This window comes from Zosterops lateralis, assembly GCF_965231275.1.
Source record: "Zosterops lateralis genome assembly, chromosome: 10".
In the NCBI taxonomy this organism is placed as follows: domain Eukaryota; kingdom Metazoa; phylum Chordata; class Aves; order Passeriformes; family Zosteropidae; genus Zosterops; species Zosterops lateralis.
Genome location: NC_139770.1, coordinates 4,138,934 through 4,209,694, shown reverse-complemented (window position 1 = coordinate 4,209,694; position 70,761 = coordinate 4,138,934). Strand labels below are relative to the sequence as shown.

At 42.6% G+C, this 70,761-nt stretch overlaps 4 protein-coding genes across 4 annotated transcripts in view; 2 read left to right on the top strand and 2 right to left on the bottom strand.

Moving 5' to 3' along the window:
- The window catches only part of SAMD7 (sterile alpha motif domain containing 7), a gene marked incomplete at both ends in the record, with an annotated part of 7,456 nt that extends 1,736 nt beyond the window's left edge, over positions 1-5,720 (bottom strand). The window contains 5 exons of the mRNA XM_083868862.1: positions 309-988; positions 3,364-3,442; positions 4,525-4,661; positions 4,789-4,915; positions 5,618-5,720. Of these exons, the coding sequence (XP_083724988.1) occupies positions 309-988; positions 3,364-3,442; positions 4,525-4,661; positions 4,789-4,915; positions 5,618-5,720 (1,126 nt within the window). The remainder of the gene's footprint in view (positions 1-308; positions 989-3,363; positions 3,443-4,524; positions 4,662-4,788; positions 4,916-5,617) is intronic.
- Positions 5,721-20,633: 14,913 nt separating this feature from the next.
- LRRC31 (leucine rich repeat containing 31) lies at positions 20,634-31,956 on the top strand. The gene is made up of 10 exons (XM_083868758.1): positions 20,634-20,975; positions 21,314-21,568; positions 22,438-22,587; positions 22,962-23,129; positions 25,595-25,762; positions 26,638-26,805; positions 27,561-27,728; positions 28,805-28,972; positions 30,107-30,274; positions 31,439-31,956. Exons 1-10 carry the CDS (start codon positions 20,963-20,965, stop codon positions 31,756-31,758), a joined length of 1,746 nt encoding a protein of 581 aa, XP_083724884.1. The 5' UTR covers positions 20,634-20,962; the 3' UTR covers positions 31,759-31,956.
- A 5,219-nt stretch (positions 31,957-37,175) lies between these two features.
- LRRC34 (leucine rich repeat containing 34) lies at positions 37,176-45,180 on the top strand (the record flags this gene model as incomplete). The annotated part of the gene is made up of 10 exons (XM_083868165.1): positions 37,176-37,291; positions 38,171-38,292; positions 38,442-38,506; positions 39,243-39,326; positions 40,336-40,464; positions 41,652-41,747; positions 43,133-43,287; positions 43,380-43,535; positions 44,620-44,746; positions 44,977-45,180. The coding sequence occupies 10 exons, from the start codon at positions 37,176-37,178 to the stop codon at positions 45,178-45,180; spliced, it is 1,254 nt and encodes a 417-aa protein (XP_083724291.1).
- Positions 45,181-47,687: 2,507 nt separating this feature from the next.
- MYNN (myoneurin) lies at positions 47,688-58,601 on the bottom strand. Its single transcript, XM_083868756.1, has 7 exons — positions 58,316-58,601; positions 55,869-56,677; positions 54,072-54,231; positions 53,243-53,421; positions 52,962-53,045; positions 52,451-52,537; positions 47,688-51,376 (listed from the first exon to the last, which is right to left on the bottom strand). The coding sequence occupies exons 1-7, from the start codon at positions 58,579-58,581 to the stop codon at positions 51,108-51,110; spliced, it is 1,854 nt and encodes a 617-aa protein (XP_083724882.1). The 5' UTR covers positions 58,582-58,601; the 3' UTR covers positions 47,688-51,107.
- Positions 58,602-70,761: the final 12,160 nt, after the last annotated feature.

Sequence of the window (70,761 nt, the reverse complement as noted above, 5' to 3'; positions counted from 1 at the left end):
CAGTAGAACAGATCCAAGCCTTTGCTAGTCCATAGTGCCTACTGTGAGTTAGGACACATAGAAAAGCTGTGGGCTGAAGAGAGAGGCTAACTCACAGCAATTTTATATGTTTTGATTGAAATTACTTTTAAAAACAAGAACTGAACACAGATATTACTGTTTGCATCATGAGAATTCTACTTTTAGTTGCAATGACTCTACCATACCAAAAATTCACTTAAAACAGAGGGAAGAACTGAGAGACCAAATCAATAAAACCAGATTATATCAACATGCCACTCTAACTGTAGTCTGGAAATCTGACAAACCTGAAGGTAGCAGTGGGTTGTTGGGCACTGGAAATCCATATGGTAACGCTGAGAATGGGATTGCAGAAGGGTACAGGTACTTGTCATCAAAAGCAGCACAGGAGCTGTTGGCTTCCTTCTCATTTGTATTGCTGCAGCTGGTGGTTTCAGTAGGAATTTCATGGGGAGCACAGTTTTTTCTCAAGCCTTGTTCAAACTCTTTGCAGTTCTTGGCAGCCGCAGACGGCTCAGTCTGGTTTTTGCTCTGCTCGTGTTTGTTTGGTGCCTCCACCTCGACTTCTTTCTTGTCTTCTTTCTCCTCATCCACTGCAGCTGAGGCAGAGTCCGTGGATTTGTCATCCGCCTGGTTCTTGGTGCCGCTGGCGCTGCCCTCGGCAGTTTTGTGATTCCCGGCTCTCCTCCCTGGGCGGCGCCCCCTCTCCCTTTGCAGCGTGGCGACCGGAGGGTACGGGCTGCTTGCCATGAGCATGGTGTTGCCATGGATTTCATCCAGGCTGGTGCGATGGACGTACAGGTCGTTGGCAAGGTGCCCCTCAGGGAGTCTGTGCCGGCCGCGGAAAGCGATGGGACTCGCTGGCATCCCGTGGTAAAGGAAAGGGGCTTCCAGGCCCAGGAGTCCTTTCCGATGGGCTTTCTCCATTTCCTTCTGCTGAAAAATGGCACTCATCTCCATTTCCATTCTAAGAGACACACAGAGCATGAGCAGTTAGGGCAGTTCGGTTCCTTCATCACCTTTTTTTCATTATTATTTTTCAGCAGCAGAATAAAACTCAGATAAACAAGTAGGCAAAACTACTGCCCCTTCTGTCTCTCCTCGACATTGCTGTGTGTGAGAGGGTACAAACTGCAGATTGAATGGCAAACCTTTCATCTTACTATCAGATATAGATAGTAAGCTGAAAGAAAGGGAAAATTTATCTTCCATCTTCCATATGATGACTCTGGATAATACTTCAGACAAAAAAAGTGTTATTTGCACATTGGCAATCCAGACATGGGGATTATAGTCACACTTGGAAAATAATCTCCAGAGTCATAAGGGTTGAAGACTAAAGAAAATAATTGATTCATATTATCACTCAGAAATTTATACTGAATATTGCAAAATTCCGGTGACATTGTAAATTATAAAGAACAAGAATGATATTATCTATGGAACCTGTGCGTCTATTCAGTGTAAATTAATGCAAAGTCTCTTGAGTAACTCTCCACAGGGCCTGGCACCTGAGCATGCTTCTGGGAGTGTAAAAGGGTGAGATCCTGGTGGGAAATGTTCAGCTAATCTCCTTCCTTCTGGATGAATGCTCCAGAGTCTGTGCCAGCTTCCTGCTCCTGTCATAGTGGATGGGAGGGCTTGCCAGTGAGATACAGAGAATACAAGTAGTAGTATTTGTCTCTGCTGTACCAACCTTTGCTGGCATCAGCTTTCTCTGGAGCCAGGCCAGTGATCAAACAGAAAGGTAGAGCTCCTAGAGGAGCTTTGAGGAGCTTTCAGTGGGATTTCTGCATCTTTGGAAAAGAGCCTGTGAAGTAAAGCCCTTTAAAGTGCATCAAGATAGCTTTCTTAACACTGCAATGAGTATAACAGGTCACAGAGAGTCTGATTTTCAGGAGTGTAGGATTGTCAGGAAAAGTTTGGGCAAAACCTATCTATACAGATTTTTGGTATGAGGAGGAATTATTTGATCACATCATTCTGGGTTTTTTCTCTGCCTTCTTTTCATCTTTGAAACAACCTCCAACTCATTGATTTTTCTGCTTTCAGAGATACAAAGGAAGTGTTTTGGCTATGTACAGCGTCCTTGTACATTTTGCCTGATTGTCATTACTCCCACCCAGCTCTTGAGGTGGCAACAAACAGCAGACAGCATTACATTCCTGCCTCCTCCTCCAGCTGAGATAGCCTGTTCCTGTCAGGACCAGCAAACAGAGCTTTGGGATGAAGCAGAGTCCCTTGGAGAGCAAGGATTTCAGCCCAGGTGCTCAGCAGCACAGCTGCACCAAGTGCAGGAGATTGTCAACATCTGATTTCTGGGACAGCTGAAAGGAGCAAGTGCAGCCCTAAAGGTGACCTGTACTGCAGAAAGCTGTGTGACACACAGTAGAAATTGCCAGAGTGGCAAAAAACCTGAGGTAAAAGGTTTTTAAGGTGTAGGTGAGCTCTTTCATGCTGGAGTTTTGCTGTTTGTTGGGTTGAGGGAAGAGCCTGAACAGGCAGGACCAGCTCTGATGGGGCTGTGGGTGTATGAGGTGGCCACGTTTGCTGCCAGTTATTTCACTTGCTTTTCTCAGGGATTTGGCCATGTGGCAAGAGCTACAGGAAATGCATTGCTGATGCAAATCTTGTGCTTGGAGGAGTTCAGTAATCGAGCTTCGCTGACCTAAGAGCTCAAAACACTTCCGTCATAATTCTTTTCAGAGGAATATACAGAACTTGGCTGTTCTTTGCTCTCAGTCTCACTGTGTGAGGGGCACTGCCACTGAGTGGTGCAGCCCAGTGCAGGAGTGGCTGAGGTCAGAGCTCCTCTGTGGCTGTGAGGGAGGGCACTAGTGGTTTCTTAACCTGCTACTGACTACACTGAAACTGATACAAATAACTGGACTTTTTACAGTCACTCTGATATTCCAACTCTTTGGTCAAACTAGGAAAACTGCCCACCCTGGTAGGGTGGAGACACAGCTGCTCATCCCAAGGGCCCAGCTACAGGCTTAAAGTGTTGTGTGTGATATCACACAGCTGTAAAGTTTGAATTTGTTTTTGAACTTTTGTAACTTCAGGGCATTTGGATCCACAGTTCAAGAACTGTGGCTGCAGCTTGTTCTTTTCCTTAACCAAGCTAAGGTGTTTTTTTTTTTTTTTTTTTTTTTTTTTTTTTTTTTTGTTATATCGTTTTAAGAATAAAAGCAAAATAGGGCAAGCAGAAAGTCAGTAGCTTCAGGCCTTAATTAATATTCAAGGGCCCTCTGCTTCTCTGGGTGACTTGAAAAACAATCTCGATCACTTCAATGCTTTAATCCTGGCATGCACCTCAGAGCACAGCTTGCTATTGATTACCTGGCAATATTTTGCTTTTGAACCAGTTCTTGTCTTCTGGCCACAGCTTCCATGGATTCTGGTGGCAGAAAGCTGTATCCTTAAAAGAAAGGGGAGAAAAAAACCCTTTAAAATTCACTTGTTTCCTCATGCAAATGCACAACCCCCAAAGCAATGAAGACTTTAAAAAACTTTGTAAGTCTTCAACTGTGGGCTTCACTAGGAAGGTGATAGGATTTCAAGTTAAATACTATTTGTTGTCATTGTTTTGGTTGGAGTGTGTAGAAAGAACATGAAGTCCATCATCAGGTGTTTTCAGGATCAGATCTGTAGTTAGGAAAACTTGCCATTAACCACAAAGGAAGGACACAGCAGGGTGGTTTTATTTGGTGACTTTGAAGTACATGCAACTGCTCAGAAAATAATAGCAATCAGTTGAGCAAAACAAACCTGCTCCTTCAAGACTGCTTTCAGCCTGGAGGCTGTGTAATTTTAAATTACATTTCCTCTTGATGGACTCTTATTTGAGGTCCACGTTAAAGTGGAGAAAGAAGCTGAAATCAGAATTTTTTCTTGGTGTATTGATGTGACATTGAAAATACATTCGCTCATCTCAAAGAAAGACGCCTAAGCAGCTCACTTTGTATAAAGTAATACGTAAATTTTTGTGCAGCATGACACGAGTGCCATGGTTGTGATGTCCAGCCTTCCCCGTGGAGTTGTGCCCTGTAAATTTGAGCCTTCATTAAAAAGGACTTGTATCTGCCCTATATGAATTAAGTGGCATGTGGCATTATCATTACAGAATATGATTGGTACAAAGCAACCAATGCTCATATAAGAGGAAGAGTAAAATGTAATGTAAAAGTGTTGCTGAGGAGCTATTTTTTTAGTTATAGCCTTTTGTTTGGGTGTGAAAATGCTTGGAAAATACAAAAAGAAATGGAGGGAGCAAATACTCTGGGAACTGTATTTAACAAAAGCTATAATAGACATGCTCAGACCTAAACTGGCAGAGTTTAGAATCTCGAGTGAGCAGGCTACCTCCTTTTAGTAAGACTTTTTCTAAATAAAATAAACTGTTATTGACACTACCAATAAACCTATGGGAAACTAACAGGTGCAGTTGGCTTTCTGATCCACATGCTCCCACTTCTCGGGATGCAGAGGGTGCTTTGTTACCTGGGCCTGGGTAGACACGGTTGGACAACAGGTTTGGCATGTTGGGGTGCTGTGGGACTGCGGGTCCCAGGTGGGATGCAATGTGGATTTGTCTGGGGTCACCTGAGGCCATCATTTCAGTTGAAGGTAGCAGATCTCTGAGAGGAAAAAAAAAAAAAAAAATCAGACATGCAGAGGGTATTGTTTAATTAAGAATACCCAAAGGTCTTTACAGCCTCAGGGACAGCACACACAGAGTGATTAACTGATAGTGGTGCTCGGTACCTGTCCACCAGTCGCGGCTCAAACTGGGCGGGGATCGCCTGCATCCTCTGCTGGCCCGGCCCCATCAGCTGCGGGTTTACTGCCATCAGCTGGTTCCTCATTAGCATCTCCTGCCGCTGCCGCAGTTCTGCAAAGCACAAACAGTTCTGCTGTCAGCGGGGTAAGTTAGGAAGAGGTTCTGGCTGCGGTATAACCTTACCAGGAAAAAAACCGTTTTGTTTTGTTTCCTCTCGTGCAAATCACACCGTTTTTTTAAATAGCAGCAGCTGAAAACATGTTTTTACTGCCACCTGAACTACTTCGTTTAAATAATGTAGATTCATTCAATCAAACTGCAGTAAAAATAAATAGGATGTGCTCAGTCAAGTGTATCAAAGGACAAATTACAATGAATAATAATTTACGTAACACTATGAAACAGAAGATAGCTTTGGATGTTAAGTTCTCTGCTTGAGAGGGTTTTCATTTCTAATACAGTTTCATTTTGAGAAAAATCATACTAGGTGGAACCTGCATTGTCATGAGAAAGCAGCTCTAGGAAAAAAAAGCCCATAATGGTGAGCCAGAACATCATAATGTCCAGCTGTGGCTTTTGTTCTGAGTTCTTGTGTGACATTTACTTGTCTCCCAGATGCTCAGCATCTCTTAATATCCAAGAGCCCTCTGTGTAAATTTTTAATTACCTGAAGCGAAATATTTCTGCCGTTAGTCCCAAGATGAATTTAAAATACCTTCTAAAGACACCAAACCTGCTGCTGGCTGTTTCCTGTAGGCTGTAGATGCCAGCAGTGTTATGAGAAGGTGTGCAGTGGGGTTCCCTGCTGCTCACCTCCCGCTGCCATCCCTCCTGCAAGCCGGTACAGGTGCTTTTCCTCCAGGGTTCCTTGTTCCCCCAGGATGGACATCTTCCTTATGTGCTCCCGGGGAGTCATGCTGCAGGGAGGCAACAACAGCTCTGCTGAGGTAAAGAACTGAAGCAGCAGCACCAGAGAGAGGAATAAGACATTCAACAATGAGAAACAGAGAAGGTTATTTCCCTAGGTTGTTTCCCTGCTTGCCAGTCACAGCTGGACCCTTCCCTGGGTTGTAGTGTTTTCTGTGTAGAGACTTCCAGTTTTCAGGGCAATGCAAATATTGCCCTTGCTTACACTGAGTTGTTCAGTGTCTTAGATCCTACAACACAAGGAAAACCAGGATGCTGGAAAATAACACCTTCTCAAAAGGAGGTAATTAAATCCAAGCCTTTGCCTTCAGCCCTTGGTGTGTCTGAGAGCAGTGATGTGCTCATACTTAGGAAGACAAGTGTCTTCGGTTTAATTTGAGAATTTGTAATAGTTTGGAGCCTTGTCTACTAGAAACTATGTGAAGTAGATAGAAAGAAATGGTTGAAATTATCAGTTCCAAATGACATCAGCCCCTTAAGGCTGACAAATTGAAGTAAAAGAGGTAAAAGAACATGTTTGGTAGTGATGAAAACAGTAATAAAACCAGTAAGACTCAGATTATAAATTAATATATGTAATTAAAATATGCATAATTAATAATTGTAAAGGAAGCTAGTCCTGTGTGGAATGCTTTGATTTGAGGAGTTGACAGAGGGAGCAGGCTGGCTCCAAAGGCAGCAGCAGGAGCATCTTGCACAGCAAATGATTAGACTTTAATTTCTTTTAAAGTGAGGAATTGAATTTCCATCCCCATTTAGCTTTGATGAAATGTATTATTTCTGTCTTCTGAAAGAAGGAAAATATATTGCTGAAGTGTTCTTTTCCTGCAGATAGAGAGTTACAGCTCCAGGAGTTCAACCAGCATTTGATAGAGGTAACAGTGAGGGAAATGCAAAGACAGCAGCACTGTTCCTTATCCAAAAATGAGATAAAAGCAAAGTCCTGTGTTTCATTACCCAAGCCATTTATAAATTAGATTTTATTATTATAACTTCTTTGATTGCCTTTGGCCCATTGATGAGTTTAAAATAATTTAACTGATAGATATCAATCTAATGCGTAAGGACTTTACCATTCCTTTGGTATGAGAGAGATACTTGGTCTCAAAATGAGTTTACCAAAAGGTAAACAAGTGAGTCATTTCAGCCATTTACACTGAAAGTAGAGGCTGAACTTAGACCATACCACTGGTGTTCCCTCAAAATAAAAAGTGCTTTACATTTGTAAGTGTAGCTGTTGGATTCTGTGCTGGGGAAGATTCAGATCTTCCTGGCAGCAGACAAATCTGTCAAATCCCAGACCAGCACCATGGTCTTTGTTCTCGACATTTGTGTCTGAGCATGTGCTGCTGGACACGTTTCCATTTGCCTTTTTTTTTTAGGATACTTTAGACTTAAAGCGATTTAGGATGCTGGGTGCCTCATGAAGAGCATTTGAGCTGCCAAAGTGCTTCTGAGCTGCTAAAGCATTTTAAAGCTCAGTACTAAAGCGATTTAGTGCTGGACTAAACTTTTCAGCAGCTCAAAAAATAGGTGGTAGCTGGGATGATGGTATTTGCCATACCATATTGTTCAGTGAGCCATTTAGATGTTTTTCTGTCTTGGATAGAGACTCTGTGTTGAATACCCTGCAAAACAAACTGAAATGTTAAATTTCATGCTGCCCTTCTTACAGCCTGGCTTTTGGCCTTTGTCTGGTGCACCTGACTAGAGAAACCTGGTCTACCTGAAGATGTCAGTGCTTAGTGCAAGGGCATTGGACTAGATGGCCTTAAAATTCCCTTCCATTCCAAATTGTTCTGTGATTCTGTGATATGAAGGTGCAAAGAAACCATCAGAGGTTCAGATAGCCATAATGGAAAAAAACCCAGGAGGTTTTTACCTTTTTATTCTAGTAAATCAGGGAAAAATAAAATTAATAGTGAGTTTTAACACTGACACATTTTTATCTTTCAGATGACTGACAAGTTGGACCACTTTTGCATTTTAGGAACTGCTAGAATGTGTCAGTCTCCTGTTGAAATCAAAGTTGTGAATGTGCTTTTTTTTCTGGAGAAAAGTCCCCGTGTGGGAAAAAGACACACAAGTAAAAGAAACTTTCTTCATCAGGCCTTCCTAGAACTTCTATGCTTCCCCTTAAAATCACACTGGTGACTAAAATTATATGATGCAACTTTAAATTGTAGTATCATGGAAAACCTGGTTGGAAAAGAGCCATCTGTTCTGGCCCAAATCCCTCCTGTGGGATCCCATATACCCTGCCTGTTCTGACAGACATCTCTCCAAAATCAAGCAGCAGTAAGTAGTTAGAAACCAGTAGCACCAGTATCACTGTGATGTTCTCTGTGTAGTTTGTCCAGTTCTCAAAATAAGTCTGGATTTTGTGTTGAATGTGAAGAATGATGCAGTTGACAGGCAGTCTCACACTCCCTCCTTTCAGAGATGAAGCAGAAACTATGTAAGAACTTTCTTTAAAACTTTTATTTAAATGCAAGGTCTTCTTTTAAATGTTGGCATTTTCCCAGAATGTAGGGTACTGATTACAGCAGCATCCACAGCAAAGTGATCTATATTTACTGATAATTATTATCTACCAGATGACCAAGATTCACAGACCACCATTTCAGACAATGTACATCAGATAAACAGCTTGCAAAGGTAGACAATGTGGTCTTTTGGTTTCACATGGAAAATATATAGTATTGAAAAACTCATGGAATAATATGATTTAAAAGTTCTTTGGTATTTTCTTCCACTAAAGCTGTAGCTTACTGTTTCCACTGACCCAGTTTTTGAATCATCATAAGCCAGAAAGAAGGTTTGATTCCTTAATGAGGTTTTCACTGGAGTTGCTTCATGAAATCATTCTGGTTTTCTCATTGGTTTGCCAATCAATCCTATCTAACTTACCTTGAATTTCTTCTCAGACACATGAAAATAACTTTGGTATTTGTGATATAAAGTTGAGATGTTATTTCCACCAGAATTCTAATCTCTTTTTGCAAGTTGAATGGAAAAATAGCCTTCGAACTTCATTTAAATGACATGTTTTGTTTATGTGTTATCTGTATAAAATGATTTCTTTATTTCCCTGAATTTCCTGTTAGTGAAATATTGAAATGATCAGGTGGGATAAATAGCTTAATAACCTAATATAAAGATTTGTATGTAACTCTGTGTCAGGAGGAAGTACTGAACCTGACTAATCCATGTTATTCCATTTGGAAAAGCACATTTTCAGTTACTTAGCTGGGGTTCTGACCTGCAGGTCAAATTTAGGGTAGTTTAGGTTCATACTATTTTCATAACAACTCACATATTAGAAACCACACCAGCTGAGGAGGATCTGTCAGGGAGCAGGGAAAGTACACTTCTGATACATTTATTGGCTGGGATTTGAGAGTAGCTCAAAATCTGGCATCAGGGTTCATATAAATTCATACACACCAGCTGTCCAGCGTTAGATTCATATATGGCTCTGCTCTGATCCTATTGCACAAATCCTGGCTGTACAGCACATTACAGGGATGAAGACAAGTTAATCTCTACCTTTAGAGTCTTACCCTTAGCAAACCCTTCTTGGCAGCAGGCAGAACCACTCACCCAGGACTAATTCTGTCTCAATTTATTAGATGAGAAGTGGCAAGACACGAACTTCATGAACCAGAAGCATTTGCAAATCTAATCATGCAACAGTTTCAAAATGTCTATAGCAGTCTAGGTGTTGATGTTATCAATTGCATTGGCAAAGTACAGTTTAGTCATATATAGTATAGACTTGTTGGAAGATTTGGGTTTTTTAGTTAAATGCATCGATATTTAATTTACAAATACTGCTTTTATTTACATCAAACTAATGGAATTAGCATTCTTTAAAGTCAATGTTTAGTGAACTACAGCAGTGTCTCCATAGACTGGAAGAATCTGAGTATTGTTTAAAATGCTCAGGTAAATTTGTATCAGCTAAATCAGTCAAACACGCAATTTGAATATGTATTTGTGCTTATGAGTGAAATATATGAATGAAGACATACGTAATCTCACTTGTATTTCCACTGGTTCCCTTTTAGAAAAAGCTGACCTGTTTGCTTAAGAAATCAAGTGCTGCTTTAAAAAATAGCTAAATATCCCAATATTATTAATAGTCTTAATGTTATTAGTTGTAGGATCAAGGGTTCTTGCTCTGATTCTATGCTGAGGGTCATAAAACTAGAGATTTTAATTGTTCCAGAATCCACAGTCATCAAAATAAATAACTTTTGGAAAGGAAAAAAGCAATTATGCTAGCATTATGTCATACAGGAGCATGAAATATATTTTCTTAGTTGGAGTAAGGTGCCATTGGAGAGGCTGTGGGGCTAAATTCTAATCCTAGATATGTGGGCACAGACTGCTCAGAGACTGAGATTAGAGTGTAATCCTAAAACTGGATTGAGAACGATACATTGCCTAAAGAAAGGAAAATAACTATATTTATACTGTGTGTGCCAGCCAGCAGAGTTTGTGTGGCATGCCTTCACACTGCTGGGAGACATGGGTCTGCCCCTTCTTGACCAGCTGATTGGTAAAAGTCTGAGCAGCAAGTCACTGTTTTGAAAAACACGCAAGTAGTCAGGGCTTAGCTCTGGCAAACTCAATCCTTCAGGAGCTAAGCTGGGTCCGTGACAAAAGCTCATCTTGTTCCCCTTGGAATGGCTGCGGGCAAGGGGAGACCCATTCCTGTGTGCCACCACAGCAGCACCCAGCCAGAGGCATGGGTTGGACCCAGAGGTGGGGATGCCGTGTGCTGAGGGCCTGCAAAGCCTATGGGGTGACAGAGGCAGACGGTGGAGGAAAAAGGAGCTGAATTCCCACTGTTTGGCGTGGCTTTGGGGGCACAGAGATCCAGGAGAGTCAGCAGCTGAGGTGGGAACTGCACTGAGCACTTATCCCCTCTCAGCTCAGCGCTGTGACCACAGGACTGGTCTCTGCACAGCCACAGGGCTGAGATTTATTTGTGTTTGTGGCAGCACCCAAAGGTTCCTCTGGGATCATTCTGAGGGCTTTAACAACTCCTGTTAAAAAAACTAAGTACAATAGTTAAGCAAGAACTAATGAAAATAATGAAGAAATCATGTCTATGCACTCACAGAACACTGTGCACCCACCCTGGATTGTGGCAAACTGGCACAGGGAGGTGTTTACAAGGGATGGGTCTTCCTATTACATCAGTTATATACACAGAGATAAAAGCATGATGTCATTTGTTTTCCTTGTGGATTTATTTCATAATTAGAAATGACACTTGAAACATTATCCTCTTTGACTCTTTCAGAAGCCGAGAGATTGCAAAATATGGCAAAACCAGGATTAGTTAAAAGGAAACCAAACTCTGTATGTTTTACTTTTTGATAATTATTACTTTTAAAGCATTAAAAAGAATTGTACTGCTTTTTAATTTTATTTTTGAATACTGGCAATGGAAACCGTGGGACAAAAAGCTTTCTTGCCAGGATGGTATTTCCAAATGAAATGCAATTGAATTTTAGTGAGATTTGTGTCTTGCTTTTACATGAGATGCCACTGCAAATGACAACTCTCTCAGTGCCAAAAGTAATCAGGCAGTGGAAAGAGGAACCAGTTTTAGGTAGACGATTTAAAACTATTTTAAATAAGCAATTCTTTAACTTAACTGGCTAACTAAGAGTTTGAATCTAGAAATTTTGTACTGAATCATTGGTACCTGCTCTTTCCAGTTAGGATATTAAATACTGCAGCAGTATCCCTTGGATTTTCCAAAATCCTACATTTGATGAGTCTTTGACCACTAAGGTAAATCGAGATGATGTGCGTTTCCATCATGAATCATTTCAGGTCAAGTTTCTTTATTACAAAGCAAAATGCAGCACATGCACATCTCAAAAAATATTTGCAGGTATGTTAGAATATATATGTGTCACAGATATCAGATACTAAACCCGCTATTGTTATCCAAATTCATGTATGAAGTCACAGGTTTTAATACAAACTTCTTTCCCATGTGAGATCAGCATGTGAAATTGCTCACCAGACCCTGTGAACAGGCTCAGAAATCAGCATCTCAAACAGAGTGAGTATCTTCAGCTCCAGTTTGAAGACCATGACAAAATTACTTGAGTTAGGATTGCCTCCCTCTCTTACTCTTTCCATATTCTGCTGCACTGTGGAGCTTTGGAAACTCACATGTTCTCTAACTAAGGAACTTAAATTTTTCACTCCAAAGACAATGTACTAGTGCCCAAGCCTTTTTTCAGTCTACAGCTAATTCTACCCACATAGTCAGATAATAACAAAATGTAAGGAACCCTCACTACCTTACGATATTTTTAAAAAAATTATCCCACTGTGTACATTGGTGTAAATGTACACAGTGGGATAAATGTAATGTAGGTACACTACCTTATTACATTATATTTTCACTGGGTAAATCTAATGCAGGTACATCAGACTAAAGCAGCCAAATATATCTTGTGATGATGGCCTTGATTAATTCTGATTGCACTCTGATGTGGAAAATCCACCTAACCAGGAAATAACTATGAAATATTGAGATTTTTCTGGTTTACTTTAAAAGATAAATTGGCACAAAGATGAAGATAAATATATTAACAATCACTTAGCTTTTAAGAATATTTTGTTATGGATAGGCAAGACAGGGAAACATTTGTACATGTATAACAAGAAATGCAATCTGAATCCAAAATTTTCTAGAAAAATACTGAGTATGCAAGGACAAGCCTTCCCAAAGTAAAATCCTCTGTTTGCAAAACAGATCTTTAAATATTTCTAAAATGATGAAGTTATGTCATAAGAAATACAGTATTTGCACCTGAATACGCAGAATTATTTACCCATAGGAATACCTATAGCAGACTGCTGAGAAATCAGCATAGAGTTAATTACATATTTTACTTTTTCTACATCATCCTGCCTATTCCTAACTTCACTCTGTGCACTCAAGTGCTGCTCTTAAATAAAGTCGCCACAACCAAGTTTGCTTTGATCTTCTCTGTTTCTGCTGTGAAACAAGTCTTTCCTATTTAATCTGAAAAAGCACACACCTTTTGGTGTTACTTAACAGGTGTTTCATCACCACTTACATTAAAAACCCAGCACTTTTTATTTCATGTATACTTACATCTATCGTGCAGACCTTAGTTTAGGGTACAACGAGGCCACCATGAACATCCAAGAGTGTGTCCCTTTTCTATGAGTCCTCCTTCCAGGCTGCCTCAGTAATGTGTTTGGCAGCTTTTAAAACACATCAAGATTAACATGTCAAAAACTGCCTTAACTAACGCTGACTTTACTTTAAATACAAACTGAACTTGTCTTGATTAGCTCTCATCCCTGCTCCTAAGCCCTCCCCACTCTGACATCACAAGCTCTTCTCCAATACCATCCCTTAACCAGGCTGTAAAAACATAATTACACGAAGAGCACTACACTGAGCTGATAAACCTATTTCACATTTAACCTGCTAAGCCGTTGTTAGCTTTTAAGATGCTTGATGCATTCACTTAAAATCTTCCTGTTCCAACAAGAAATACAAGACAAGGCTTGGAATTGTTTGGCTCTCCCCTGTTGTGTTACTTATTTATACTGATTTTTAGAAAGGATGCACTTCTGGCTTGGCAAGGAGTTATCCCAGAAGTGTGATATCTCAGAGCAGTGTATCTGATGGGATTGGGGGGAGCTGCAAGGTGGAAATCCTGTTAAGCACATTGTGAGGCTAACACAGGGATCAGTTGGTTATACTGCTCAAGCCTGCAATTTACTCTTTAATTCTCACTGGCCTTGACTTGGCTCTCAGAACCAATGCCTAGAAATGGCAAGTTTGGAAACATCAGGGAGTGCTTAGTTTCTTCCAATATCTGTGTCAATTGATGGGATGTTTGTTAATCCTTAATCACCGTCCTAGATTTCATCAAGTGCTCGCTGCAACAACAAAATATTGTCCCCTGTTCTCTCTAAAACACTGACACAGTGCCTAAACCTGGGGCAAATGAGCTCCTTCCTATTGAAAATCACTTTCAGGGAAGTGTTATCATTAGCAAAGGGGTGTAATTCTGCTCTGCTTCTGCGTGACCTCACAGAAAACAAATTCTTTTTTATAACAAAAAATATACTCTTTTTAATGTAGGATTATTTAATTTTTTTTTAAATGCCTGTGACTCTAAATATTTTTGTTATAAATCCCGTTGTGGCTATTTTGTTGCTGCCTGAACCTTCTTTGTACAGACGAAAATCACACCCAGAAATACTGCTTTTAAAATCCACTACGGAGTTTTAAAAAAGAATTTTAGATCTTCCTTTAAAAAAATTAAATTATTAGAGGCCAGTTAAAATAAACTGAGAATAATTTTCATGTGGTTGTGCAAATCTTTGCCTGTGCAGGTAGACAAGGAAGCAAAGGAGCATCCTAGGCTTAAAGATAATTTTTCACCTTGTGTTCAGTCCACTCAATCTGTAGCTGCCTGTGACTTGAAATGTAATGAGTAGATAGTTTGAAAAAAGTCCTTTTACTGGGATTTTTTCAAGATTGTCTGGGTGAGACTGAGGCAGATGTTGTGTAAGATGTGGGGTTGCCCCAAAAAAAAAAAAAAAAAAAACAGAAACAAACGCAGCAATATAACAAGGTTATATATTTATTTTTTCCTGTTTTACCTAATGAGGGGAGTTTGGAGAGAGAGAGAGAGACACAGCTTTGGAGGATCTTTGGCACGCAGCCCTTGGATCCTGGCACAGGAGCAGGATTGCTGTGTGCTGTAGTGAACTGTGACAAACACTCTTCATAAAGATGCTTCAGTGGCCCCTCTCCAGAGGAGAGCAAGTTGTTCTTGGCTGGATGTTGCAAGCATCAGGCAGGAGTGCATTTCTGAACCACACAGTGGTCTGTGTGTCCCTCAACATTCCTGTTCCTGCTGGGTGTCTTCACCTCAGGAAAAATGGCAAAGCACCAAAGGAGGGAGAGAGAGACATGTAGGAAATTAGTTATGAGCAGAAGAAATTAATGAGTTCTGGGCAGTTTGGATATTATTCTAAAGCTGAATTAAGAACAAGGAGATTATCGCAATTAATTTCCAAAGAAATGTCAACTGCTACCCATCTTTCTAAATTCTTGAAGTACCAGGATGTGCCCTTTTGTTCCCCTTTGACAAAATCAATGGAAGACATAGCTCAGCTGTGATTTATGGACTTCACAAATGGAAGATAAAAATTGTATTAGACAATTTTATTGTCTAATAATAATAATTGACTAATAATTAATAGAAAGTTCAAGAATTATGTTGGTTATCAAAGTGCAGTGCTGGAATGGATTTATAGAAGTAGAGAGCCTGCTAAACTAGAGCCTAAGCAGGTTTTAATCCATTCTTTCTAAACTGTCTGTCCTAAGTAAGGAATCTGTGAAAGAGTGATAATCCCTGTTTATTCTTATCAAGTTTACTGGAGCAAGATAAAAATCTGCTTATCTCCACTTTGATGGAGACATGTCATGAAATGAACTGATGCAGAACTTGACAAATGGCTTATTTATGACAGGTCAGCCTGTCATTTTCTGACATGAAATCTGTGTTCAGACATATCAGATTCTTCAGCTAAACCTCACTTCCTTCCACGATTCCCTCAGAAAGGTCTAATCTAGAAGTTGCCACAAGCAGAGGAAAGATGGGTTGGTCTGATGGATGGTTTAGAAGTCTGAGACCAGTTTAAGAATGAGCTTGAACAGAAGCTGTGTCCTAGGATTAGGAACAAACACCAGACTTTACAGTGACACACTGCCTTAGAAATGGAGTCTTGGTCCACGAGAAATTGAAAAACAACCAGAGAAAGGAACAGGCAAACCTGTGTGAGTGTCACTGTAATGGACTGGCTGCACAGAATGTCCTTCAAGCTGGAACACTTCTTGGGAGTTAATTTTTCTCCCAATCCCCTTGGTTGCAGGGTAGATGATTTTGCTCCTTTCTGAGTTACAGGACACTGAAAAGTGCCTACCTTTGATGTTCTCCTGTACTAAATTCGCACTGACAAGGTCAGCAGATACTGCAAAGGGAACAGGTCGCAACATGATTGGTTGTTTAGTGGAAAAGCATTACATTTACTACTGCTCCTGAGAGAATTTGGAGAGACTAGGTGGATTACACAGCTCTCTCATTCCCAAGGGAAATCTGGGAATTAATCAGGGAGGACTGGAGCCAAACTTTGGGCAAAACTGAAGCTACTAAATTTTGCTTAGTGTGGCTGATTTCAATTCCAAGAGCCAATGAGCGAACCTCTGGGATAGAGCCCTCAAGGGTTAGCAAATATGGCTAACCCTTGAAAATAACTTTAAATTCCTTTGAAAAGTCAATTGACCAAGCATTGTTTGTGAAAAGAATACTGAGTTTTATGTGACCTTGGATCCAAATAGTTTAGAAGGTCTGGATTTAAAACCTTATGAGTTGAGGTTTCAAAGACCTGAATTTTTGTTGGGCCAACATGGTGTAAAACAAGACTGATAGATTTTTGTCAAAACTCTCAAACTGGCCATTTGCTGAAAGAGAAAATGTATTGGTTAAATTAAATTTTAGTGGAAGCTGCACTGTGCCATGTTCCTGTCATTTATGAAATTTCTGGACAAAGCTTTTAAATTGGAGTAATAATTAGTGAAGCAAATCACAATACACATAAGACCTTTAATGAAAACATTTTATGGTAGACATGTTTTCATATTTGCTTGTTTAGTGATTTTTTCTTTTTTTTGGTATGGATTTGGGGTATTTTTGGATGTGGAAAGGCGAGTTACGACAGCATTGATATCGCATTCAAAAAGAAAAGTGTGGAACAAATATTCTTTTTTGAAGTAACTTTTGAAACAACAGCTAGAATACAGGGATTGGATGCTCTCATTAAGGATGACCCTAAAAATTCTTTATAACCAGCTCCTATATCTTCATAAACTTGCTCTCTCTGGCAACACACACTCAGGTTGAGGTTCCACAGAATGCAATGGGGAGTTTTGCTGAACTATCCAGCCCCATTGTACCAGATGGTACCGTATGGAGGTAACACTGATCCTGTGACTCTGTTGATTTCTAATTAGGTTTCTAGTAATTAATATAGTTTGCAGGCCTTGCATGAACTCTGCAGATTGCCCATTCATGTAAATGATTAACTGAAAGGGGATTAATCCTGGCAGAAGTTCAACCAAAAAGAATTTTCCAGACTGAAAAATCTTCTCTATTAGTCTAGTATATTTTAATAGAGACTGAAAGTTAAGTTTTCATTTGTGTAGCTCCATTTTAAAAGGAGTAACTTGATACCCGAGTGTTAGAAGTATCTGAACTTGAAATGTATGTATAAATGTACATTTGCTGCAATAGATCTATAAGTCTTGCTTTTTATGGAATTCAAAATGCATATTCAATATGACTTAGTAGTTGGAAAAGTCTATTTATTGTCACTACTATTTAATATGAGGTAATGTAAATTCTGGCTTTGAAAGAAAGAAAATGGTTTCGAATTCTACAGTTCGTGCTTAGCTGCTCATGCTGGAATATGCAAAGGTTGGAATTCTTACAGCTATAATAAATCAGTGACTACAGGGGCTGTCACACAGCTCTGCACACAACCAGTTCATCCAGCACCAGCCCTTGCAAGACTGTCACAGAATCCTGGGATGGTTTGGGTTCAAAGGGACTTTAAACCTCATCCAGTTCCAACCCCCTGCCATGGGCAGGGACACCTTCCACTCTCCCAGGTTGCTCCAAGCCCCCTCCAACCTGGCCTTGAACCTGGCCTTGTCCTGCCAAATGTGCAGCCCCTCCAGGTCAGGCAGGCATTCCCTGGGGAATGGTGCTTCCAGCCCATTGTGTCTGCAGTCTCTTCTGAAGGATTTTGCTGCAGGAATCCCTGCAGCTCTGTGGATCACTTGGCTATAAAGAAAATCAGCATCAAATTAGTGGGTGACAGAGATGTTTGGCACAAGCAACACAGCATCAGTGCCAGCTGAGGGATTCCCAGCTGTGTGGGCAAGGCTGAATTCCCCTGCCTCAGCTATGAGGGGCCAAAGTCAGAGGATAAATGGAAAGGACAGAGCAGGAGAGAGGGGATGGAGAGAGCTGTGGAGAGCATTGTTTGATGCATGTGGCTGGGAAAGATGAGGGCAGCAAATCTGGTGGTGGACCAGGCCACTCTTCCCTTACCCTCCCTCGGCAGCAGCTCCTGGTACGTGTGTTCTGAGTCAGCACAGCCCAAGAGTGCAACACCTGCACTGCCAGAGTCAGCCATGGGGCAATGAACATTTTTCCAGCCCCACCAATTTCTTGCTCTTTGCAAATTCCCCCAACAAGACGAGCCAAGCAAGAGAATTCTGCAGAGGCAAAGCTGGGGGAGGGAACTGCCACGGAAGCAAACAAGGGTCACAGTGTTATTAAATGCTTCAGGACTCAGATTATCAAAAATGTCTAACAGATAAATATCCCAAATCATTACATTCTGTATAAATATTGGGCCGAATGCCTCCCTGATGTAACTGTGATTGTATGACAGCAAGGGTGGGTTTAGTCCAGTGTGTTTAGACTGTATTATTTTAACCAGATGCTTGGGGGTTTGTTTTCCTTTAGTGGATAATAAGGGCTGTCCAAAACAGAGTTGCTGATTTGCTTGGGTTTCATTGAAAGAGACACTACTAAAGGGAGAGGAAATCCCCAAAATGATACTCAGTGATTAAGCACATAGAATATAGGATTTCAGTGTTTGCAAATCCTTTTTTTCAAATGAACTTGTGGCACTAATCCTCTAATGGCATTATTTCTTTGGAATATATGCCGGATTAAGGAGTCACAATGAGGCAAAGTACAAAAATCCACATTAATCTCTCCCTGATGGATGCTGTGTGGGATGCAACTTAAACTATTTTGTTCCAAAATTGGTTCTGCTCCTAACCTTGCCCCAGGTCTAGACAGAGGGAAGAGTAGATATAAACAAGTGTGACACTGAGCACTCAGCAGATGGTCACAGGCCATTTAACTGCATAGAAAGGAGAAGGCATCTATTATATTTAAACTCCAAAAGCTAAAACTGCCCTGTGCTGTCCATGACATGCTGCAGGAAGCAGACACAGGGCTCTGCCAGGCAGGAGCAGGACACTTGTTCAGAAGTGTGGCAGGGAGGAGATGGGCAGAGCAGCTAAAAGGGCACAGCTGGGCCTGACTGTTGTGATGTATCATATTCACAGCACAGCCTGGGCCTATTGCAAAGTGCTGCTCATGTTTACAGCCTAGTGCAGCCACCTCACTCTCCTTATCCTGCTTTTTTGGGGGGGGATAATCTGTTGTTACCTCTTCCCTTATAGCTGATGTAAAAAAAAGGAAAGATTTGCATTTTAGGAAGACGAGACCAGGTCACTGTGTTTCCTTCTCACAGGATTACAGGGATGCTGTCATAGTGCCCCAAGGTATTGTCACTGTCATTCAGCAGCCTCAAATGGTGAAAGAACTTCTGAATTGGCTGCACATCACCTGAAATAGTGATGTCAGAACAAGTTAGTTAGCCCAGCCTAACCACTGTAACTGGTGTTTGACATGCTTAAGGATTTCCCCACTTTCACAGGACAGAGATTATCAAATATTCCCATCCCAAGTTCTCACTGAACTGCAGTGGGTATTGAGAAGTCTTGGGCCAGGAGAGCCTGGGACATGGTCACAAACACGGGTTGCTTGGTCTCTGCTTCATTCCCAGTCACTCTGTTGTTCAGCACAAGCAGAGAACTGTCAAATTCAGTTCTTTACCAACAGAAATGCTGGGATTTTCCACTATCTACATAGCTGAGATGCCTGGACATGTGAATTAGCACAAATTCCTAATGTGGATACAGGTCTGTAGTGAGACACTGACTTCAAAAATAGAGACAGGACAGCCACTCCTGGTGTCAGAAAACCCTTAAGCCAACTTGGAGATCCTTTCTGTTTGGGAATAGAAGTGTGCCCTCCTTTCCTACAGAGAAAGATGGTTGATCACAATGGCTTTGTGCATTTCTAGCTGCTGTAAATGTTTTTCCCAGCATGGTACCTCTCATGGGCAAGAGGATTTTCTTGTTCACTTTAAGTTTTTCTTCTCCTCATCTTACCCTGTTGACTCCTTGCAGCACCCTGTGCCTCATTCCATCCTGTCTGAGTCAAGCCTGTCCTCAGGCTGGTGTCTGCTCAGCTGCTTGCAAAGGAATGCTTGGTTTTGTTTACCAGCTTTATCATTCCCCACCAAATCACTCGAGTATGCATATATCTGTAGTGTATACAGACCTGTGGATGGTCCCTTGTGTTTAAGGAAGTATAAATTATATTGCACCAATATAAAGGTGAGCAGGAAATGGTAAGGGAAATGGAGAGTTTGGCACATGAGGGTTTGGCTGGTTTAGCCTGCAAAAGGGAAGACCTCATAGAAAGACTATCAAGGCTAAGAGATTCTGCATAAATGGCCATGAGTGGTTAAGACAGAAATTATGATGTTCACCGTTGAGGAAATCAGACTTTAGGACAGACAGACAAAGAAAAAGTGTACTGGAGTTTGAGGTCTATCTAAGGTGTGCCCAATGATTGCACTGTAATGTTGTATCATGGTGTTGCCCAGAAGACGATTGTGACTTCTCCTCTTGTGTCTCCTGGTGCCCTAAAATGATCAGGACTGTCCGTCCTCCCTTTTCCTCACTGAGCTGTGCAACATCCAGCTGTCAGCAGGGCTCTGCTCAGCCTCCGGCACTACTGCTGAGCACTATGGACAAAAGGGGTGGGAAAACAAAGAGCTTTTCTTCAGGTACTCCTGTAATCTGATCTCTGCGGTGACTCAGCCTCCTCTAACAACAGCTGTCTCACGTCTCACAGTCCATGCAGCGGTTTGTGAGCAGTTGCTGCCACTTCCTGATTTCTTCCTTGAGAGAGATCTAAGCTGGGACATGATCGGAGCATTTAAATGGATTTCTCAGCCCCAGGAACGGCAGACTTTGGGATAGAGAACAGGGGAGTAGAGGCATCAGGAAAGAGCCCACAAACTATTTGTGCAGAGCTGCTGCTGTCAAACTGATGAAGACAGAAACTTTGTGAGTGAAAACTCCATGGAAAGTTCCTTTTAAGGAAAGGAGTGAGCTTTTGTTTGCATGTCATGGCTCACCTGTCTCACAAACCCTGAAAGAGCTGTAAAAACTGAAAAGTGTCAAAGGAATCCTCAGGTGTACCCATGGAAAAGACAGGTATGTTCTTTGTTTAAAAGAATGCCTTTCTACAGCAGGAAACCACAGCCAGGGAAAGCAGGATTGTAACTGTGCATATACATTGAGGTATATTGGTTTGTGTAATTTTTGTATTTCTAAGGAATACAGTTGTGACCACATATTTATGCCAAATTTTAAGCAGTGCCTCAGCTTTTTGTAATTGTAAGTGCTCTGTTCTTGAATACTTATGTCATGGCTATGATATATGGTTGGATGGAGGCAATGGTGGCAAATTCTCAGTGTATCTGCCATTGTGAAAGAAGGTAAGCAAGAGTAAACATTTCTAAATCTAATTCTGTCTGCTGATCTCCTGAAAGATGACCAGAACTCCCAGGACAGACATGAAGAGGACAACCCAAAGCGTTCCCCGTTTGATTTTGTTATAAAACAGTTCCAAGGAAAGAAGTGTGCTCCTGAAGAAAAGAAAGAGCAGCCTTCAGCCATCAAACAATTCTTTAAAGGCTTTGACTTTGGGAAATCTGAAGGCAAGGACAGAAGGGAAAGTGAAGAAACAGAAACAAACAATGCTGGAGCTGATGATCAGAGTGAAAAGCAAGATCTCTCTGTAGAAGGTAATGCTGGTACAATAATGAAACACACGTGTATGTGTATATATTTTGATTTCATAGAAAATCAGCTGTTTTCTTGCTAGCCAAAATCCTATATTTGCTGCCTACAGTTTATGTTCTAGCCAGGATTTACTTCTGATTGGAAAATTATCAAGGATGTTGACAGGTGCTAAGCAAGCAGTTAGATCCACATTACTGAGGAAAGGTAAAGCTTTTGGGTGACTTCTCTCTTGGTCTACAATGTAAGAATCAGTGCTGAAGTCAGTTCATTAGTTCCAGAGCTTATTTGGTTTCAGAACCAAACTTTGAGCTGTAGCTTGGCTTGTTGTATTTTAGATGGGTCTCTGTCCTGCTGTCCAGTTAAAGCAGTCTGAAGACAACAGGAGCAGATGTTTCCTATCATTTGGCACTGGGCAGTGAATGGGAATCCCTCATGGATGTTATTTTGCACACACAAGAATACTCTTTACATCCACTCCAGAGAAAATGGAACTATTTTTTAAAAGGAGATGGAAGATGAAGCTTAAAACACTACCCTTTGTCCTAAGGAGTCTAAGTCAATTTGGGGAAATGATAAGAGGGCAGCAGAGTGGATTGCTATTTTCTGTAATTTTTTACTTTGCAAAGCCCAGAAAAGCAGGAACTACCTTACACAGGTGTTGTGTGAAAATGCAGCAGGAGCTTTGTACTGATTTGATCTATAATGATCCTATTATCAGTCAGGTTGTTGGTCCACATTGATGAAAAATAGAGCCTGCTTTATTGGCAGATTTAGTTCATTTCCTAAAGTCTTCACCTGGCAGCCTCAGGCAGGTTTTACACCTTGTGTTTATTAGCAGAGGTAACCAGGGCCCTATTTCTTTGTTGCTCAGATGGACTTTCACATCTCACTTCTGAAGCAGAGTCACCATCTGGTGAGCAGAGATTTAACCAGTTCATGGAGAAACTGGGAAAGAAACCCAACAGCAAGAATCTGGATCTAAATAATTGTGCACTAAGTGCAGCAGATATAACAGAGCTGGGTAAATGCACATTTTATTCAACTAATTAATGTATTGCTTTAATTTTTATTTGCCTGTTCTATTATTCCCTCTTCTCTTTTCCCTTCCTTTTCTTTTATACAGGACATATTAATATTTCATCTAATGGTCCCAGGCCCCTGAGGAATATTAATTAATAAATTATATAATATATAAAAATATATAAATCATTCAGGTCTGTGAAGCAGATGAATGTCCTTACATTCAAGAGACAGATAAGAGCTGTGAGGTACAAATTGTCATGGCTTTATAATTCTGCATTGGCAGTAGAAAACATCTCAATATTAAGATATATTGATATCCAGGGTGTGCGGAAACATCCAAACAGAAAAGCCTTTTCTTTCCTTTCCTTACAGCTTCTTTGCTGCCATTTCTCCCAGAGCTGGAAGAGCTCAGCCTGTCCTGGAATGGTTGTGTTGGAGGGACTTTGAAAGTCCTCACTGTCCACCTTCATCATGTGAACCAGTTAAAAGTCCTCCGACTTAACAACTGCAGGCTGGCAGCTGAGGATGTCATCTCCTTAGGTACAGGATTTCATTTACATTTACTTCCAGACAGCTTGGGGCTAATGTAATCCATCTCATCTCTTCCTACATCCTACTCCTCCTGCTTCCACACTGAACAAAGTAAACTCCTGCTGTGAAACAGTAGAAACTTGGGCTTATGGGTGACCTTACACCTTTAGGTAGCTCTGCAGAGTTAATTCCTCAGGGTGTGAAGCTTTCACACTCAGAAAGGAAGAGAATCCAGTCCTATTTGCAGGAAAGAATATTTTTAATTTGTATTACTATCTTTTGCCTAGAAGCAGAGTCAGTCACAATAGGGTCAGCTTAGGTCTTGGAGCTGCAGGACAAGGTGAGTGGTCATCATGAAAATCCCAATGGTCTTTTGGGAGAAGACTTAAAACCAGAAGTGCTGCCTCAGAGCTTTATGACTTGATGTTTTTTCAAGTCTGGGAGAAGCTTATTCATCTGTTTATTTCTTTGCTTGGAGTGCCTGCACCTTGCTTTCTAAAAAACATGAAATTGAAAGGTTTCTAAAAACCTGATGTTACACACTCAGGATCTGGCACAGAGTCACGTCTGGGCCTGGAGTTTGCTCTGGAGTGGATCTATGGTCTGTATTTAAGAGAAGGGTAAACACAATCAATTAGGAATTATAAAAGTTACTGCTTATTTTGTAAGTTCTAAAATGGGTCTGAGTTTTAAAGCTGGGGTTTGTTTAAGTCATTCATATCCAAGCCTTTTTCAGGAAAGGTTCAGAAGTAAAATGACACATATGATGGTAGATCAAAAGTGAGTCATGCAATCTCTTGGGGGGGAAATAAGCATCTCTACAAAAGCTGGTGAAAATAACTGCTCTGTTTCTGAGGGGTGTGAAATCTGTATTTAATTTTCTAATATTTTTTTCAAATTTATTTCATTCTTTTTCAAACCCTTCTCTCAGATTTGGGTGGGGAGGGGGAAGTTGTTTGGGTTTGTTGTTTTTTTTTTTTCCTGTCTGAGTTTCATTGGTTATTTTTCCAATTGATTTATTCTGGCATGTTCTTCAGTCCTGTTTCTTTCCCAGTTTGGTTTAGCTTCTTCTGAGACAGACACAAAATTGATCACAGAACTTGAATTTCCAGTCAAAATGTGCTTCCCTCCACACGTGGAAGAGCAACAGTCAGTTTGCATTGATTTTGCCTGTGATTTTGAAAACAATTTGTGTATTTAGGCCAAGCCTGGCTGTGTGACCTTGTCCATGTGGCCTCTTGTGGACTCAGCACATGCTGCTTAGAATCAATGGCTGAAATATAACCATCAACCTATTCTATGTGGCTGCTCAAAGCTTGACTGTGAGAGGTGATAGGAAACCATCCCTGGAGTTATATTCCTTTATTTATCTTCTGGGAGGAAGATGTGTCTGGGAATCTATAGTCCTCATGTCAAACAGAAACAGGCTATGCTGCTCTTCTCAACTGTAGAGCATTACTCAGTATTCAACACTGAGGAAATGATTTTTAAAAATGCAAAAATAAAATTTAAGACGTATTCTCTCCTCTCAAACCTGGATATTCACTTATGGAAATAATTCTTTTTCTATTATAGATCTTTTGTGAAAAATTAATCATGAAAACCCTACAGACATGAAAGGATGTTTCTATTAAAATACAATTCCCAATTATTAGACTTTAGATTTAAAAAAAAATTATATATGGCACTTTGAAATAGCATTTACATGTGGTCTGATTGATTGATTGATTGATTTTTTTGGGTTTATGCAAATATGCTCTGCCTCCCTCCTCTACAAAGGAAGTTAGGAAACTGGATTTAACAGTGGGATGTTAATATTTCAAATAAGCACTAACACAGTTCACATTGGCAGGTGTGTTAAGCCTTGAAAATGCTGATTTTTTCTGAATATAGTAAAAGTCAGTTCTGTCTGCCTTGAAATCATGGGAAAGTTAGTTTGAGTCAAAACAATGCTCATCTTGGTTTCTTATGAAGTGAGTCAGAAATTCCTGTCAGAAAGGAAACTTTCATGTTTCAGAAATAGTTGTGAGAGGAATTCTTTCATTCCCTCCAAAATGACCTGTGGACACAGTACAGAGGATGTTGGAAATTTCCCAAATAAAACAGAGCAGAACTCTACAGGACAGTAAATTCAGACTTGTCACTTACATTGATTTCCCTCTAGACCGGACTTTCTGGTCCCAGCACAGGCCAAACAGCCTGATGAGTGTTTGGGAACCTGAATAAGTTTCAGGTTTGTGTGCACTGTGACAATGGCTTGTGATCTATGTTGCTCCTTGGACAATGTGAGATTTTATACAACATTGCTGCAGAAGCAACAATTCATTTATTTAACAATTTCCTGGCAAGACATTCATCATAAAGTAATTTGAGTATTAAGCAGCTAACCTTCCTCTTTAATATATTCCAAACCTGTATTTTTGTTTGCAGTGAAATTGATACATAGAATGAATCCTTCTGGACTTCTGTTGCAGGAGAGGCATTTGAAATTTTTTCTCAGCTTGAAGAACTGGATTTATCATGGAACAGTAACATTGGTGGAAAACTATCACTGCTGACAAAAAAACTTCAGGATGGATGCAAATTGAAATGTCTGAAAATTACAGACTGTAACCTGACAGCAAAGGATGGAGAATCCCTTGGTATGTGTTCATCGAGCTGGACTGAGACTGGCTTCACAAAAATGGAACTTATTTGACTTAGAGAATGGGTATATTGGACTCAATATTAGTGAAAAGTTAAATTATTTCAAGGTCTGCATTATAACAGTATTTATGATGTGGGTATTTAATGCACTTTCTTCTAAAGGAGAAAGTTGTTCTCTCTAATCATATGAGGGAGGGTTGAGAAGACCTAAACCACAGCCTGGCTGCCTCAGTGGTCCAGAGTTCTGGATCCTTTGAGACCTTCAGCAAAAAATGTTTGACAGAATTTCCAACACTAATTGCTTAAAACTAAGCAGCTGAATATGTAATTAGCCATGGGGTTGGAGAGAAGGTCTGAGGGTTGGGAATTTAGGCTGAGTTAGCAACCACTGACCACCCTTCCCTTCTGTCCTCTCACCATAGCAGCTTAATCCTGTGTGGTCTTTTTATCTCATTGTGTGTTTTAAAAGGTGTTTGCTCAGTAAAGAGAAGCCCCGTGGCTTTCATCTCCACTGCAGGAGGAGCCCCATGTGTAGCAGACATTCCTATATATTTTCATTAGAAAATTTTCTTTCTCTTTGTATTTCTGCTTTTAATTCCCCTGTATTTTTCTAATAGTCCTTATATTTTTTTCACTTTCATTTTTATAAATGTTTTTCACAACAGATTTTCATGATTCCTATCCAATTTTTATTTTACTGTGTTGTTCAGGTAGAACAGAAACTTAGCAAGTCTAAACCACACTGACAGGCAAACCTTGGTCACGTCTTCCTGATTACCCTGGTGCTGTATTTCTCTAGGGTTCATTTGTATGTATTCTAGAAAATTACTAATTCTGATTTTCTTTTCCTTTCTTCTTTTTTTTCCCCCAGCTGAAATTCTAAATGTGATGCCAAACCTCGAAGTATTAGATCTCTCTATCAACAAAAACATTGGCTGCAGCATGAAGGTTATTGCTCAGGATCTGAAAAATGTGCCAGGCTTGAAAGAGTTAAACTTGCACATGTGTGGATTAAAGCAAGACAGCCTCCAGGGCTTAGGTTAGACTTTATGTTCAGAAAACTTTCATTCCGAATAGATTGTACATCTGAAAACCATTTAAGAAAGGCAATGAGGTGGGATTTTGCTGATGGTTTGGCAGTATTAATGGGCAATCATTATTTGCTGTTTGAAGATTGGTAAAAGACTACAGCTCCTTTCAGCAGGAGCTGAATTTATCTGCAGTGAGCTCAAGCTTGTGAAAGTCAGTGGGGAGAGTCACCCTCCACACCATTTATCTGAGACACATCTCAGGGCTGTGGCTCCCTGGATGTGCCTCCTCTTTCCCCAGACAGAACATAGACAGGGACTCAGACAGGCCAGATAACTTTTAACAAGCTAATCCTGCTTTCCAAAGAAAACCCAAATTCACCATTATCACTTAAAGAGTGTCCAGCAGAAGCCACATGAAATGGGCTCGTTATCTGTGTCTCTCCCTAGTGGATGTGGCAAAACAACTGGCATTAATTAGCACATCCAGCAGTAATTTCTGCAAAAGGCTGAGGATTGACTGGATGTGGGGGATGAGCTGGCCTCACCTTCACCTGCTCTCCCAGAGAAGAAGAATGGAGCTGCATGGACAGGGAGGCTTTGCTGCATTACTGTGTGTCTGCTGTGATTATACACTGAAGATTAGCCCAGGAGCTTTGCCTGCAATACCTTGTGCAAACTTTGACGTTGGAGTAAAGAGATGCCAAAGCCCTGACCTGGGCTGTTGTGGCAGCCAGTGACCAGCTTGTTCCCTTTTCCGTTTCAGACACTGCTTTACAGCACCTTGCAGAGCTGAGGAAATTAGACATCTCGTGTAACAGAGAGATTGGTGGTGGCTTTAAAGCCTCAACAGCTCATTTGGCCAGCTTGAAAAATCTGGAAGTCCTTGATCTTCACCAGTGCTGTGTCACAGAAGAGGACATGACTGCTTTGTGTAAGGACATGTTGAGGAAACTCATTAAGGGTCTTGATTTTACCTTCTGAAAAAGACATGAAAGGTTCTGTCTGGCAGAAGAGCTGACCTCAGTACTTTTTTCATTAGGCAGCTCTGAAAATGCAGTGTGTGGGAGAGCTTTCTTCTTCAATATGAAATGGGGTTTTTTGCTGAACAAGAGGAAATCTCAAAGTGTCTGATCCCGTGTGGAACTAAGGACCTGAATCTGCCATGATTCAGACCCACAATGGGAATGTGGGAACTGCCACCAAGCATTGCTTTTTATATATATATAATCAATAATTTAGGAAATATCCTGGGACAGTTCCCCCCAGTGGTGTAAATTGGATGGATCCATGGTGGGTATGTGCATGGAAATACAATTGCCTAGACCTCCCTTGGTGAGCTGCACACCAAGTAGAGGGTGATTTTAGGAGATCCTGCATTGCTGCTGCTGTGTGCTTTCTCTAGGTTGAATTGATGCAATTATAAACACTATTATGAAGAAAAATACATTTCCCAATCAATTTGTGAGACAGTTTATTTTTTTCTCTCTGTTATCCTAACTTGGTTTTTGCTCTTAAAAACAACAAAAAAAAATCCCATGACTCAAAGCCTATATTGCCCACATCCTATTTTCCATGATAAAGAAGATAACTTCAAGACTTGATGATGATGATGATGATGAAGCTTTAGGAAATATTCAATATTAGTAATATCAATCACAATTTATTTTTAATTTATTTTACAATAGAGAATAATAACATTAAGACAGAGAAGTTTCAGTTAGCAATGAAGACATTTGGAAATTCTCTACTTCACCTAGAAAATTTCCAGGAAGCCACATTCTGACAACCTTCCACATAGTATGGAATACTTTACTTCTGAAATAGTTTTACTGAAAACGACAAGGGTATTTATGGTCCAAAACATTACTCACCATGAACTTGAGTGTAAAAACTTGGCCTTGACTTCTAGATTGATTTATAAAGAAAAAGAATTATGTCAGGAAAATATACAACTACACATTTGTTATGGATCAGTGACTGTCTAATAAATATTTCATGTTTTTGTAGCCCAGGTGATACCTTTACTCTCCAATCTTCAAGAGCTGAATTTATCCTCAAATAAAAATGTAGGACTCTCATCAGATCCTCTTCTGGGCAGGCTCAGGTTTTTACCAAAGCTGAGATCTGTGACCATCAGCAACTGTGGCTTAGGTGAAGAGTCCCTCTCATCACTAGGTAGGAATGTTTCTTTAAAGTGTACCCATTCTGTGTGTATTCCCTTTGTAGGACAAAACATTCCCTTCTCCTTTGGCTGAACTCCAAGGGTCATGGTTACATTATACCTCAGGTCCCAAGTGAAAAAGCCTGTGATGAAACCAGTGCTTTGTGGGACCAGGTTGTAAGGGAAGAGAATTGTATGACTTCCTTTATCTTCCTGAGGAGATGAAGTTCTCTTAGTCCTTTGTCTATAGTGAGCTTTTATATACACCTTAATTTTGGGAAAAAAACCACAAACCATGATGTTATGTTGAGCTGTAATCACAGTCTGGATGTTACACTTCACTCAGTAGGGTAAAATTTTGACTGAGGGTTTTTCACCTCACTGCAGGTGAAAATTTCAGTAGAAACTTTCTGGGGTAGGGTTCAGCATGGGGCAATGGAGGAAATGACTGCAGGAGTACAAAAGATATTGCAAACCCACGAAGGAAAGTCCAGTCTAACACAGGATATGTAAATTCAGCCTCTTTTGCCTACTTATTCCAAATCTCTGTGGATTAGTGGCCTTTGATAGGTGTTCCATATGGCACATGAAATCTTAGTACTGTGGATCTCTCCATTACTGTCTTGTGCACTTGTATTTCGTACTGTTTACTCCTGATATTAAACCTGGAGTAAGACTTGACTGCCTCCAGCAGAAGCAGTAGCAAGCTAAGCTGGTCAGAGGTTCTTGCAGAAAGAGTATTATGTTTATATCACTACAGTTATATAAGGGTGACACCATGGAAATCAGAGCTGTCAAAAGATACAGAGCATCTCACCTTAAATAGTGAGTTCACAGCAAGAAAAATTGCTGTCTTAAATTGATATAAAGTGGTTTAAAAGCAAGCTGTTAAATTAAATTAATTCAGTGTGACAAGGCCGAGGCAATAATGTGAACAGAAAGACAAAAACCCCTCTCCATAGAGCCCTGACAGATTCTATAGGCAGAACCTTCTTATTTTCTTTTATCTGACTTTTATTGGGATAAAAGAATTCATTCTAAACCTAAGCAACAAGATCCTACTTACGGGTGAATTGCAGGTGAGGTGTCTGTTGAGGCCATGTTGTTTTCTCTTAGTAAGCAGAAGTTGCTGGTCTTAATCTTTTCAGCTGAGGCTGCCCTTCACCTTCCTGAACTGGAGATATTAGACCTTTCTTGGAATAAGTGCGTTGGTGGGAACCTAAAGCTGCTTTTGGGAGCACTAAAGCTCGCAACGGAGATTCAAGTGTTAAGACTGAGCAGCTGTAACCTGGTGGCTGAAGATTTGGCACTTCTAAGTAAGTATAACTCGGTATTTACTAGCACTCAAGGAACCAGGGCATTTAGACCACAATTCAGAAGGGGCTTGTTCCATGGGCTGAGCACGTTTTTGTATAAATCAAATGAAAACATGGAAAATACGGGAGTATTTTTCCCACAAAGGGCTTTCATTTTTCTGTGCATCCTGGACATGCCCGGTGGAAAAGCTGAAAAGGCTAAAATGCAAAGAATCTTTAAGCACTTTTATTTATTAATACAAAAAATAATTTTAAAATTGCATCATTTAGAAAAGGTAGGCTTTGCATCTGTTTTTTATATCAAATATTTCAAGCTGCCTCTGAGCAGTTTTATTTTGCTTGGATGCTGTTTTACAGCTCAGTACTTTAGAGAAAATGTCTGTGCTAACAGCCAGGAATACAGGCACTACCAGCTCCCAATCCATTAGGTAGGTTTCTGGACTCAGACTGCTGGGGGAGAATTAAACCAGAAACGTTTTCACCCACCTCTTAGCAGCTGCCAAGAAATACTGGAAAATGGGAAACCTGATAAAGGAATAAATTCTAGGATCCTTTAAAAAAACTTGCTAATTTTATACTCACCCTTGTGATTCTGTGGGCCTGACCCAGGGGTTTGAGTGTCTGACATTGGCAATATCTGTGTGACAACTGTAAGGCCCTGGAATGTGAAATCTGGTGAGGTGAAGCCCGAATACTTTTGACTTTAAAAACCATCACCCTTGATGGGCGCCTCCTTTGCCAATCATATGTTAAGGGTTCCTTTAGGGTATATTTGGCCTTCCCAAGGTGAGAGGTGGCTGTTGTAGTCAGTCAGCCTCACCTAGTTTTGCTTTCCTCTTTCTAAGTCTCCTTGTAAAGCCTGTCTGCCTCCTACAATGGGCACTTGATGTAACCTCCTTCCAGCCAACCCAGGTTGCCACACACTTTTAACTCACTACTTTGTTCCTTTTGAACTGCCTGTGCTTTTAAGTGTTGTAAACTCCTTCAGCTGTTATAAAACTGTCTTTCTGAGATCAGCAGCAAGTGGTTTTATGTTGCTGAGGAGTTAAATCTTGTTCTTTGACTGCTGAAATGAGGTATTAAAATACCATTCTCTTTTCTGAGAAGCCTTTAAAGCATTTACCAGGATTTATTAGTTGTGTTTGTGTCTGTCATCTCTTGCAGCATCCCTGAGGCAAGATGGCCATTTAGCCAGATTGCAGAAGCTGGATTTGAATTATAATAACAACATCTCTGATGAAGGCTGGGCTGTTTTCTGCCAAGGTTTAGGAGCATTCAAGGAACTCTCGGAGCTGGATCTGAGCCTCCGGCCGTCGTCCTGCCGGGACTGTGGGTCGTGGTTCAGGGAGCTGTTGGCAGCACTGACACAGCTGCCAGCCCTGGCAGAGCTGGGCATGCAAAGGTGGGCCCTTTCAGAGTCCCAGAGGAAGCAAATGGAAGGCTTTAATCAAGACAACAAAAGAAACATTCGTTTTGACTGTTGATGAAGGTTGGAGGTGTCTGGAAAGCCTTTTGGGAGCAGCACATGAACCAGGCTTTATGTGTCTCTGACTTAGAAGACTGCACCATAGATCATTCCATTTAATAACATTCTTTCAGATTCTCTGGGCCATGCTTACACAACTTAATCTTCATGTTGTGAATACTGCCAAGGACACTGCCCACAGAGCAGTGCTGGGGACAGAGGGACACGCTGCAGGTTTGGCCATGGAGGGGAAGGCTGGGTTGTGTTAATGCAGGAGGGTGGACAGTGTGAATGTGGCTTTGGAAAATACCTCTACTGTGAAAATACTTGAAATCTCCATGTTTTAGATTTTAGTTTCTTCTCCCTCCAAACTTTTCCCTCTTTGTGAATTAATAAATCATAACTGGGAGATTTGGTATCCATCCTCACAACTCAACATTATAGATTAGTCCAGGAAGGAGAATACAGAAGGAGCTGATCTGCCTCTGCTCTGTCCCTTGATGCCATCTCATAGTGTAGATGAGTCCTGTGTAGAGAATCAGCATAAAATCAAGGTAAGAAACACTTAATTGGTGTCTTTGCAAGTCTCAGGGGCAAGGAAAAAGCTATGGTACATTAAATCAGAGACGTGTCCTGCTACTTGAACAAGAATTTTGGATACAGAGCAATCAATAAGTGCCAAATTCTGGCACAGTCCCTTGTGTCATGGAGCATGTTAGCCCACACGTGAGCTCCAGGACTGCAGTGGGATTATTCATTGGTAAGGTATTTTAGGAAGTAAAGGTATTAGATCTGCCCACTGAGTGAGGAGTCTTAGAGAAATCCTGAGGCAGCTTGAGGGATAAAGTAGTGCTCAATTAGCTCTGAGCATCTCTACATGCTGCAGCAGGCTCCTGGAGGAGAGGCACAACAGGATCATTCAGTGGCACTTTCCTAACTTGCTACGGCCCCCCTCAGCAAGTTCTCCCCTGCAGATGCTGATCAATATTCAGCTTTCAGTCCATGCAACCCTTCCAAGATCAGCTTTTGCCTGTTCAGGGCTATAACCAGCAGCTGACTGTGCTGTGCTGATACCTATTGATCATTTAATCCATGATTTCATGTAAGAGTCACCCTGGACCTCCTGGTTCTGCTTTCAGTTACACTTGAAAAGTGCACTTGGCACAGCTTGGAGAAATGGGACTTGAAACTGGAGTGTCTTGGTCAGGGGCAGCAGGGAATTGCTGTGTGGGATCCTAAACCTCTAAATAAAGCAAAGAGCACTCACTTCATTTAGAGTTAACAAGAGAGATTTTCAAGCAGTGACTTAAGCCAGGACAGTTGTTCTAATGAGGAAATACCAGCATGTCTGTTTAACACCATCACACCAACCTGTTCTCTTTATCTCTTGTCTTCATGTGACTTTCCTCCTCAAATCCACCTTTGATTCAGCTGGAAGTTGATCTTTTATCTGTTCCATGAGAATTTTTCTGAATTATTCCTTTCCCAATTGAACCTCTCTCTCCAGTTTACCTTTAATGTCCACTTTCTGTTGAAATCTTCCTAACTGAACTCAAGTTCAGTGTTGGGGTTTCTTGTTCTTTCATAGCAGAATTCCTCATTCTCAGCTCCAGAGCACAGGACAGACCCACTACTGGCAAATTCTCCCCTGCTCCTGATCCACCTGCTCAGTCTTTTGCTCTCTTATTATTCTGTCATGCCAATTGTGCCACTAAAAAGCTTTTGTTCCTTTTATCACCTCTACTAAATGTCTTGTCAATCTGCCTATCTGCCCAGAAATCTCTCTTCCAATGATTTCCTCCTTGGCAGTTTCTGATTCATCCTTCTCTCTGTTCTACTTTGCCTTCACTTAGGGTAAAAAAAATTCATTAGATATTTCCAAACAATCAAAACAGCCTCAGTTACCCAGTGAAATGGAAAATCAGAACAGAGCCATCCCACTTTGCTGCCATCCCAGCTCTCTCCTGCCAGTGAGCATATTAATGAGATTTCAGTATCAATCAAGAGCCAAACAGAAATGAGTTCCATGCCCTGGATACAGATTCAGAGAGCACTGCCTGGAGATGGAACTCTGGGAAGAGCTGGTCTCAGAGACCCTGCCCTCACCAACACCTTCCCAGAGGCAAGGGGAGGGAGAGCAGGACTGCAGTTCTGGCCAGTTAAACTAAACAAAGGGTTCTGATCTGCATTTTTCCCTGCACAGTGGCTGGCCCCAGTCCAGCTCGATGCTCTATGTACACTGCAAATGAAACTCAGGGGCTTGAGCAATACAGAATAAAAACTAGACAAGGACATCGCGTGTCCAGGACAAACAGCTGTCTGCCTGTCAAGTGCTGTGGAAAGACATGGTTGTACATAAATTTGGCATGCAAGAATTATAGCAATATTATGTTTGTCATGGTTCTTTTTAATAACAAAGGTGTTATGATGTGTCAGGACCAGAATAATGGCAGAGATTGCATCCTGCAGACCCGCTGCTTTCAAATAAACCTGTCATACACAGACACATCCCAAACTGTCACCAAGTCACCTCAGACAAGAGCAGTACCACTAAGGAAGTGACAGCTTGCAGTCATTCAAAGTGTATGTGCTGTAACTGCAGATTGTTAAAACAGCAGTGAGCAGTTTTGCGGAAGTGTGGAGATACTTTCAAAGAGCTTTTTGCACCTCTGTAAGACAGGATGGTAAATGCAGGTCCTGCTGGAAGTGTGTGTTCTGCTTGTCTGGAATCCTACTCCATATTTCCAAACAAGGTACTGATCATTTCTGGAGGTAAAGTGCATGAGTAAGGTTTATAAAACGTGATATTGTCGGGATCATTACTAAATATAACATGAGTTTTAAAGGCTGAGCTTTGATATTATTCCTGTTCTGACAGTTCTGGCCTGATGCTGCACAATGTACCTAAAGAGATTAAGAGTCCCTTCAGTCCTGCATTTGGGAGCAGCTGGAGTCCATGGAATTTCCATGTTGCAGCAGAACAAGATCTTGCCCCTTTTATTGCTCCTGCCTGCAATTTGCTTATGTCTTCTGGCAGACATTTAATTCCTTTATCTTGTCCCAGCTAAAATCTTTCTAATGACTCCAGGAGAAAGATCTCCTTTGGAAAGGTACTGAATTTATTTTCAGAAAGTCTAAGGCATTTAAAATTTTCAGTTCCTTCACCTCTGTAGGTATCTAGACACAGTCATTAAAAAGATATATTATATCAATTAAATAGTAATCTTTGGGATTTTGTTTTTAGGGAAGAAATCTCCTAAGAAAATTCTGTGGAGCTGCATTACTGTTGATAGATGAACACAGAATATTCTGCTCATTAATGTCACATTATACCTCACAGTATGGTGGAAATTTTGGCAAAGACATCTGTGTTGTTTCCTGTGCTGGAAAGATTTCTTAAGGGTTTAATTTAATTTCTTAGCAGAACCATTAGTCTGCTTCTTCATTTCCTTTGTATGCACAGTGCACGGGAGAGCAATTTAAATTAATGAAATCTGAAAGTGAGTCTTTTGCATAAATTACTACTTCTGTAAATATAACCTTCAAGAAGAAAACTGCACCAGTGAAAAAAAAATCCTTGGGAAAAAAATCCTTGGAAAAAAAGCATTTCATTATATAAAAAAGGAAAGTGTGTTCTGAGCCCTAAAATGAGGATGCCTATGAATACTCTTACAATAGCCCAAGGGTGCATAATTGTTCATTATCAAATGAACAGCAAATGTTTATGGAGTTAAAGACATTAACAATATCACATCAATTTTTAAATTGCCCTTTGCTCACTTTGTGGCAGATTGATTCTGTGCAAATGCAGATCTTATTTTCCAGTGCACACAGAAAAAAAAAAAGATGTGAAACACTGCAGCAGTTCCTCCAGTCAGGATTCCATCTTTCTGATTCAACACAAAGGTCAGTGTTTCCACGTTCTTGCTGTTTTCTCCCTGCTGAATACTGAGATGCCAGTGATAGTGAGGAACCCATGCTTGGGTGTGTACCAGTGGATTTTCCTTTCTCACTGTGGAAGGGAAAAGTTATTGTAATGGAGAACTTGGATTGTGGAAAAGGGTATCAATAAAATAAAAATTAAAACAAAGGATCAAATACATTTTTCATAGTCTATATTCCTTTAGGAATGGCATCAGAGTGTTTTCCACTCAGATCTAACATCCTGACACAGATTAACCTAGTGGAGGATGCAGGTGGAGAGTGTAATGTGGTGTTCCCCACAAAAACATGGGAAGGGAAGGGAAGGGAAGGGAAGGGAAGGGAAGGGAAGGGAAGGGAAGGGAAGGGAAGGGAAGGGAAGGGAAGGGAAGGGAAGGGAAGGGAAGGGAAGGGAAGGGAAGGGAAGGGAAGGGAAGGGAAGGGAAGGGAAGGGAAGGGAAGGGAAGGGAAGGGAAGGGAAGGGAAGGGAAGGGAAGGGAAGGGAAGGGAAGGGAAGGGAAGGGAAGGGAAGGGAAGGGGAGGCGAGGCCAGCAGCAGCAGAGCTGGTTTGGGATCTCCTCCAGGCTGTCCAGACAGTCTGAGGGCCCTCCTGTCAGGGAAATTCTTCAAACCTGGGGCAGTTTGTGCAGGAGGTTACTGTGCGAGGCAGAGCCAGCACAGAGAGCTCCTGGCAGTGCTGCAGTGCAGGAAAAGGGAGCCCACCCCTCCTGCCTGGGAGGGCAGCGCTGAAATCACCAGAGGGATTTATTTGCTGTAAAGAGCCAGCACAGGAATCTCTGTAGGAGCAGCTGCTCCGTGTAACCACGAACAGCTTTACAAAGGCTCCTCGGAGACCAACTCCGCTCTCTGGGTGCGGTGAGGAGGAGCCTGCCCGGCCCCTGGGGCAGCACCGGGGGCTCAGCCCCGCACCGGGGACAGGGGGGGCTCCTGGTGCCCCCTGCCCGCTCCTCCTGCTGCCAGGAACGGGGACACTTTCCCTGGGAACGGGCCCCGTTACCGAGGCGGGCTCGGAGCAGCCCCGTTACCGGACTGGCCTCGGGCCGGTCACCGCGGGCTGGGCTGGGACAGGGGACAGGGGACAGGGGACAGGTGGTTGTCGCTCAGGTAAGGCCTGCGGGGCCCATCTGCCGCAGGGATCACTTCTCTATTACCTCGGATACTCTTTATCTCTGAGTTTGTTACAGTATATGCTGAGCTGGGAGGGACCTACAGGCATAATCAACTCCGAAGTGAATGGCCTGCCTTGGTACTATTATTATTATTATTATTATTACTATTATTAACATGGTGTTCCTCTAACCAACTACAGCCCATCCAAAACACACCCACAGTTTTCCTCACGCTTTTCCTGGATCTGCTACTCCAAACCAAGAGTTGTAACCCTCTCCAGACCGAGCCCGTTTGTTATTGTTGTGCAGATCTCTCCTGGTTGCTAGGCTGCCAAAAAAAACCACGATGCAATAACTCTTGTTTTTTTTTGTTTTCCAGCGGGTCATGTCAGTGTTTCCGGATCTTCACCTGCATTACGTGCAGGCCTGTCGAGATTTGAGCCAGCCTGAAAACCCCTTTGTGGCTCATGTGCTTCAAGAAGCTGATAAAAATGGTGAAATGTAAGGGAATAACGAATGGGGTGTTCCAGATGCTTCTGAAAGCCTTAAACGGGGTAGCAGGATGAGGAATTGAAAAATGAGAAAGTTCGTGCCGTTTCAGGCTTAAACACAAATCAAATTTAACATTTACTGCTGAAGTTCTGGTTTGACTCATCTTGACATCGTCTTGGCAGAAGTTTGTAGCTGTACATCCTTTCTGGGCAGCTTTACAAGCAGTGAAATAAAAAAAAAAAAAGTGAAAAATGTACAGGATGGTGCCTTTCTGTCCCCTAAAGAAGCCAAACCCAGTGTTTAGTCATCCTGACTCCCTTCTTTGTGTCTCACTCCTGTTAAAAAAGCCTTAGCTGCATCCAGTTACCTTCCAGCTGGTCATGGTTCCCTGAGCTGTCTCTGAATCCTGGCAAGCTATTAACCACCCAAATTCTCTCACATTAAGGGTTTGGGTAGTGCTTCTTCTAATGGACAGTGCTGGGATCAAAGTTAATTGTCCTTTGGGGGAAAAAAAAATCTGAGAAAATGAAATGGTTTGTGTTAGGTTTTGATTTTGAGGGCGGGATAAAGTAATGAAGGAAAGAGAGCAAATAAAAAGAAGATGATGAAGTAACCTCTGAGATAATCTTTATTTCCATCTGCCTTCCCCTCAGCTTGGTTATTCCTGCATGGCCTTGCAGCTGAGCAGTGCCTGCAGAAAGGGCAGTGCTGAGGTGCTGCTTGGGTCACACCATCTGTCCTGGTGTTACCAAAGGAGAGGCACCAGATCACCCTGTGCAAGAGCTCCAGTGAGGGCAGGCATGGGCACAGCTCTGATCTGGAGAGAAAATTCATTTCTCTCTATCATTTTACTTCTCCTCATGTCCTTACGCTTTTATGTTACTGCAGAAGTACAAAAGGAATGACATTAAAATTAGCTGGAAATAATCATCTGGTGCCTGTGCCAAGAGTTACAGATGATGATATTGCAGCTCTTGTCCCTGTCTTATACCAAGCTGCCTTTGTCACAGGTAAGGTTTTTCCCTGTGTGTTTGACATTGCTGTCTTAATACAAGAAAACATGATCAGTCTGGATTTCACCCTTAGTTCATCTTTGTTTCTTTTCATGGAGAGATCAGTTCAATGTAGATATGCCTTCCTTATTCTTCATCTTTTTCAGGTTTGGATCTTGCCTATAATTTATTGACTGATGCTGGAGCACAGATCATAGCAGCTTTCTTACAGGTGCCAAGAGATGTTTATCTTTCAGCAACTTGTGATTTATTTGTCTATAGTAATATTTATATGTGGTGTATTGAGGACAAGAATGAACTGGTTTGGCAACACTCCAATAACTTTGACTATCACATCCCAATCCATCCTACTAGAACCTCAGTTATATTCTCTGTGAAGATTTTAAATTTTTGGTAGAAGGCCTTTGGATATTTGGCTGTGCTGTCCTGAGAAAAGAATGATGGAATAAACTCTGAGGCTTTTAGGCTCACAGTTCAATTCAGCAAAGAGGGTAATGGTTGTGTCAAGTGTTCCAGGGCCTTTGTTTCAGCTATTCTATGATCTCTGGTAGCTTTTTTATAGGTCTAAACATAGGGAATTTTAATGCAGCCTTTTTGTCATTGTAAGCACTAGGATATGGGTGGAAAATAGTGTGTTGTCATCGTGTGCCTGTGTTCCTGAATTTGAGGGGCACTGTTGGGTTTACAAAATGCCTGAATTTGTGCCTCTGAGCTTGACCACTGCCTCATGCTCAGGGTTCCTGAGGCTCCATGAGGACCCTCCCCATGACAGGTTTTATGTCCTCATCACCTGACATAAATTTGGCATTCTTTAATTATTCTCCAACCCATGAACTGCCTGAAATGCTGCACAGGGAAGAGTTTTGTATGTGTATCTCCTTTTTGGAAAACACAGCTGGGTTTTTGAAAAACAACTCTCATTGCTTCCTGCTCTGTTTGTTCCCAAGGGAAACTCCAGCCTGAGGTATCTGAACCTGATGTTCAATGACATTGGCACAAGTGGGGCAGAGCTGATAGCAGAAGCACTCCATGTGAGTATTTGCCTGGAGATTTAGGCAATGGCATCTCCTTTGATATTTTTGCTTTTGATGACCAGTACTGGCTGTGCTGCCAAGATCAGAGCTGGCTGAAAGGGGCCTCTGTCTTTGCTCCTTTCAGCATGTTGCTGTGGCACAGGGATTGCCTGGTTTCCCAAGGCACACTTCAGAAATCAGATTTCACACAAGAGAAAAGTTGCACTGTGCTGCCATTAACACTTAATTATCTAGAAAAGGACGTAATTGTCTACAAAAAAGCACAACTATTGCAGCTGGGTTTTTCTGTGCTGTGCTACAGGATATATAATGCCATCATTCTTTTCCTTTTTTTTTTTTTTCCCAAAAAATTAAATTAAATTTGCCTGTACTTTGACATCAATATTTGTCTTGATTCAAGATGCCTGAGACATGTTTTCAAAACTTTGCCTTGCAGCAGCACCACAAACCCAACTTTGTTATTTTTTATGTGGTTTCCCAAGGAAATGAGGCTTATGTGTAAGATTTGTTGTGTTTGTGAAAGGAGACTCACATGAGCTCTTTCTTCCTCCTTCACAATCTTTGAACCCTGAACTGATTTCAACTAAATTTGACAGGCCTCCAGAACATGAAGGTTGTGCAGTAGATGTACAATGCTGGGCTCATACAAGGCTTACCAGATTTAAATCAGTATTAATGCCACTTGTATCTCAGATGCCAATTTAGGCAGTATTTGTCTGGATTATTTTCATGAGTGTGATGAAATTCATGAACCTGAGAGAAACAAAAGTTTTCAAATGCAGGAGTTTTGCTTGCAGACTCTCATGTTTGGTGCCAGGAAGGGGAGCCTGAGCCAAAAGCTGAGCCAGTATTATCACTTAGACACAATTCTTCTGAAAGGTTGTCTCTGTGTGACAACCAGCAGAATTCACATGAAAAAAAAAAAACAAAAAACAAAACAACAGGACAGTGTTGTTTTTCCAAGCCATCTTAAAGGAATATATATATATTTTAAATTTTTGTCTAGAGCAATCAAAGTCTTGTGCACCTGAGAATGACTGGAAACAAAATAGGAAACCAAGGTGGGATGTTCTTTGCCTCAATGCTAAGAATTAACTCAACCTTAGAGAAGTTGGATCTTGGAGACTGTGATCTGGTGAGTAACCCAGTAAAATTATCAGCAACAAGACATAAGTCTTTCAAGGGTATTACAAGGGTCCTACAGTGCTTAATGAGGGAGAAATGCCATCTGTTGTCATTGATTTTGTGACAGCCAGAGGTAACACAATATATAATATTGCAATGTGTGCTTGGAAAGGCACGTTGCATAAAGCACCTGGAAAGTCAGAGCTGGGGATATTTTAGAGCCACTGTGTGTCTCTAGGAGTTCAAGTGCTTGGCTTGCACATTTTCTGAGGTTTTTTTTTTCCTGCTGTTCCTTTCTGTTAAGTCCTGTATAATTTCATGTTGAAGAATGGACTTCTCATTCCCTGGAGAATCTTTTCCTTCTGAAGTGTGCAGTGCTGTAACCCTTGAAAGTCACCCATCCCATGGCTCTGCTGCTCCTCTCAGAGCTTGACCCATAAAGGACACAAGCGGTGCTGAATTGAGTAGAAAAGCACCCAATTTGCTCTTGAAAAATGTGGTTCCTCCTAGAGCTGGGCACTGAGACTTCTTACTTTTAAAAACCTACATTTGTCTCCTGGAAATTCAGAATTTGCTTCTGAGCCAGAAGGGGGAATACCTCTCAGAAAGTGTGAAGGTGTTATGAATACATGAACAAGGAAAGTGTAGGTAGTGTAGGATTTATTCAAAAGCTTGGTATGTGTGTGCTTGGTAGGGCAGTGATGGAGTTGGTTTAAAATGAGATGGTTTTGGGTACAGACCAGCCTTCTTTCAAAGTAGCATAAATATAAAATAGAGGCCAAATTAGAAGGATAGGAAAAAAAAAATCTAAATTTGCCTGATTCATACTAAACATGATTTTACCTGGTGGATAAATGTTAGGGGAACACACATAAGCTCATTTTGCCTCATATATCAGGGAAATCAAAACACAGGATCAATTGAATGGATAACTATTTTTGAGATCCACTATTCTTGCTTTTTATTTTCTGAGTTGTCAAGTAATTTGTACTACTTAGTCTAATTTCACTCTGCAATTCCATAGGCAGTTGGCATTGGTATTATCAGAAAATCTTTTATGTGTCTGTAAGCAGTTGCCTACTGTAGTCCCATCCCTCCAGAGTATATGAAGGCAGAATTAATAGTAATGGTAATTCAGTAGCTTGATTCATACACTGAACAATTCTCTCTAAAGAGTTTATTTATTTTCATTTCCAGGGCCTGCATTGCCTAATAGCAACATCCATAGCCCTGACTCAGAACAAATCACTCAAAGCCATAAACCTCAATCGTCCTTTGCTCTCCAGCCAACAGGTATGTGAGTGACTGTGCAGTCAGCTCAGAGAGAGGGGCATAAGGCAGGTCAGTACTGAGGTATTTATGGACATCTGAACTGCACAGCTCTATGGAATTCCTTACAAACTGCAGAAAATGGTTGCAGGGATATTATTTTTCTCTTTCTGTGCCAAGTTTTGTCCAGCCCCTGTTTTAACTGGAAGGTTGAATTTTTAAAGATTTCTTTGTTGGTACATTTATTAAATAATGGGCTAATGGAGAGGGGTTGGTATTGGAGGAGCAAGTCTTCCTTCTGCTGTTAGAACATGGAGTTTCCTGCATGTTCAGCAAACTGAGGGAGCCATGCTGTGTAGCAGGAAATGAGGGGGAGCACAAAGGGTGCTGTTTAGCTGAGCTTAAAGAAGAAAGACACTGCAGCAATTCCCACATTGTCTGGGCTCAGTGGTTTTGCTGTCTCACTCTGTGCATGGCTGGTGCTGCTCAGGTCTTGGCTGCAGAGCTGGGAGGAGGTGAAATCACCTGCCTGGGATCAGTTCTCAGGTGTCTGGGACAGGATCAGTGTTTTCCTGATGGCAGGATAACAAAATCAAACTGTCATCAAAGCCAGATCTTCCTCAAGTCCCAAAGGTAAATTTTACAGTTTGAACAGATTTTAGTTGTTTCTTTTCTAAGGCTGGGCTTCAGCTGCCTGACCCCAGTTTTGGAAGTCAATTTAAACTATTGCTATTGGTAACGGTAAGAACCTGGTCTGGACCTGTCAGAGACTATTTTTCATTGTTTCCACCTTCAGCTCTATAATCTTCTGAGGCCTCTGGGTTTTTCCTTTATTTTTGACTCACAGTATTCACTCTTTTTTTAACTAAACAGGACAACTTTGAACAAACTTCCTTTGCCTTAGAGTAGCAGGACATATTTTTTCCCATAGATGTCTTGTTTCCTTTGCATACAATTAACAGAACCCTTAAGATTGGAAAAGATGTCCAAGATCAAGTAAAAATTTTGACCAATTCATTCTTGTATGAAATAATTAGCATAATTTCAAAATACTTTCAAATGTTAGCAAAGACTGACTCAAACATTCAGTTTTTTAAGAGAAATAACAGGGAGGAAAACTGATTAGACATAATTAAATGTTGATGCTTCACTGATATTTGCAGTGATGTAGACAGTACTGTAAAACTGCAAATATCTCTATGGTGTTTTTCTTCTCTCTTTTTTTTTTTTTTTCTTTTCATTTTTAGCTTTATCATTAGATGTTGTTCTGTGTTATTTTAATATAATATACAAAATATAATACTACTGATGACCAGATCTTGCAGTTAGTGGCATATCTCCCTTTTACTGAGGCACAACTGTATCTTACCCTAAAGTCCAGCTTAATAAAATTGAGTGTATGTTTCTAGGAAGAGACCACAGTTCATGTAGCTCGGATGTTGAGGATTAATTCTTCTCTTGTGGAACTGCACTTGGGCAAGCATGGAATGAAAAACTTTGGTGTAGAGCGACTGTGTGAGGCCCTTTATGGAAACTCCAGCCTGAGATACCTTGACCTTAGCTGGTGAGAGTGACTGAATGTGGCACATTAGAAACTCATTTTCTTAGCAACTTAAAAGAAATAAATAAAAATTAAAATGTGCATCTCTCTTTCAGTAATAGCATAACCTATGATGGTGTGAAATCTTTGGGAGAGCTACTGAAAAGGAACAGAACCCTGAGGATCCTGGATCTCAGTGCAAACAGAATTGAAGACAACGGGGCCATTTACCTGAGCGAGGCCCTGGCGACGAGGAACATGACGCTGCACGCGTGAGTACCTGCACAGCCTCCCCAGGGGCTGCAGGAGAGAAACCTGGACTTGGCAGTGCCTGAAATGCCATCTCAGCTCTGTGTCTTCATGTGGATCAGAATAGGAAAGTCAGGAAGTTCCAAATGTTTCAGATAATTTTTCCTTCTTGGGGAAAAAAACCCCTATGAGAGATTGGGTGGGATTTCTTTACTGAGCATGTGTCTGCTGCCGTGTGAGATGCTCCAAGACTTGTGAGACACCCTGGGGTGCTGGAGGTGAGCCCCAGGTCTGCTCAGAGCTCTCACAGCTTTCACAGGCACTCTAAGAGGGTGAGGGGTGAGGCAATCGATCTGTTTGTTCTTTCTACATCTTTGAAGCGCAGGTTCATGCAGTGCACAAACGAAAACAAGAGCTGTAGGTCTTCAGAATTTTGAGATAATCAGATTCCACGCTGGGATAAGGCATTATATTTGTTGGTTCTGATCTTCAACACTTAAGAAAATCCTCTGTTTAAGTTCGCTTCCGGGTGAACCCAGAAGAGCTGTAATCTCTCCATCAGGGTGTCTTTTGCAGCCGCGTTAAACCCCCGCCAGCAGGATGTAAAAGCTGATCAAAGGTGTTACCTGAAGCCATTAGTTTTAAGTAGCAGACTGAGGAGGTGGCGGCTGCGAGGTGCCTCTGACAGCCTCGCAGGTTCACTAATATAAAAATAACTGCCACTTCACAAAGATCAAAGCTTAGCCTGGATAAATGCCAAGGCTTGGGCTTCAAAGCAGACTGGAGATGAGACCTGGCCACCACGCAGCAAAGTCACTGACACTGAAGAACTCAGTGGTGAACAACCTGGCTGCAAGAGGCAGGAAAGTGCTTTGAGAAGTAGAGTAAGGCCAGAGGCCAACTGCCTTTGGCAGCCTGAAAAGGATATTGGAGTAGGACTGGCTTTGATACAAATACATAATTACATTATAAATAAAAAAGCTCTATATATGTATTACATATATAATAATAAGATTAAATAATAGTCTTATCATCATAGTCTTATCATAGTTTTTAACTAAGAGGTGGGAAGTCTGTGGTTTGGTACACATTTTCTCTGTTTTCTAGGTTGTCTGTTGTAAGCAACAATATCACTGATGAAGGACTCGTAGCTCTTGCACATGCAATGCAAGCCAACACGACACTTACCCATATTTACATCTGGGGGAACAAAATTGGTACAAACGCCAGTGTGGTAAGTGGTTGGTTCTGAACTCGCCTGAAAAGGCTGGGGTTTGTTTGTTCTAATTTCTTTCCATTGTTGGGAAGACTACAGCAATCAATGAACAAGACACCAGTTTGATTTGGGGTTTTTAATGTGGTGGTGCTGGAAGGAGACTCCTGGAGATCAGCACAGTGACGGGACTAAGCGCCATCCATGTGAGTAAGTACCAGGTGTCAAAATCCCAGTTTTCTTCCTTGCAGGCATTCTGGGAGCTGATTGAGATGGGCCGCCTGGAGCAGGGCTGCACGGATGTGGTTCCCTACGAGGTGGACGGGGAGGTTTTCCTGGCAGAGCTGTCCCACGGGCTGGACAAGCACCGTTACTGGGCTCCGCGCTCCGCCACCGTGGAGCCCAGCGCCGCCAACGCCAGCCTGGGCATCCTCCCCGTCTCCGAGTTTTTGTGAGTGAGGCATCACCACCCCAGGGAATCCCTGTGCCTCAGCTTTCCCTACATGTTTTCTAGTAAAATAGGTTGTATAAGTATCAGACTTGCTGCATGTTGTTTCTTTGGGTTTTGGGTCTGGGAGGAATCTACACCTGCTGGAAATGGCCACAGAGAGAAAATATCAAAGAAATGACGTCAAAATTTGTTGCTAAATAATGTCCCATCTGTTAAAAGTCTGTAATTATGAAAAGGTTTGTACCCAGGCAGAGCACGCTGACAAAAGCAGTAACCCAAGACTGCTGCTGGGCAGCAGATCAGGTATCCTGCAGAGTCAGATTCCTGCTGAAGCGGAGAGCTTTGGGTAAATCCATTTGTTAGTGCTGTTCTCCATGTACTCTTTCCTTTTCCTTAGCAATTGCATCCTTTTAATCTTCCAACTGTGACTTTTTAAAAATCAAGGTAAGTGAACTTAAGCATTAAGCCATAGCTATGCTAAAACTTAAAGTTGGTGAACCCACTTTGCTGGGATATACATGGAATTTTGATTAAATTTTAGCACATACCTGTTTCTTTTACTACAAATAGAAACCACCACCAAATCTGGTGGCATCGTTCCTTCTTATCTCATGAAAACTGCCTAAAAACATTTGTATCATTATAGCCCTGTGGCAGCTCCTACACATGAGTAAGACAACATATGCATGTAATGGTAAACATTGTTTAATGGTTTGGGCAGACTTCGTCTAAGTTTGGGAATCACTCTGCTGGTTTCCTTTTTCCATTCACTCTGCTCATCCCTGCAGAAGTGATTTAATTTATGCTCCTAAACAGAAAAAGTCACCAAAAAGGGCAGCAGAGGTTTGCTCCAAGCCTTTCATTAATGCAATCCTCTGCCCCTCTAAATGTGCCTGTCAAATATTAGCATAAAGAAAAATCTGTGGCTGTATGTACAAGATCAAAGCATGAGAGGAAAATTTTAAAGAAGTAATTTCAGTAAAAATAGCTGGGAAGCAGCAGTGTAGCTGCTGTTCTGACTCTGTATTACCACTGTGGTAGTGTGAGAACAGAAAGACATTTGGACACTCTGCCCCAGCTGAAATGACCAGGGCAGTTGTGAGAGCTGATGTAGCTGGAGGTTTGTTGTTTGTTTGGTTTTTTGGTATTTTTTTTCATTGCCCCCACCCCCAAACACAAACTACTCAGGCTCTTGCTTCAAGTGCCCCTGGTATCCTCAGATATCCTTAGAGCTGAGCCCAGAGCAGGTTTGTTTGTTTGTTCTGCACACCTGCACAGGGCCCTCCCAGCCCGCAGTCACCCTGCTGAGCACAAAGTCCATGTGTCACCTGTGAACACCCAGCCCTAGAGAGGAGCTTCTGTTTTAACTCTGCTCAACAGGGAGGGTGCAGCAACGAGAACTAAAGTTGGGGATATACCAAACATGGTGGTTTGAGAAGAATCTGCACACTATGAGCACACTATGAGCATTCCTAAATTCTGAAATAATTAGATAAGCCTGTGTTGGTACTTTTCTGAGTGCTGCTGCTCTGGATCATTGCAGGTGACACTGATTGTGTCAGTACTGACACACTGGTGACAGAATTTCTTGCTAGAAACACCACTACAAGACTCAGACAGGCATTTTTTCCATGCATCTTTCTTTCTCTTGTCAGGTATATGAAATTCAGTCTAATTTCACTGCTCAAATTACGTCTTAATTTACTTGTATGAATGACATTTGTTAATCTGGGGTGGTGTCAGGTACCCAGCTCTACCAACAGCAGTATTTTGGTTTTCGTGGTGTGATGGGATGGCAACAATATCACAATCAAAATATATCAGGTAAAATGGCATCTAAAAGTGCTGGTGTATGTGTTTGAAGTACTTGCACTCTATCTGAACCCTTGTTTAACAGCAACTTGTTCAGCCCATAAAGCCCTCTTCATTACTGACAAGATCCATAAAATCAGCTCATGTGTTACAGTTTTCTTTGTTATTCCTTTGTAAGAAAGGGCTGCAGAGTAATTCCTACCAAATTTTGTATACAGCTTCCTGCAAACTAAAACAATTACTTGTGCAAATCCTGTATTGCTTAAAGAGGCCTTTGCCAGACACTTTTATTTCTTCCTTCCTTTGACCTTGAAATTCTTAGATGTATCTTGTGTTCTTTGAAATGAGAGAATTTACATAGGCTAGACTTTTTTTTTTTTTGGCCATGTTCTTCTGACTTATTAAGAAGCTAAAACAAGCATAATCCTGCTCTGAAAATCATTTTTTCAGCTTTTAGACCTCACTGTACCTTGCTGAAAGGGAGCATTTCCCCCCAGTTTTAGAGGGGAGCAAATGAAGGCAAGTGACTGATCCAGCAGGGCAGGAGTGCAGCAAAAGTCCCCCAAATCCTCCTGTGTGCTCCAGGGGCCACCATGGTCCTCGTGCCAGGCTGGTGATAGGGCTTGTCTGACTGGTTCCCTCCTGCTTTTGTTGCTACCCCTTGCAGTTATAAACAGGAGACACAAGGTGAGGGAAAATTATAAAACAAGTTTATTAAAGTCTAACATAAAACACTTCAGGCTAAATATGTACAACTCCCTCCCTTCCCAGGGGATTATAAAATTGAGAGTTGAGGTATGTACAAATAACAGAGGAAAAGTTGTATATACATGACAGACACTTTAAAAATAATTTAACCAAAAAAATCAGTTATTAGTCCTTATCTGAACTTAGTTCTGCAAGGCTTATTGAGCCTCTCCGGGATCACAGCCCCGAAATCCTTCATGTGGGACTCGTTTGTACTTGAAAATCGTTTTGTAGCACATGATTTCAGAAAGGTTGTCATGCTTTGTGCCCACTGAGAGGCACTAATTTAAAAGTCAATGTGATACAAAGAGCTGTTCTCACCTAAGTACTTCCAAATACTCAATTCAGAGATTTAGAGATGCAGATAAGCTATTCAGGCAAAACTTGCACCAACTTCAGTGCAAAATTGACTGAAAGAGCAGTGTGACAAAACATGTCATATTCTTTGTATTCCTCTTAATAGAATTATTGAAATTCCTTCTTTTCTTTTGCAAGGACACATGCCTAAAAAGATTCCATGCTTTCCCATATTAATTCCTTACAGAAATTACCAATACTGATATAAGCCTTGTACTTCAAAATGAACCCTTAAGCCTAGGACTTACATGTGCAGCTGATTTCCATGCATCTATTGGCAAAAGGTACAGTCCAGACCTACAGCCTGAACACACCTACAAATATATATATATATATATTTATATATATTTATTTATTTAAAATCTATATTCTAGTAAATGAATACAGTTGGTAGAGATCATACCTCAGCAGCTGAGATATCTTCATAAAAGATGAGGATAAAAATCAAGATTCTCAGATGGGGACTCAAGAGTGCAGGTCACTAAATTATTGCTCCAAGACAAAACTACAAGCCTGTGTATTCTATTAAGAAAGGTTAAAATTGTTGTCTTGTAAAAAATAATGAATATCTTCTTGTCTATAAAGAAAACTAAATGACTAATAAAGCAACTGTACTGTTATAAGTATCTAAACAAATCCTGTATAAATCTAAGCACTGTATTTTTTAAAAAAGTCTGAAATCTAAGAATACAGTAATAAGCTATAATTTTAGAAATATAAAACCAGTCCAAACAAACACTATTATGGAATGCATTTTCTATGTAGGAATGTAGTTATTGTTCAGGTTTCTTTCCAGAGCTGTTCTCTCTCCTGGCCATTCATCCTGGATATGTTTATCCTGAGGTGCTTTTCCTCTGCTACCAGCAGCACATCTTTAGTTTGTCTTCCAAAGCTGTTTAAATAAGCAAGTTATCAGTTGTATGGTGTTTTCTTTCTCAGTATTCATGACTAAACCTTTGTCTATCCCAAGATTTCTGCTCTGCTTTCAGAGAGAGACAGCAAAGAAGCAGCTTACTACAAACTACACACAGTGAAGATCCTGATTTTGTGGTTCTTCAGTCTTAAATGGCAAGGCTGAGGAATCCCTCAGGGGCTACACCAACAACAGAAGCTGAAAGAGACAAGAAGGGAGACAAAGGGAAATGCCAAAAAGAAAATATCAGAGAACTTTATCCTTTGTCTTTTGCCAGCATTATGAACATCAGCTGTTCATAAACGGGGGACAGAGAAGCAGAGAAATTAAAGGCCCTGCAATAATGAGCTCCAGTAGAGACAGTGTAACAGATTCCTGCATTAGGGATGTTCTGCTGAACATGGCTGTACTCCTGCTGGCCATGGTAGATTTCATCAGCAAATCTGCCATATATTAAAGCATAAAATGTGACCAGGCAGCAGGTTATATACATGCCCCACACTAAAATGATCAATGAAAAGCAACAGTAAGTCTATTACTTTACAAATACAAACATGTAGGAAGAGAAAAAAAAATATAGTCACACTCCGGAGTCAAGAGACTACTTTCAGACTCTTTAAATGAAATCCTTCAAGAAATTTTTCACAAGTCTGTTTAATTAAGGTGCAGATTAATTATTACTCCATGTAGAACGGAATCAGTTAAGAGGTATCTTCTATGCTCTTCTATTGATCTGGACACAAGGCATCAGTGGAAATAAATGCTAGCACCAAGGAAATGACCAACAAAAGACAGCTTTAAATGCATTGTTGGTACAGTATCATGACTGTTTCACTACTGCTTGATGATTACATAAATAATGCTTACAATTGTTAATGGCACAAACTGGCAAAATGGAGTAGAAAAGTATTTCTATTGTTACCTAGTCCTTTATGACCCTACCAAGACATTAAAATGTTGCTTTTTAAATATGTCTGTTGCTGGTAATAAAGCCTGTCTTTACCTGGGCCTTGCTAGGTACCAGTTTTGTGCAGCTACTGTGGACAAGTGACATGAGAGGTAAAGCAATACAAAAAACTTTAATTAAAACTAATGAGTTAAACTCTAACAAAACCTTGCCTGGAAGAATATCAATCTGCTCCATTGAATTATTCTTTAATGCCTCCTCATGTAGTGTTCACTTATTATTTTCACAGTGAAGGGCAGGATTTATTTCCTCTTTTGTACCTCCTATCTAGCACAAGAAGCAGCACTACAGCCAAAAAAAGGATTATGAAGCTCTGATTCATGCCTCACTAATTAACTCACTGCATCTTTTCACCTCATCTACAACATGCATGTCCCAGCTCTCCTTTTGTTGCTGTTTGTGCCAAACCAAGGGTATTTTAGGGATATGAAAAATAAATCTGGGACAAGATACAACAATGCTGGATTCACTTCAAACAAAGAAAGGCAATTTGTTGGAAAGAAGACCCAGGAGTATCCATGCCATTAGGACCCTCCCACTTGCCACACTTCAGACAAAAATTACCCCTCCTTTATTTTCCTTGTCAGGAAAATACACCCAAATCTTTCCCTCTGGTCAGGCTCCACTTGAAGATGGCACTTCTGGCAGCCAGCAGCAAATCTATGCAAGCAGCTCAGCAGAGCCCTGACCTGCCTTCACCGTGGACCACTCTAGCACCTTGGAGTGCTAATACATCCAAAATATGATTTTTTTCCCTATGCCTCTGGGTTAATCTTCCTAAACTATCAAATATGGCTTAAAATATCAGTTCTCAAATGACACTGTGACACATCAAATCAACAGGAACATGGGAAGAGAACTCCAAAGTACACCAACATATGTGACAGAGAATTCTTAAGGCAGGTGTTGCCAGAATCATCTCCTGGAAATCAGTGTTAATCACAAATAGAAATCTGCTTGTAGATTAGCACAATTCAGCACTGCACAATGGAAATGCCTTACAGGTGTCTTTACACGGAGGAAAAGAATGAACACGTCCAATTTGGAGAGCAGGACTGGTGGTTTGATTGTGTTCATTTTACCAAACATTTCCAAGCTCACTACCAAACTACCTGGATGGCTCTGCACTGCTCTGTCAGTACAACTGCTGCAGGAAAATAAACTGAGGTTCTGAATATCCAGTCACAGCAGATCTCAGTAAAGTTTCTGATGAAGGGGACTGGCTCCCTGTCACAGGCAGCAGCATCTGATGGTCTTCAGTCCCAATGGGGAGAGGAAGTGCTAAAGACATCTCAGAGGGTTTCACATCTATGGACTCTGATAAAGGACTTTTCTGACTCTGAATGGATTCTTGTTCATTGAAAGAATTATCAAGTGCACTAGAATCAGGGGAAGTTTCAGGTCCTGTAGAAACAAAAACACAGAAAGAAATGTTCAAAAGCTCATGCACAGATTCTGTAAATTCCCTTTCCAATGACTGTCAGAGCCAACACCTGGTGTGTCCCAGGCTGCCTGGGCAGATGGGATATTGGTGCTTCCAGGCCAGCTGTAAGTACAGTGTAAGCACTGGGAATCACACCTGCTCCTGTTTGTAGTGTGACAGCTGGAAGGATGATGCATTCCAACCTGATCTCTACTTGGCATGGTACAGAAGACAACAGACCCTTAACATCACAGTAAACAAAGGATCTTTGGAAAAAATGTAATCATGAAAGTTTCCTTGAGATTTTCCATCCCAGAAAGTCTCAGAACCAGAGCCACACCCAAGCATCCTCGTCTAACTGAAACAACAGTGTACAAAGTACCATTTGTCTGTAAACTTCGTTGGAAGACAACAATTCTTAACTCCATTCCAGCCGGACACATTACAGATTTTATGCAGTCACTTGAAAAATTAGTTTCTATTCTTAATTGAAACCCTGTTAGTGGGTTCATTGCTGTGTTCCTGCTGGAATGCAGCCAGATACTGCTCTTGGATGGCTCTGTGATTGGGTATCTGACCATTCCTCTACCAAAGCATGCTCCAAAGTCTGTTATTTCAGTGCTGAGGCACTCCTGGCTGCCTGCTGTCTCTCCAGGAGAGCTGGCCTGCTTTGGCAGCTCTCCACACTCAGTGCTGCCCTGCCCTCACTTCCTGCTGCACTGGGGCTTTCCTAAATTCCACACTGTCTCTGCACAAGGCTCATTTTCTCACCCTCTCCCTCCTGATCCAGATGTACACAGACACCATTTGTTCCCTCTTCCCTGTGACAGAGGCAAGGGATTTATGGTCAATACACAAGGATGGACAGAGGACAAGGAGTATGGAGCCAGTGTTGAACAAAGCTGGATACAGATGTTTTTGGCCCTAAAAACAACTATTATCCCACATTCTTTTGTTTTCTAATTTTAAGCCTGTATGAGCAAAAATATTTATTCAGCAGGGAAGGCAAGAGAGCTGATGTAGTTTCTTAACCTTTCTTTGCACAAGGAACTCACCTGTGTGAACTTTTGTTTTGTGCTTCTTAAGGTTTTTTATATCTGTGTAGGAATTTCCACACATTTCACAGATAAATGGTCTTTCACCTGAAAAAAATATTGGTTTGGCAGTGAGAACGATCTTGATGTTGAAAAAAAAAAATACAATTAGAGACACAAGATAACAGATTTTAATGTTCTATTTTGAAATACAACTTTGTAACTCCTATTTCGTCTGTGTCTCTATTAGAATAAAATTATTTCCAGAATAATAGTTTAAAACAAAGCAAGAGGACCCAAACATTGTAAGTAAAGACTCGATCATACATCAACCTATGCTGTGGTACAGATACTACTGAAGGCAATTAAAGAAATTAATGAATATTTTCTTTACATTATGTTAATCCAGAGATACATAAATTAAGAAGCTGTTGTACTTTCAAGTACAGACCAGTGCAGTGAATTTTAAAGGCAAAAGAGTAAAAGTAAGTTAAAATTTATGGTGCAGGAAGCAGCTTGTCTGAAAACTGACCTGTATGGGACCGAAAATGTTTATTGAGCTCCCCAGAGGAAATAAAACTCTTTTCACAAATGCCACAGATATATGGCTTCTCTCCTAAAGGAAACACAAGCACATTGTTATTTCAATACATAAACCAGAATACACATTAAGAACAAATCAAAATGAAACAGCGATAACATCCAATGCGAGAGAAAGCACTCCCGAAACTGGAATCAAAGGCAAAACAACATGAGAAAGGAGCTGGGTGACCACTCCCAAGGTGGATTTGTGGGTCATCCTCTGTGCTGTACCTGTGTGTTTGCGGGAGTGGGTGATGAGGGAGCTGGACACGGCGAAGGCTTTTCCGCAGCTGTCGCAGACGTACGGCTTCTCCCCCGTGTGCCGCCGCACGTGGTAGGTCAGCGTGCTGGCCTGGGCAAAGCGCTGCCCGCAGCGGTCACACACGTACGGCTTCTCCCCGCTGTGCTTCCTGCAATGACAGCACAGCCCTGTGAGCAGCACCCAGGGCTGGGGGGTCACCTCAGGGAGGGCTCTGACCCCTGCTCCTCCTGTTGCGCTCTGGGGTAACAAACAGGTAACAGCGGAGTTTGGAGGGAGCTTGTGGGTCCTGAGGAGCGAAACTCACGGCTTGGTCCTACCCTGGACCCCCTGGTCCCTCCCTGGACCCCCTGGAAGATCCCTGATTTCCATGGTAGCTGAGCTGAACCACAGGCCCTGCACAGGTGACATGCACCATGGGCACTCAGCATCCTTGTACTGAAATATGAGATGGTGATTCCTAACACGGGAATGTCATTCCTGCTCCTGCCAAAATTGCCAAAAGCCCTGCGCAGATGGCAGATGGCAGTGAGAACTTTTCTTGCTTCCTACCACAGAACTCTCTCCTCTCTGGTGCTACAAGCAGTTTAAAACAAAGACACCAGACTCAGGCTGCACATTCATCCAGCACAAATCTCATCCTTAATGAGCAAGTCCATCCATACAATTTTTCTGTTAGGTATCGTGAGAGAAATCCCACAAGAAAAGGACTGGAAGTCATGTTTACTCTCACACTGGAGTAAATGTTTCTGTTTAAATAAACCCAAGGATAAGCATTTGCAGGATCTCACTTGTGCCTACCTGGCGTGGATCTTCAGGTTGCTCGAGGTTGCAAACTGCAAGTTGCAGACATCACATTTGTAAGGCTTCTCCTCTCCGTGGTGCATCCGGCTGTGGAACACCAGCTGGCACTTCTGGGCAAAGCCTTTGTCACACAGTTCACACTTGTATGGCTTCTCCCCTGGTGAAAAACAACACCCTCAGGGCTCTCTGCATTTACATAAGAAAGCTTTGCAATCCATGACCTGACCAAAGCTCAGGTGTCTGTTCTAATACTTCTTACAAATAACATCTTGGAAAATCCTGTAATCAGTCCACTGAAGTGGAACGTGCTAGAACACAGAGGATAACAGGACTGTTTTTTAACACATTATGCTATGGTAAAAAAAAAAAAAAAAAAAAAAAGTAATAATGTTTTTAATAGTGCCAGCTTCTCCACATTATTTTAAGAATGCTGCCACTTCAGTTTCAGACTCTTTGTTGGTTATGTTTATTCATCACTCTGAACATTTAAAATGAACAAATCATCTGCTTTTTCTGGCTTGTCCAACAGCAACAGGTCTTCAACGTACAGTCTAGTGCTCCCTAATTTCTCATTAGCATCTGCTGCAGAATGTTACAGGTCCTTCTCTGACTATTCATGTCCTCTTAGTGGTGAACTGTCTCCTGTAAGGGCTTGTGCAACTCTACTGTCCCAGAAAGCATAAAAATGCCTTTCTCTGCCACTCTGTGGCAGTGCAGAATCAAACTCATCATGAGTAAACAGTGTATATAAAAACTTCAAAAGTAAAAGTATTAGAATATCTAGCACTGCCATTGAGCAACCATCACCACAGAACTCTCTCCCCACTCTTGCAAAAATTCCCAGGACAACACCCCCAGATGTATAAAGTACAGCTGGAATTCCTACCAGCACTGTCCCTGAATCCTGCAATCAAGCTCCACCTCGTATGTGAATCTCTGGTCAGACCCTGGCTGACAGAATTTGAAACTCTCTCCCGAGGTCACAGGAGGGGCAAGATGTTCTCCTACAGCTGTTCCTCAACATCTCCTGCATTTTCACAGCTTCCTGGAAAAACTGTGACCTCTGCTCAGAGCTTTTCAACATACAGAAAATATGGAAAGGGAAAGACAAGCACAGGATTTCTCCCCTGCATCTTCCCAGTCTCCAGCAATTTGTTGTTCATCATCTTTTAAAAGTCAGACATGCTGGATTGAAATGTTTAAGTGCTCCTAAATGGCTTCTCTTGGATGTTTGATATGACACAAGCTCCTGGTGATGTTACTGAATGCACAGATCATAACACCATCACACACTTCAGCTGCACATCTATGAAATAAAATCCCAAATGTTGCAGAAATTCAGCTAACCTCCTATCTTTTTGAAGACCCTATGGGACGAGTTATAAGACTGAATATTTTCCCCACTCTTGTTCTCAAACATATATTATGTTTTGAAGTTTAAAAAAAAAGCAAGAGAAATTCTTGTATCAAGTACAACTTGCTTTTCATGCTCTACTGACAGTAGTTTTTGGTCACTCCACTGCTCCACAGAGCTAAAGGGCAGCCAGCTCTCCTAATTCTTCCCAGAAATCAAGATGTTCAGACTAATAAAGTCCTCTCTAGCTACTGAAACTCTGATTTAGTAGTGAAAAATGCTGAAACATCTCATGTTATCAGGATACTGGGTCTACCCCTGCATGCACAGCTACAGACAAAATCCCAGGAGGAAGAAGTCAGAATCTTTCCAGTCCCACACTCCCAGGCTGTGTGCGATCCCAGGCCACCACAGCCCACAAGACACAGCCAGTGCCTTACCTGTGTGAGTTCTTACATGTGTTTTCAACTGATTGCACTGGGTGAAGGCCTTCCCACAGAGCTGGCACACGTAGGGCTTCACCCCTTTGTGTATCCTCATGTGCCGACGGAGGCTGCTGGCTTCAGAGAACACCTTCCCACAGGTGTTACACACCGGCTTGGCTTTGGAGAACTTCTGGTCCAGCTCCTCCCCCGAGCTCTCCAGCTGGTAAGTGCCCTTGTCACTGGCTATGTTGGACATGCAGTGCTCCTTCAGGGCACAGCTCTGCTGAGGCTTTCCCTGTTTCTGTTTGGCTGCCATGGTCTGGGCCAGGATATCCTGCGCCGCCAGCGTTTCGCTGGCCACCACCGCCGCCAGCTGCAGCTCCGAGTTGTCACTGCCCTGGGCAGCCTGCTCTGTTATGTGGGTGGCCAGCTTGTTTGCATCCAAAAACATCTCAAAAGATGTGTTCTCAGCCACTTCATTCTGATACTGCAGGGATTTATTCTCCACGCTTTTGGGGGGGCTGAAATTCTTCTTTCGCTTTTTGGGTTGAGGGGATTTCTTTTCTAAAGTTGCTTTCTTTGCCTGTGGCTGGACCAGATCTGCAGGAGCAGCAGCATCTTCCTTCTCCTCCCGGTTGTTGTAATCTCTGAGAGTCAGGAGACAAGTCTGCTGGTTCATTTCAACATTCCCAGTGATGCTGGATGTCTCTGTGGAAGAGGGATTAGCAATAAAAGCAAAGTCCTCCATCTTGATCTTGCATTTAGTGACCACTTCTTCTACTTTGAGATAGTCGGCAGCCTGGTGAATCTCTTTAACATTCCAGCTGCAAGGAACAAGACTTGAGTGAAACATTCTGGACAAAGCAAACATTTGTTCTGCACCGACTGTATCACAAATGGACACATTGCTGTTTGGACCAGACTGTCAGAAAATATAACTTTGAGAACACATGGCAACATTTAATTTCTTGGTGCTGTAGTGCCACGAGGCTCTAAAATGTCAATTATTCCTGAACTGCACGTCTAATGGGGTCTGCAGACCCTCAGACTGGGGATTTTATTTTAGCTACACGCCTCTTGTAGAATTTTAAGTCAAAAGTCAACTGTAATGTGATGAGGCCACACATGGGCTTGTTGTCCAAACAGCTCAAAAATAACAGAATGAAGGGATAAAACACTGGAAAATAAAACACATAAAGTACCATTTCATAAACCTTCTGGTCAATGTCTCAGGCAATTCACTAGCAGTGCATTCACCTCAGCACTTCCGTGGCAGGTATTAATCTTACAGAAACCAGTAACACTAAGGAAGTCCTCATTTAAACCACTACACTCTATTTTTCAGTTCCTGCTACACATGCCTTGATGGTTTAGGAAAAAATGATCTGGAAAAGGTGGCAACACATACTGGGAGTGCATTTATGGATTTACTGCATTTTAAAGAGAGATTCGTGGTAAACAACCTCATTCTAACCATAAACAACTTGCCACAATTACTCTTTATATGAGTACAACTGTTTCAGAATCTTGTACTACGTGAGTGGAAGACTTTCACCTTCCTCCTCCTTCAGAGATCCACCTGCTCAGAAAATCCAGAAACTCTCCTACTGCAGTCCCAGATGGACATCAAGAACTCTGCACAGCTCTGCTCATATGTAACTGACAAAGCACCAATCACTAACTTCAGCTCTGCTGCTGTTAATGCCTGTAGCTAATTAAAAAAAAAAAGACCTTGCATCTGTGTACTTAAATTTTTGAGTATGAGATTTCACACTTTAGTAAAAAAAACAGTTTTTAAGCCTGCATTTGACATCAGACATTGAGAAAGAAGTAAAAATCCTGGACTTGGTACTTCTAAGTAGCCACACCTCCCTCATGAGAGATAAATCACTTTCACTGAGAAAAAGGCACTGCAAAGAAAAAAGCATCTTCACTGTATGGGAAGCAGCACAAAAGGCACAAAATCGATGCAGTAATGAGGGGAAATACTTTTTCTGTGACTCCTTTTAGGCAATGCAATATAAAATTTTAAGCAACAGATCATGCAAATTCTAACAAATGTGACTTAAAATTGCGTCGATCCTCATCCATCCCTCAGACTTAAGTCTGTACCACATTCACAATTCCTGTGTGTTTCTGAAGAAAAGAACTACTGTAATTCACCCCCAGACACACACTCTGTCCTTCCCTCTCCTGGTAATCATCCAGGATGTGTAATCTCCCCCAAAGCAGACAGAAACAGCAGGAGACTCAAACTATCAATCACTGAAATATCAGACCACACACCTTTATTTTTGGCACTCATGTGTCATGGGGTATTTTAAAACATACAAAGAGATTAACTACAAGTTGTTAATATTCGTCACATTCACTGCTATTTGTTTCTTTCTCCAGACCTTATTACAAAAAAAAATCCAGTTCTGCCTTACCACAAAGTTTATTCCACTTTAATAGCACGTTACCTGTCAAGGTTTAAGTTTCCTGTATAAATAAACTCCAGGAGCTTTTGGAATCCATCAGCTTTCACTTGAGTCTGATCCAAGACCACGTTGTTGTCAGACGCGTCTCTGTAGAAGGCCCCGAAATACTCGCTGAAGGAGGCCAGCACATTCCTGTGCGCCTTGAACTGGAATTCCCCGATGACCACGGTGCAGTCGCAGAGGAACCCGGCCTCTCGCTGCTTGTTCAGCCTCTCCAGCAGGTGCTCACAGTGATGGGAATACTGCATCTTGAGAACGTGCTGCAAGACACTTTTCTGATCTGCAGAAAACCAAAACCAAAACCAAAACCAAACAACAAATCGATTTATATGCAAAATTTCAGCTTTTGTATGCCTTAAGAGAGTTAAGGAGGGTAGAGCGGTCAGTGTGCGGACTGCCCGCGCTCGCTCAGGACAGTGTGTAGCCCCAAGGGACAGGGCTGGCGCTGAGGCTGGACCGGGGCGCGGCGGTTCCCGGGGCGGATGGCGGGGGCGCGGGCCCGGCCGTGAGCTCCGGCCCCCCCGGATTAACCCGGCTAAGCCCGGCCCTTGTCACACCGTGTCACACCCGGGCCCCGGCCCCAGGCTCGGACCGGCCAGGCTCACCCCGCTCCCGGGCACGGGTACCGGGGCTCTGGAGCGGTGCCCGCTCGGTGCCGGCGCTGCCCCGGGCCCGGGCTTTGGGCCGCCTCAGCAGCCAACGGGACCCGCAGCCCCGCGGCGCCCCCGGCCCGGCCCCGCCGCCGGACGGGACGGAGCTCGCAGCGCCCTCCCTGCCTCGCCCGGCCCGGCCCGGCCCCGTGTCCCCGCGTCCCCCCGTGTTCCCCCGGTCCCGCCCGGCCCGGCCCGGCCCGAGCCGCGGGCCCCGCGCACCTGCGGAGGGGACAGAGCGCTGCGCTCAGGCCGCCATGTCCCGGTGACGCCGCCGCCGCTTCCGGGACGCGAGTTCCGGCCTCCGCTCCGGGGGCAGCTGGCGAAATTGGGGAATAAAACGGGTTTAATATTCCTGCCGGGCTATACCGCGGCTGTAAATAAAATAACTTTAGCAACGCGGTTGAGAAGCGGAGAGCAGTGCTGCCATCCGGTAGGGAGAGGAAAAAAAAAAAAATTGCCGCCTTGGCTGGTGTTTCCGCCCGGTTTCGAACCGGGGACCTTTCGCGTGTTAGGCGAACGTGATAACCACTACACTACGGAAACGCCGCTGCGAGGGGCTTTTCAGTTACATCTCTAAACTCACTCTGTCCCGCCAGCCCCTGCCATCCTACCCTGTCCGTCCTCGCTGTCCCCTCCGCGGCCTCCGTGTCCCCTCCTGCCCCTCCCCGCGCTCATCCGGGATCTGCACCCCACGGACCCCGCCAAACGCCCCTGGGACCCGTAGCCTCCCCCTGCCCCTCCTGTCTCCGCGCAGCGCCCGCGGGTCACCCCAGGGCGGGTCACCCCAGGGCGGGTCTCTCCAGGTGTGCCGGGCGCTCTCCACCCACACCAGGAGTGACAGCATCGGTGGGAAACAGAAACTTGAAAGAGAAGGGGAGTGTTTGGCGCTGTCGGCGGGGCAGGGCCGTGATGAACCAGCGGATGGGAGAGCTGGGAGCTGGGCACAGAGACACCCAGGAGCTTCTGCTACAGAGACCTCACCTAGAGCTGGATCTGCAGAATGGGGAAGTGACTAATCCTCCTGATTTTTTGGTGCACCAGGAACTGAAATAACAGATCTTGGGAGTAGCTACAGAAGGGAATGTGGTTTTGCCACTTTTTGCAAAGGGAAACATGAGCCAAAGTCCAGCTGGTGGAAGGATACCTCCTATAACCTTCTCCAAAATTGCCTGGATTGTGAACAGGTGAAATGCATTCCCAGTATTTTTTTTCAAAATAAAACAGATAAATGAAGTGTACATATTCCCAATGTCCTTTACCTGGGACATCCCCAATATACCTTGACCAAAGATGTGGATGAGATGCCAGAGATGCTGGTGTTGCCATGGAGACTGGGGTGGAAAAGTACTTGTCCAATACCACTGTTTTGTTTGATTCCTGCACTTATCCAGGAAAGTGTGGGATTGTCATTCCCTGGGGAGATGGGAGGCTGTGGGGAAGGAATGGCAGAGCTCCCCTGAGCAGGGTGCTGTGCCAGCCCTGTGTGTCAGTCCAGGCTGTGCTCCCACTCTGTCTCCAGAGGGGACAAAGCACAGGCTGTGTGACAGACTCCAGCCACAGTGTCACCCACAGTGACAATCAGTGACACCAATCCCTGGAGGCTGCTGCTTTCCCCCTGGTGTTTTCCAGTTTGACCAGGACAGCTGTGAGCTCACAGGTCATGTAACATGGATTCTGAAAGTGGCACTTGACAAGTCACGGGAGCTGAGGAGCTGCTTGTACAAGGCATTAAAGAAAAATGATGTGACGTGTGCCTCAGGCTTAAGGAAGGGATGACTAAGAATCTCAGCAATGTGGAAAAAGCTTTCCACCTTCCTGACATTATGGTTCAGAATCAAGGGTTTAATTGCTCTGAGAGCCTCTTTCACCCTCCTGATTTTGGCACAGAGTTGGCAGGGATTGCCAGGTTCTGCTCTAAATCTGTCATGAATGAATTGTCATCATATTGCCATAAGGATTTCCACTCCAGTCCTTCCTTGTATTTTCTGGCAGCCTGTCCCCTGGAATTAAGCTGAATATTTGGTCCCAGATGTTGAGGTGAAAGTCAGAGTTTCTCCTGAGAAGATTTCAGTTTGGACAGAAGGCTCCTGGCTTCCCTCAGTGACTTCCAGCCCATGCAGATTCCTGTGACAGTACAGGGAGGCTGAGCCTAATACAGTGCACAGAAAATGCTTCTAAAACAGATGTATTTCTATAACATATATATTTTCCTTAAAACCTCCTGGAAAAGAACCCAAGATTACAGCTACTGGGAGCAAGTAGGGAGAAGCCTGTGTCCATAGCACACCAGTAAAAATCATAACATCTAGCACGACTTATTCCTTCTTAATTTGTGAATACATCTTTCTGAATAGATATAAAATACTTTCTAAAGAAACTCTTTATCAGACCAATCCTGCATATATACCACTAAAATTGGGAGGACCAAGAGCTCTACGCTATTGTTCCAGACTCCTCTGCTCTTGCAAAATGCCTTGCTTTACTATGGAAATCCTCAGGGCGGAAAAACAAACGCACAAAAGCCTCCCTGAGGAACAGGAGGCAGCAGAGGGCTCCGAGGGGATGCTCCAGGGAGCACCGCAGGGAGCATCCGCCTTGCACAAAGAGAGGTCACGGCAGGGATGAATAAAAACCATCAACCAACAGCGTGGGAGGGGGAGGAGAGGGGTGGTGGGACAGGCACAGCTCGGCTTTGGGGGAATGGTGGGAGAGGAATGGCTGGTTCTTCATTCAGGGATCCCCAGGTGGGATGGGGTGGATCTAAACTAAGGCTCAATTTAGCTCCCAAATCCCAGGCACCAGCCCCCAAATCCCAGGCACCAATCTCCAAATCCTGATAGCAGCCCCCAAATCCCAGGTACCAGCTCCCAAATCCCAGGCATCAGCCCCCAAATCCTGATACCAGCCCCCAAATCCCAGGCACCAGCCCCCAAATCCCAGGTGCCACCTCCCAAATCCTGATACCACCCCCCACATCCCAGGTATCAGATCCCAAATCCTGATACCAGACGCCAAATCCCAGGCACCAGCCCCCAAATCCTGCTGCAAGCCCCAGGGCTCTTGTTCTAACCCGAGCCGAGTTTCCCGGGTCCCGACCCGCGGGCGCGGGGCAGGGAAGGCGCGCTCCCGTCCAGGCGCGCTCCCGCGAACACGCGGCGCGTTCCAAACTCCCGCCGCCCCCCCGGCCCCGCCCCATCACCCCGTCGCAGCCAATGGCAGCGGAGAATGGCGCCCCTCTAACCAATGGGGACGCGGAGGGCGTGGCCGCGGTGCATAAGAAGAGGACGCGGCGCCTCCGCGGCCTTTGCCGGGGTGGGCAGGCCCTGCGGCCAACTAACCCTAATGGCGGCTGCGCCCCTCACACGCGCCCGCTGTTTTACTCGCTGACTTTCAGCGGGCAGAGGGCGCGGCCCACGGGAAAGGGGGGGCGGTGATGGCGGGGAAAAGAGTTCCGGCCTCAAAAAAAGCCAGCGATGGGGATCCACACCCCGGCCCACCCTGGGGTCCCTGTCCCTCCAGGGACCTGTCCAGGGATGGTCCAGCCCTCGCCCCTCGTGGAGGCCGCGGTCGGTAGGCCCAGCGCCGCTGCCGCCGCGAAGAGTTCGTCTCTGTCAGCCTCGGCGGTGGCCGGGACCTGAGGGCCGGCCCGCCTACCCTGGGCAGCCGGGGGACCCCAGCAGAGCAAAACGGGTGCGGCGCCGCGGGGCGCTGAGCAGCCGCGGCTCCCAGAGATGTGGGAGTGCGCGGTCGGCGCCGCCCCGACATCCCCAAAACCCCCCCATCCCCGCCGGGAGGGTCCGGCCCACCGCGGTCGGGGTGTCCAGGCGGCTCCCGGCTCTGCTGGGCCGGTCAGGGACCCCGAATGGAGCCCCCAAGCGCCGGTCCCGCCGAGCTTTGCCCTGTGCTGCCCTCGCAGTGCGGCCGGTGGGAGGGATGCGCCCCCCGCCCCGCCGAGATCTTATCTAGGAGAGCCCAGCCGTGATGGAAGCTCAGAAAGGCTGAACTTTGTTCATCGAGTTCAAGGAATGTTGAGTTTTTTACTCGTCGGTTTTTGGCGTCAAGGAGTTGGATTTGTGAAAACGTGAGAGACGGAGCGTGGAGAGCTAGGAAGAAGGATTTGGCTGCAGTGTGGAGGAAGGATTGTGAGGGGAAGGTGTTGTGGCTTGTCCTTCCTTAGCAATTCCTCTTCCTGTGCACGGGCTTTGGCACTGGCATGAAGAAAAACTCTCCAATGTGTGCCAGGGGCACAGCCGCAAACCTGCCTGCTTTGTGCCAGGTTAAACACCAAACCTGCCTGCTTTGTGCCAGGGGCACAGCATCAACTCTGCCTGCTTTGTGCCAGGGTACAGCACCAAACGTACCTGCTTTGTGCCAGGAGCACAGCCGCAAACCTGGCTGCTTTGTGCCAGGGTACAGCACCAAACGTGCCTATTTTGTGCCAAAAGGCAGAGCATCAAATGTGCCTATTTTGTGCCAAAGGCACAGCACTAAACCTGCCTGCTTTGTGCCAGGGGCACAGCATCAAATGTACCTGCCTTGTGTCAAAGGCACAGCATCATACCTGCCTGCCTTGTGCCAGGGGCACAGCATCAAACCTGCCTGCTTTGTGCCAGGATACAACACCAAACCTGCCTACTTTGTGCCAGGGTACAACACCAAACCTGCCTGCTTTGTGCCAGGGTACAGCACCAAACCTGCCTGTGGATGCTGAGCCCCAGCACTGTCTGCCTGAGGCAGGAATGCCCAGGGCCCATCCTGTGCCATCACCATCACAGGAATTGGCTGCTCACTTACCTCTGCTCTTAGTTCTGACCAAAGCTAAACCTTTTTGGTGTTTCTGTACCTGGCATCAGCCACTTACAGAAGGTTCACCAGACCTGCGGGCACACGTGTGGGACACAGACATCACCCTACAAACTGGGCTTGGGCATCATCAGTGCTCATTAACCAACTCTCCGTTAATATTCTGAGTGTTTGACCAGTGCCATCTTGTGGCCTTCAGGTTTTTTCTTTGCACAGAGGATGGAAGTGAACTTGGGTACTTAATTTTTTTTTATTGTTTGAAAGAAACCCTCTGCGGCCAGAATAAACAGAAACAGGAGAGGCCGACCCCACACACTTGAAGATATGTAGGACCTTTCTGGTACTGGAATCTGATTTTGCTTAATAAATCAAATCCAGCTAAAACTAGCGCTGGCTCTGCTGATGGTAATGTTCTTTCTTAGTTCAAACAATTGTGTTTTCACTGTTTTATCTTGTTTCCAAGCAACAACTTTCACTTAGCATCAAATACTTCATTTCAGACTCTCAACTAAACATGCAGAGCCAAGGTATTTCATGTTCTTAGGACATTATTTTTCAAATGAAACTCTACTTGGCTTCAAATTGTCTCTGAAAAAAAGTCTTCTAAATATACCTGGTTTGGTGGCATTTAACATGATTTTTTAGCTGTCCCTTCTAAAAGGAGTGATAAGGTGAAACTGCCAAGTTTCTGTAGTCATAAAAAAGTATTTGCTTTGCAGATCCACATGGCAGAGAGAAAATGCTGAGGAACTCAGAACGTTACCTACTTTTGTTTCTATTTATTTGTGGAAACAAGGAAAACTGCAATGTGACATTATTGCCGAGAGGACAACAAATGGAGCTGTAGGTACAGCTTGCTACTGCCTCTGAACAGCCTGCACAGCCGCCCTACCTGCCCCAGTGAAACGGGCCAAAAAACGTGCTAATGTGGCTTTTTAGGAATGCAAACAGAAGCTCTCAGCTCTTTCACTCCTGAAGTGTTTAAAACCATTTGCAAGTGTGTCAAAAGAATTGTATTCAATGTCTCTCCTCAGAGCAGGTAGGAAAAAAAAAAGTCACCAGGCAGCCAGCAGTAATTACCTGTCCCAGCAGCAGCTCCATCTTTTATCATCTGGCATTAAGTCAATTTTCTTCCCCCAGAATCTAAGTGCTCATTTTAATATCTCCAGTTTTGTTTAATTTCAAAATAATTTTTAAATCCCGTTTATATTTGGGAGAAGAGGAGCTCTTACGCTCAGTAGAGTTATGAAAGGGCATTACTGAGGTTCATACCCCGAGCTGCCCTTCTCTTAGTTTGGGATTTAGGGCTGCACATCCTGGGTGACTTGTGGCCCGCCAGAGGCTCAGGAATCAGCACTGAGTGGTCAGGGGTTTGTGTAGCAGATGTTTAGGGTGACCTCTGAAGGACAGCTGGCTCAGGTTTAAGGTGGCATTGCTGCCCTTCCAGGTCAGTCACACAGACATTTGCCGTGTCAAGCTGGGCACAGGGACAGTGCTCTGGCCAAAGGTGACCCAGCCCTGTGTGTCCTCCCAGCAGGATGAAGTGGCCTCGCTGCACTCCTGTGTGTCTGGGGTTGCCTTCCTTTTGCATGGTCATCTTCTGATGTGCTGTTTCTGAACACCTCAGAGCTTTCTGTCCCTGTGGGAAAACCGATCCTCTTCTATGGAGAACCTAGGAAAAAACAACCCAGCAGATCATGGATGAAATCCTTTAGGGGATCCCATAGAACCGGTGGGATAACAGGAAGGGCAGCATTGCAGTGCTTGTGCAAACAGCTCTGAGGGTCTTTTGGGAGCTGGCAGAGCTGGGGCCCCCGAGGGGACGAGCACACCTCCCCCATGACCACATTTCCAGGCGCTCATTTCCCAGGATGAGCTCTCAGCAGGGTTGATCGTGGTGCTGTGTGGCAGGCACTGTCCTGAGCTCTGCTCCTCTCCTGGCTCTACCCTGACCTCTGCTTGCAGTCACCTCTCAATATCGCTGCCCTTTTTCACTCCACGTGCATAAGAGCAGCAGGATTTTATCCTACACTGCTTTCATTAATCTGTTCCCACTGTGGGATTTAGCTTTCTTGCATTAGTTTAAAAACAATCACGATTATTTGGGTTGGATGCGATGTGTCAGTGCACTACAAACAAACCAAGGAAGATTTAAATCAGTGCAAGAGGTTTGTAAAGATGGACAAGTATAGATTCACATGTTGGTGTGATTTTGTGTGATTTAAAGTACACTTTGCCATGTATTTGAAAAGACTGACAGAAAAACTGGACTTTTTTGACTTACTGAGAATTCTGCTAAACACTTCCCAAAGTTGTTGGCAGAGGTGACAGCACACACAGAGTTTGTGAGAACACCACGAGCAGAGTTAACATTGTACTGAGATATGGAGTCTAACAACACAGTTCAACTTGACCTTGCTTAAGAGGCAACAAAAAGTGTCTTAAGGAAAAATAATAATTATCAAAGAGTAAAGAATGGTTTAATTCAAAGGCTGTTTAACCTCCGACAGGTCTGGCAAACATTAATAGAACCCTACCCTAATTCTGTTTGTAGATTGTCTCAACAAAAGGGGTACTTTCAAAATGTGGTATCTAAGGATATTTATCAGGAAAAGGAACAGAAGAAGCTTATGTCTCAATTATTTATACATAAGTAATTTAATGGTAAAGTGAAGACATGCAATCAAATCTTTGTAAATGCTAAAAACCATGGACTAAAGATGGTGTAAGAATATAGCATTTCTGTCCCTTTATAGACTTTCTGTCCCCTTTCTTTGCCCAGTTCTCTGCATTCAGCTCAACACACCCAAGATGCGAAGTTGTTTTATCCAAAAGAACTTTGGAAGAATCAACCCCAGGAAGTGCTAAACCTCTGGCACCAGAGCCTGGGGTATCCCCTCTGTCTCCTGGTGCTGTGCTGGGTGACTCTGCCCTGCCCGGGTCAGGTCCATTTTCAAGCCAGAGCTCTCCATTGCATTGCTGTGCTCAGCACTTGGGACACGGCTTTTGCCTCCTGCATTTACAGTTTTCAGGCTGCAGAGGCACGATCATAACTTGGGCCTAATGGTATTTAAAAAAAGGTTTATTAGTTAATTTTTAAAAATTTGTGTGTACCCAACTCTAGCTGGGTTGAAGCCTTCCAAACCCCCAAATCCATACAAAATGAAGTTGCTGAAATTTGGATTCCTGCTTATTCCCAGCTGGATCAGTCCTATGATATATAATGACTGTGGTTTAGGAGTAGAAGGGACTTTTTTCTATTTCTCTTGGGTCATTTGAGTTTAGTATTTCAAAGATTTCAGTCGGAAGAGCTGATCCTCTGTGGCTGCTGGAGCCTTTTTTCCGCATGTCTTATCTGCGCTGTTATCTCTTGCTGCTGATCCTGTTTTTCCGACGGTAGATGGCAACAGCCATTCATTTGTAAAACACTGGAGTGGAACTCGGGGCGTTAAGACAGTTTAATGTGCAAAGAGGGGAATTTAAGTGAGGCTATGTGCAAATAGTATTTTTTTTTTTTTTTAAGTACAGACAAACTGCTATTAAAAGGAAACGTTTGCAATTTGAAGTAAATTCTTGTTATAGAATCCAATTCAAAGCAAATTTAAAAGTGTTATTTAAGCCTCACAGGAAGGCATTAAAATGAATTGTCATCCCTATGTCAAAAGTATTTAAAAATGAAATTTCCAATGTATATTTTAGATAAACTGAAGTGATTAAGAAATGTTGGTTAACACTAGATTTTTATTCCCTTTCAAATTTGCTCAAAATACTACTAATTTGCAGTGTGTGTTTGGTTGAGAAAATAATGAAAACATATCTTTGCACAAATTAAAGAATTTTATTCTCTGTCTATCTTGTTTAGGATTCACCTTGGCAAAGTGTTTTGACAATTTGACCCAATTGAAAACAGCATCAGAGATCAGCATTTGCAGATATGAAATTTGACTTTTGCCTCTAAAAAAATGCATTGTGTGATGTGAAACTAGACGTGCAAACGTCAGGCTTTTCCAGTGTCGTAGGACAAATTGCTTTCCATATTTCTCATTTATTTAAATAAAATTTGCTGCTTGCTTTTGTGGAACACACACTTTGTTTCCCAAAAGCGAACGTGGGAGTTGTGCGAGTGAGGAAGGTAATCATCTATAACAAAGTTATAGCCAAGTCACAGGACTTTTGGGAATTTTACAGCTGCGAGCCCAAGTTCTGGTGCATTATCACGGCGTTCTGCTTTGCCACGATAACGAGTTTAAAGGCTGGAATTTCTCTGTTTTTATTGAAAAGATAATCAGACTTTTGTACATTAATGATGGGATATTGGCAGCTCTGATAATTTCATAGGAAACATTTTAGTGTGGCAATTAGTATTTTAATAAGGTTTGGTTTTTTTTCCCCCCTTATTACTGTATTTGGTATTATCTGAATTGTACAGTTGGGCTCTTCACTGCGCTCCGTGGGGGACAAAACAAGGCAGAAAAGGATGAAAAGTGACTGAAATGAAGCGGTGAGGGGGGTTCGGTCCCAGGGCTGCTCCTGAGTCCAGATGTGCGGGAAGGATCCCGCCGCCCTTTGGGGGCTGAGGGTGGGAAATGCTGAGCAGAGTCTCCTCTCTCCCCATGCCCAGGGCAAGAAAACCATCGAGCCCTATTGTTTCCGGGCATAAAACTGTCCTCCAGCTCTCAAATTCAACCATCAGCAACCTTTACCAAACTTTTCCTCCTGCCCTCCTAAAGAGCAGAATTCCATCACTTCTTTCATCACTCTAATATTCCTTTAAACAACTGTATCATGGGATCTATTGTGCTTAGCTGTACTGTGTCTACCGTGCAGCCCATGTTTTTCATCACAGGAAGCAGCTTGAACTGCTTATAACACATGGAGTGGATATTTGTCTTGTTTTAGAGCAGCTTTATATCGTTCAGCTGCCTTTGCAGCCTCTTCTGTGCCTAAAGATAAGTGTGTTTAAGGATAATCCTGAAGTTTTTATCTCCTGCATCGCCAGCCCACACTTTTCGTTGCCATTCCACGTTTGTGCTGCTCCAGGCAGGCTTTGAACAGCCTTAGCTGGACAATTAAGGGAGTGAACTGGCAAAACTGCTAATTTCTCCCCCTTTCCTTTCACTCTTATCTCGTATTCTCTAAGGTACACGTCTTTATCTACATGTTTCCAAGAAGGTGCTCAATTAATAACTCAGACAAGTCAGAGCTGATAGGATCTTTTCATGTATTAATTTAACTCTTCCTTTCAAACGGAGTGCCAGAAAAAAGGAAAAAAAAAATCACTGTTTTCATGTTTTCTCTATTTATTCTGGCTGGATTTTTTAATTGAAGTTGCGTGCTGTAGTCCTTTGATTCTGCTCCCAAGAAATTATCAGGGATTACAGTGGTGGCCTTACAGGTAATGGGGGGTTCTCACTGATGTCTTGAAGAGTGGCTTTCTTCTCTATTAATGTTGATTTTAATTTGTTTTTATTTACAGCAAAAAGATAAACCCACAGACTTAGCCAGGCAGAATATAGAAGTATTAGGTGGTTTGTGACTGTTGTATTTGTGTTTTTCCTCTGATAATAAGAATGCAACTTTGCTGATGAGTAAAACAAAATTGATTTTCAGTGGAGAATCACAAGACTTGTCCAAAGGCAGAGGTTTATTGCTGTGAATGGTTTAGCAGTTACAGAGAATGATGTTTAAAACTCCCTGTTCTTTCATTAGACATGAAGCACAATATGTTTATTTTACATCTGTGTTGGTCTTGCAGCAGTTTAAACTTGCAATAAGAGCTGAGTTGATTTGATATTAGGAAAAGAAATCCTTTTGGCTCTTATCTGCAGTTTGAATTGATCTTGTCCTGAGAAGAAACTCTTGTCCTGTGAACTTTTGAGGTGCAGAAAAACCACACTCCCTGTTGGCTAGAACTGGAGATGAGGATGCTCCAATCCACAGAGCAGCAGGTTGTTTAGAGAACATGAAATGAATAAATTTCCCTGAGAACACATGTAACCAACTCACTAAAATATGATGTTCTGTACTGAAAAAAATATTTAAAACTCCTCTCAGAGAGCCTTTTTTGTTTTGTTTTATTGGAAGTGAAGATAACGATTCTTTATTGGCTTTTTAAATAATAAAATATTATTTATAAAGTATTTTATAACTTTCTCTTCCTATGGCTTATGAGTCCATGTTCTAATTGCTTTCAGAGAGAGCAGCCACTGTGAATTTGAAACTAAATAGATGGCAAATTCTGAAAAATGACATTCCTGATTTTCCTTGTGAAATCACAGGAACCTTTCAGTGAACAACTTCCCAGAAATAAATGTATGGAATCTATAAGTAGTGTTGGGCATTACAAATGTTGTTATGCAATACATTTAAAAATTTTACCCATTAATAAGCTTTTTGAGATCATTTATTTTTCTACCAAGTTGATTTTTCATTCTGCAATCATGAGGAGTTTCCATAAGGATTTTTTTCCTCAGAAATGCCATTTTTAATGTAACAAACTTACACCACCAGGACAAAAAGCTGGTTTCTGTCCAGTGAGGATCATAAACACAAATTGCTGACTCTGTGATTAATACAGTGGTTTAATTGTCAATCTATTTCATGGAAATCTTGTGAGTAGAAAGTTCAAGCTTAAAAGGCTCAGGGGTACAGCAGTCCTGGAATATTTCCAGCATTTTGTTCTATTTCCAGGTTTATCTTGGTAGTACCACCAAAGCAGGTGACACATGAAGCCACAGGTGACACAGGAAGCTGCAGGTGACTTCCTGGCTTGGCGATTATTTTAAAATTCAGCTTAGTCTTGTAATAAAGCCTGTTCACATAATGTTTAAACTGTGTTTCTCAACTGCAAGTTCTGGTCAGCTGTCTCAGATGGTTCACAGCTTAAAGAAAAAAAATACACAAGAAGGAACCATATTTAAAAAGGTGGAAATCTACTTTATCAAAGCCAAGCCCTGCAACATTTTATTTTCC

Bases quoted from the DNA above. Each gene is read 5' to 3' on its own strand.
- LRRC31 (XM_083868758.1), top strand. The intron at 23,130-25,594 runs GTACAGGATTTC...CTTCTGTTGCAG, and splicing joins TGAGGATGTCATCTCCTTAG to GAGAGGCATTTGAAATTTTT. The intron at 28,973-30,106 runs GTAGGAATGTTT...TAATCTTTTCAG, and splicing joins AGAGTCCCTCTCATCACTAG to CTGAGGCTGCCCTTCACCTT.
- MYNN (XM_083868756.1), bottom strand. From the start codon at position 58,581: ATGCAGTATTCCCATCACTGTGAGCACCTGCTGGAGAGGCTGAACAAG. The intron at 52,538-52,961 runs GTCAGTTTTCAG...TATTTTTTTCAG, and splicing joins ACATTTTCGGTCCCATACAG to GTGAAAGACCATTTATCTGT. The intron at 51,377-52,450 runs GTGAGTTCCTTG...TTGTTTCTACAG, and splicing joins CAAAACAAAAGTTCACACAG to GACCTGAAACTTCCCCTGAT.